The sequence below is a fragment of the Nicotiana tomentosiformis genome, chromosome 12 (genome assembly GCF_000390325.3).
Source record: "Nicotiana tomentosiformis chromosome 12, ASM39032v3, whole genome shotgun sequence".
Classification (NCBI taxonomy): Eukaryota; Viridiplantae; Streptophyta; class Magnoliopsida; order Solanales; family Solanaceae; genus Nicotiana; species Nicotiana tomentosiformis.
The window spans coordinates 107676382-107748470 of record NC_090823.1 but is presented as its reverse complement, the minus strand read 5'-3'; the positions used below and the strand labels follow the sequence as shown (position 1 = coordinate 107748470).

Genomic DNA, 72089 nt, shown 5'->3' with positions numbered 1-72089 from the left:
TTGAACTATGTGCTATATGAATTACATGTAGCGCGGCGTATATGTGAGGTGAGAGTGTATATACGCCGTCAAATTACTTATTTCCATGCTTTCCCGTATTTCATTAATTACTTTATTCCATATCTTAACTGTTACATGCTTTAATTGCTTCCTATGCCTTAACTTGCTACTTGTCACTTATTTCTCTCATATTAAAATGTTCGTTTCTTCCATGCTTCCATGGTTAATTGCTATCTACCTTAATTGTCTACTTGTACTCTTTAATTGTCATATATTGGACTTGTCTTGTTACTTTATGTTAATTGTAGCATTTCTTGATTTGGTATGAGGTTCCTTTATGGCGTTTCTTTCATATTCTTTAATCATAGAGATTCTTATAATTTGAGTTGTTGAGTTGATTATATTTATTGATTTTGTTTATGGATCGGGTTGCACGCTGCAACTGGTGGAATAAGGGAGGATTGATATTGATATGGTGGTATCGGGTTGTACGCCAAAACAGATTTTATATGTGATTTGATATGGTAAAATAAGGGAGGATTATGATATTGATTCTGATTATATGGTGGGATCGGGTTGCACGCCGCAACGGGTTTTACATGTTATTTTTGATTTTGATATGGTGAAATAAGGGAGGAATGTATTTGTACGGTGGGATCGGGTTACGCGCCGTAACGGATTGTGTGTTTTGTATTTATTGTTGTATTGTGTTAGCCTTCGGTGCTTTCATACGAGATTATAAGTAGAGGTGTTTCTGGTTTTACAGATTTCGAGGATTGAATTTATTTCCATAAGTTAACTGCCTTATTTTCCTCTATTCCTTTCCTGTTATTATTATTATACTGCGTACAGGTTATTGTAAGTGGCCTGCCTTAGCCTCGTCACTACTTTGTCTCGGTTATGCTCGGCACTTACAGAGTACATGGAGTCGGTTGTACTCATACTACACTCTGCACTTCTTGTACAGATTTTGGAGTCGGTCCTAGCTGCGGTTAGTAGATTGCTCGGATTGATTGCCTGACGGAGACTTGAGGTACAACTAATCGGCATTCGCAGCCCTGAAGTTCCCTTCTACCTTATTCTAGTTGTTTATTTTATTTCAGACTAAGGATGGCAAGTGGGCCGGCCCGGGCCAAACGGGCCCGGTTTTAGCGGGCATGGGCCGGTCTCGGGGCCGGTCCTATGATTTGGGCCCGTCAGGTCCAGGACCGTTTAGCCCGCCAGGGCCCGGGACCGGGACCGGACCGGCCCGGGCCAAACGACAATTTTTTCTTTTAAAAAAAATCTTTTTTTAAAAAAAATAAAAATATATATATATATATATATATATATATATATATATATATATATATATATATATATAGTCGTTGGGCTGTCAAAAATAGCCGTTGGCTATTTATAAAATAGCCATTTAACCCCCCCAACTTTGTTTTAATCCCAAACTTTTTATAATTACACTTTTTTCCTATTTTCAACTATAAATACCCCATCATTCTTTCATTTTTCCTTACAAAATCATCAATCTATCATAATCTCTATCTAATTTTCTTCTATAATTGCTACTATTGCTTACTTTATTGTTGCAATTTGTGAAATAATTGTGAAGTTGGTGAATTGAAGTCTTCAACGATAATCAATTTCCAACAAGTTGTTCGTCAATTCAGTAAACTCGTTCCAACTCTTAAGTTTTAATATTATAATTTTTTTTGTTTTATTTATTTTCTATTACTTTATTAATTAAGATGGCTTCCTTAAAAAAAATTTTGGTAAAAATAAGAGGAAATCCAAGAGTGACGAATGTAGTGCTCAATCTGTTCCTCCCCCACTGCCCCGGGCTCCCCGAACCAAACTCTATATATGTCCTATACCTGCTATTCTTGATAGCGATAATAGTTTATTACAATTTACTGAAAGTCAATTTTGCCATAATATTAGATCTGGTGAACAATTAGACCATGAATTAATGAATGCTCTTTATTCTAATCCAACTATTGATGAAAATGATGACGAGGAAATAGATTTTGATGAAACTCAACCGGATGATTATACACCAACTAGTCCTGCTCCTTATGTTAACCCAACTAGTGGTAACCCTGCTAATCTAAATGATGCCCCATTTGATACTCCTGTTACTACCCCTACTTTTTCTAGACAACCTAGCAAACGGACGGAAACATCTCCCGTTTGGCCCTTTTTTACTCAACTAATTCCAGAAAATAAGGCTAAGTGTAAAACTTGTGGTACGGAGTTAGTTTTTAAATATTTTTTTGGGGGGGGGAGGGGGGGGACTTTGGCTAGACACATGATGAAACACCCTCAAGATAAAGTGAGATATCTTCGTCTGAAAGCTTTGGCCGAGGGAAAAAGTCTACCTACTCCTAGTCAGGTTGACCCTAGTACCGGTTCAAATCAATTTCAATCGGGGATTAACACTGTTACCGGTGGTATTTTATATTATGATCCAAAAAAAGATCGGGAAGAATTGGCCAAAATGGTAACTATTACATGTTTACCCTATAGTTTTCCTTCTGATCCTAACTTTGTGCATTATATTAGAAAAATTTTTAATCCTACTTATAAAGGTTTTCCTCGCACAACCGTAAAGAGAGATATTTATAAATATAAACATGAATATGAACAATATTTGCGCTATTTATTTACTCATATAAATTATCGTGTTGCTATTACAACTGATATTGGTAGAAGTGGTAACGACTGTGATTACCTTACTGTTACCAGTCATTGGATTGATGAGGATTGGATAATGCAAAAGCGCATTATTTCTTATAGAATAATTAATTCACGTCACACAAGGCAGTTTATTGCTAGCACAGTTACAGATATTTGTAGATATTTTTGCATTAGTGATAAAATAATGTCAATTTCAATGGATAATGCTACTAGTAACACAAATGCTATAGCCTTGCTTACCACTACGCTAAATCCTACATTTAGTGATATTTTTCATGTTAGATGTATTTGTCATATTTACCATTTAATTGTGGGTGATGGTATGAGAATTTTAAATATTGAAATTGAAAAGGTTAAAATGGCTCTTAATTGGCTTTTTTATTCAAACCGTAGAAGTAGACTTAGAGAATATTTTAAAAGATGCGATGAATTTGGCCTAAGAGAAAGAAAGGTTCCTAAACCTTGTCCAACTAGATGGAATTACATGTATGAAAGTTTGGTTGTTGCATATGAATATAGAAACCCCATAAACTCAACATTTAATGCACATGTAAGTGATGATGATGAGCACCTTACAAATGGGGATTGGGCTAATGTTAAAATACTTGTAGATTTTTTAGAAAAATTTCATATTGCTACAAATGAATTTTCTGGGTAATATTATCCTACTATTTCTAACTGTTTAGTTTATATTGCAGAACTTGCAAATTTGTTTGCTCATTTTTCAGAGGGTGGGGAAATTTATAAACTTGCTATTGATTCTATGAGAAAAAAGTTTTAAAAATATTTTTCCCTATTCCCCCTATTTATGGTGTTTCTGCTTTGTTAAATCCTTGTATGAAATTAGGAGGTCCTCATTTTTGGTATGAAACTGTTTATAATGGTTTAGCACTTAAAGATGAGGAATTGTCTCAACTTCCGGAAACAATAGCCTCAATTAGAATAAATGCTCAAACTATTTTTAATACTTATCAAGTTGCATTAAATCATGCTAATCCAAATGTTCCAACTCATTCTTCTTCTGATTCTCAATCATCTAAAAGAACTGCGGGAGTAAGAGCATTTAGTGCTTGGGCAAGGTTTAGGGGTTCTCAAGGTTCTAGTAGTAGTGATTTTTCACAACTAAATGAGCTTGAAGTTTATTTGTCGCAGGGAATTGAGGAAGTGAATCCCGACGGTTCCTTTAATCTTTTGGAATGGTGGAAGGACAAAGAAAAACACTTTCCGGTTCTTTCAAGGATGGCCCAAGATATTTTAACTATTCAAGCTTCAACAGTGACATCGGAGAGCACTTTCAGTCAAGCAAGACTTCAACTCGGTGATTATAGAGTGTCTATGAGGGAGAGTTTGAAAAAATCAGTACTTTTCAGAGATTGGATCCGGTCGGAAAGAAAAAATTTTGGACTTATTGAATCACAACCAGATGAAGACGAAGTTTACGAAGAAATGCTAGCTGAACTTGCGGAGGATGTTGCTTCGCCCGGAAGTGGCGATGACCAAGCAACTTTTCCGCCACCACCAACGAAAATTCCTCCGGACCTTGATAGATTTATGAAGTTTGTAAGAGATACCATATAACTTGTATGAACAAAAATTAGTATGTATTATGTAACTTATATTTTGGCACATCTTGATTAGTTTCTTTTTCTTCTCAATGGTGGTATTAGCATCTTGTTGTGCTCATTCCATAGGGGGATGAAGACTAAGAAAGATATTGCCATATTTTTTAATGCTATAATAAAATTACAAGGCATATCTCTTAACAATATTTTTGTCTTTAGACTTAGATATTATTTTTAACATCCTTTTGTCTTTAGACTAATATATATACTATACTATACTATATATACATCTTATATATAGTATATAAGATGTATATATAGCTTATCGAATATAACTTATATATATACTATACTATACTATATATACATCTTATATCGATATATATATACTTTTTAGTAGTAACATAAAACTATACTATATATACATCTTATATATAGTATATAAGATATATATATATAGCTTATCGAATATAGCTTATATATATATATATACTATATATACATTTAATATATATACTATACTATATATACATCTTATATATAGTATATAAGATGTATATATAGCTTATCGAATATAGCTTTTATATATATACTATATATACATTTAATATATATATATATATATATATATATACTATACTATATATACATTTAATATATATACTATACTATATATACATCTTATATATAGTATATAAGATATATATATAGCTTATCGAATATAGCTTATATATATATACTATATATATATTTAATATATATAATATACTATATATACATTTAATATATATATATATATATATATATATATACTATACTATATATACATTTAATATATATACTATACTATATATACATCTTATATATAGTATATAAGATATATATATAGCTTATCGAATATAGCTTATATATATATACTATATATATATTTAATATATATAATATACTATATATACATTTAATATATATATACTATACTATATATAATATATATACTATACTATATATACATCTTATATATAGTATATAAGATGTATATATATAGCTTATCGAATATAGCTTATATATATATACTATATATACATTTAATATATATACTATACTATATATACATTTAATATATATACTATACTATATATATATCTTATATATAGTATATAAGATGTATATATAGCTTATCGAATATAGCTTATATATATACTATATATACATTTAATATATATATATATATATATATATATATATATATATACATCTTATATCGATATACTATATATACATCTTATATCGATATATTATATATACATCTTATATACTATATATATTCGATATTAAATATTGAATATTAAAATTTAGGATGTTAAATAAAATTTAGGTCACAATTCTATAATAAGATTTACAAAGCATTGCCTTAGATATTTTTTTTAATATCCTTTTTTCTCTAATATCTATTTAATTTTTTTTCTAAATATATATGTTGGGCCCACTTAGCCCGTTTAACCCGCGGGCCGGGACCGTTTAGCCCGGGATCAAACGGTCCCGGTTTCGGTCCCGGTCCCGAGTCGGTCCATACAAAAAGCCCGTTTAGGCCCGGGCCCGTTTAATTTGGGACCGTCCCAGGACCGGGACCGTTTGGACCGGCCCACTTGGCCCGTTTAGGCCCGGGACCGGCCCACTTGCCAGCCCTATTTCAGACAGTTATAATTTTATTCAGACCATTATTTGTATTATTATAGTCGCTCGTGCACTTATGACACCAGTTCTGGGATTGTATTTAGATATTCGCGGTTGTATGATTTTCTCACTTTATTTCAGTTTATTTAGTTCTTGACTATTATTTAATTTGAAATGTTAAAAATGGCTAGAAATTGTTCTAATATTGGCCCTCCTAGCAAGTAAAATATTAGGTGCCATCATGGTCCTGAGGGTGGGAATTTCGGGTCGTGTCAAGTTGGTATCAGAGCACTAGGTTGCCTAGGTCTCACGAGTCACGAGCAATCTTAGTAGAGTCTGGAGGATTGGTATAGAAACGTCTATACTTATCTTCCATAGGCTATGGAGTTTAGGAACAATTTTACTTCTTTCTCTATCATGCGATTTTATTTTATCATTGATGATTGAACCAATCTATTCTTGTTCTCTCGCACATAACGAGAACAAGCACTGCATCTATAGCCAGACAGGAGACAGAGCTCCCTGTGGCAGCTACTACCCGGGGTAGAGGTCGAGGTAGAGGTAGAGCTCAGCCTAGAGCTCGAGCAGCAGCACCCGCGGTGGAGCCTCAGATTGATTTTCGAGGAAGAGGTTCCAGCTCATGCTGCACCCGTCGGACCAGCTTAGGTCCCGAAGGGTTTCATAGCCACTCAAGTGCTTCAGGACGCTCTAGTCCGCTTAGTGGGCCTTATGGAGAGTGTAGCCTAGACCGGTACATTCCCGGTAGCACCAGTCATCTCTCGGGCTGGGGGAGGAGCACAGACTCCCTCTACTCCCCAGTATCAGACTCTAGCAGCCCCGTCAGTTGGGGTGGTTCAGCCGGTTGTTGCGGCACAGGCCGGTGATAGGCCCGCTATGTCTTCTGAGGCTTTGTTGAGGTTGGAAAAGTTTACCAAGCTCTTTCATGTTCATTTCAGTGGTGCACATTCTGAGGACCCACGGGATTATCTAGACCGTTGCCATGAGGTTCTGCGGAACATGGGCATAGTTGAGACCAATGGGGTTGATTTTGCAATGTTTCAGATGACTGGTTCTGCTAAGTGATGGTGGAGAGATTATATGTTGACTAGACCAGCTGGGTCGTCTGCACTTACCTGGGATCAGTTCTCACAACTATTTCTAGATAAGTTCATTCATGTCACTCTAAAAGAAGAGTACCGCAGACAATTTGAGCATCTTCAGTAGGGTAGTATGACTGTTACCCAGTACGAGACTCGATTTGTGGACCTAGCTCGCCATGTCATGATCTTGCTTCCTACTAAGAGGGAGAGAGTGAGGAGATTTATTGATGGACTCACTTTCACTATCAGGCTACAGATGGCCAAGGAGACCGAAAGTGATATTTCTTTCCAGACGATCGTAGATATTTCTAGACGGATCGAGATGGTTCATGCTCAAGAGAGAGGGCCGGTGTCTGGTAAGAGGCCTCGTCATTTCGGTGGTTTCAGTGGTGCCTCATCTTGAGGCAATGGTACTTTTGGTAGAGGTCATCCTCCCAGGCCATTTCAATCAGCGCTTCAGGCATCTCATAGTGCTTCAGGGAGTCGTGGTCCTTATGTGCCTCATTTTGGACAGCCAACCTACAGTGCACTATTAGCTCCTATCAGTGCACTTCCAATTCAGAGCTATCATCGTGGTTATCCGGCCCGTTCGGGTCAGCTTCAGCAGCCACAGTAACAGGATAGGTGTTTTGAGTGTGGAGGTACTGGTCACATCAGGAGGTTCTGTCCGAGATTGTTGGGCGTCATGCCACAGCAGAGTTCTCGTGCCACGATTACGGCACCGGTTACTCCACCTCCCGCTCAGCCATCTAGAGGCAAGGGTCAGGCAGCCAAAGGTAGAGGTTAGGCCGTTAAAGATAGATGTCAAGCCGTTAGAGGTAGAGGCCAGCCAGCTAGAGACCGTCCCAGGGGCATAGTTCAGAGTAGTGGGGCCTAGCCTCGATGTTATGCTTTCCCAGCTAGGCCTGAGGCCGAGTGATCTGACGTCGTTATCACAGGTATTGTTCCAGTTTGCCATAATGATGCTTCAGTTCTATTTGATTCAGGCTCTACTTATTCCTACGTGTCATCCTATTTTGCTTCATATCTAGTTGTGCCTCGTGATTCCTTGAGTGCTCATGTGTATGTGTTCACACCTGTGGGAGATTCTATTATTGTAGATCGCGCCCATCGCTCATGTGTGGTTACTATTGGGAGTCTTGAGACTAGCGTAGATCTTCTACTTCTTGATATGGTAGATTTTGATGTTATCTTGGGTATGGATTGGCTGTCACCTTATCATGCTATATTGGAGTGTCACACCAAGACAGTGACCTTAGCTATGTTGGGGTTGCCTCGATTAGAGTGGAGAGGGACTCCTGGTCACTTTACCAGTAGAGTTATTTCTTATGTAAAGTCTCGACGTATGGTCGAAAAGGGATGTCTAGCATATTTGGCCTATGTCCGTGATTCTAGTATGGAGGTTCCTTCCAAGGATTCAGTACCAATTGTTCGTGAGTTTCCAGAGATGTTTCCTGCAGATCTGTCGGGGATGCCACCCCACAGATATATTGACTTCTGTATTGATTTGGCTCTGAGCACTCAGCCCATTTCTGTTCCACCATACCGTATAGCCCCGCCGGATTTGAAAGAATTGAATGAGCAGTTGCAAGATTTGCTTGATAAGGGTTTAATTAGACCTAGTGTCTCTCCCTGGGGTGCGCCCGTGTTGTTCGTGAAGAAGAAAGATGGATCGATGAGGATGTGTATAGATTATCGACAGTTGAACAAGGTCACTATCAAGAACAAGTATCTGTTGTCAAGGATTGATGACTTATTTGATCAGTTTCGGGGTGCCAAGGTATTTTCGAAGATTGATTTGAGGTTTGGCTATCATCAGTTGAAGATTAGGGCATCCTATGTCCCTAAGATAGTTTTTCGGCGGTACGGGCATTATGAGTTCCTAGTGATGTCATTTGGGTTGACAAATGCCCTAGCAACATTTATGGATTTGATTAACCGAGTGTTCAAGCCCTACTTGGATTCTTTTTTGGTTGTATTCATTAATGATATCTTGATCTACTCCCGCAGTCGAGAGGAGCATGAGCAGCATCTTCGGATTATACTTCAGACCCTGAGAGATAGCTAGTTATATGCCAAGTTTTTAAAGTGTGAGTTTTGGTTAGACTCAGTCGCCTTTTTGGGGCATGGTGTATCGGCAGAGAGAATAAAGGTGGATCCTAAGAAGATTGAGGTAGTTCAGAACTGGCCTAGACCTACTTCAGCTAGAGAGATTCGGAGTTTCCTGGGTTTGGGGGGGTTATCATTGCTGGTTCGTGGAGGGGTTTTCATCTATAGCAGCCCCATTGACTAGATTGACCCAGAAAGGTTCCCCATTCAGATGGTAGGATAAGTGTGAGTTGAGCTTTCATAAGCTCAAGACTGCTTTGACTACGGCACCAGTGTTGGTGTTGCCCACAGGTTCAGGATCTTACACAGTATATTGTGATGCATCTCATATTGGGCTTAGTACAGTATTGATGCAGGATGTCAGGGTGAGTGTATATGCGTCGTGATAGTTGAAGGTTCATGAGAAGAATTACCGTATTCATGACTTAGAGTTGGCAGCCATTATTCATGTGCTGAAGATTTGGAGGCACTATTTTTATGGTGTGTCGTGTAAGGTATTCACGGATCATCAGAGTCTACAGTATTTGTTCAAGCGAAAGGATCTCAACTTAAGACAGAAGAGGTGCTTGAGTTATTGAAAGACTATGATATCACCATTTTGTATCATCCCGGGAAGGCCAATGTGGTGGCCGATTCCTTGAGTAGAAAGGTAGTGAGTATGGGTAGCCATGTGTATATTCCAGTTGGTGAGAGTCTGCTTGCAGCAGATGTTCGAGCTTTGGCCAATCAGTTCGTAAGGTTAGATGTTTCGGAGCCCAGTCGTGTTCTAGCTTGCAGTCTGTCGGTCTTCCTTGTATGAGCACATCAAAGAACGTCAGTATGATGATCCCCATTTGCTTGTCCTTAAGGACACGGTGCCGCATGGTTGTGCCAAGCAGGCTACTATTGGAGATGATAGGGTTTTGCGGATACAAGGTCGTATTTGTGTGCCCAATGTGGATGGGCTTCATGAGTTGATTTTTGAAGAGGCCCATAGTTCCCGGTATTCTATTCATCCGGGTGACGCCAAGATGTATCAGGACTTGCGGCAGCATTATTGGTGGAGGAGGATGAAGAAGGATATAGTTGCATATATAGCTCGGTGTCTAAATTGTCAACAAGTAAAGTACGAGCATTATAGGCCTGGTGGTTTGCTTCAGAGGATAGAGATTCCTAAGTGGAAGTGGGAGCGTATCACTATGGATTTTGTTGTTGAACTCCCACAGACTCAGAAGAAGTTCGACGTGGTATGGGTTATTGTGGACAGGTTGACCAAGTCGACACATTTCATTCCAGTGGCAGTTACCTATTCTTCAGAGCGGTTAGCTGAGATCTACATCCGCGAGAACGTTCGTCTTCATGGTGTACTCGTGTCTATCATTTCTGATCGAGGTACGCAGTTCACCTTGCACTTCTGAAGGGCCGTATCAGCATGAGTTAGGCATGCTGGTGGAGTTGAGTACAACATTTCATCCCAAGACTGACGGGCAGTCTGAGCGCACTTTTCAGATATTGGAGGATATACTTCGCACTTACGTCATAGATTTCGGGGGTTCTTGGGATCAGTTCTTGCTGCTTGTGAAGTTTACCTATAACAACAACTACCAGTCGAACATTCAGATGGCTCCTTATGAGGCATCATACGGGAGGCGTTGTCACTCACTAGTTGGATGGTTCGAGCCGGGAGAGGCTCGGTTGTTGGGTACCGATTTGGTACAGGATGCCTTGGATAAGGTTAAGATTATTCAGGATCGACTTCGCACCGCTCAGTCTAGGCAGAAGAGTTATGTCGACCGTAGAGTTCACGATGTTACATTCATGGTTGGAGAGAGGGTATTGCTCCGGGTTTCACCCATGAAGGGTGTGATGAGGTTCAGGTTGAAGGGCTAGTTGAGCCCTAGGTATATCGGACCGTTTGAGATTCTTGAGAGAGTGGGTGAGGTGGCCTACAGGCTCGCATTTCCACCTAGTTTATCAGCAGTACATCGGGTATTCTATGTGTCCATGCTCCGAAATTATCACAGTGATCCGTCCCATGTGTTAGATTTAAGCTTAGTCCAATTAGACAAGGATTTGACTTATGAGGAGGAGCCGGTGGCTATTTTAGCCCGGTAGGTCCGACAGTTGAGGTCTAAGAATTATCCTTCAGTTCGAGTGCAGTGGAGAAGTCAACCGATCAAGGCATCCACATGGGAGTTCGAGTCGGACATGCGGAGTAGATATCCACACCTTTTCACCAGTTCAGGTACCTTTCTATGACCATTCGAGTACGAACGTTTGTGTCAGAGGTGGAGAATGTGATGACTCGATAGGTCTTCTATAGTTTTACCTTTCATATTTGTGTCCCTATATCTCGAATAGCTCCATTTAGCATTCCTCGATATACGTGCACAGTCCGTGCCCCTTTCTAAAAAAAGTTTACATGAGAAATTGATAAAAATATGAAATCATGCCTTAAAACTCATTTGAGTTGACTACGGTCAACGTTTTGTATAAACTGACCCGAATCAGTATTTTGACCGTTCCGGTGGGTCCGTATTATGATTTGGGATTTGGGCGTATGCCCGGAATCGAATTCAGAAGTTCTTAGTTTGACTTAACGTTATTTGTTGAAAACTAGCAATTTAAAATTTTAAAGAATTTCTAAGTTTGACAGTAGGTTGACTTTATTACTACCGGGTTCGGATATTGGTTTCGAAACTTGATATAGGTTAGTTTCGGTATTTATGACTTGTCTACAAAATCTGTTGCAAAACGGAGTTGATTTGATGTGATTCGGACGTCCTGTTGAAAAATTAAAAGTTCTTTAGTTTCTTTGAAAATTTAAATTTTTTGGGTGTCTGATTCATGGTTCTAGGTGTATGATGTTATTACACTTTTGTGCATGTTTGGTTTGGATCCCGAGGAGCTCGGGTGAGTTTTGGATATGCTACAGATGATTTTTGAACTTAGAAATTTCTGGTTTTTGGAAGTCTGTTGTACCTAGTGCGTTCTTCTTCGCGATCGCGAAGATACTCCCGCGATCGCGAAGAGTAAACTGGTCTGGGGAGGGATTTACTCTACGTGAATGCGGGAACAAGTCGCGAACGCGAAGCTTTGGGGGGCTTAGCCTTCGCGAACACGACCACCCACACATGAACGGGAAGGTTTGTGGGACTCTGGGGGGAGTTGGGTTGGTGTTCTACGCGAACACGATCATTGGGTCGCGAACGCGATGGTCAGGAGGGGGAAAGCCATCGCAAACGCGGAGAACTTCGCGCGAACGTGAAGGCCATTTGGGCTAGTGCTTCGCGATCGCGTCAGGTCCTTCGTGAACGCGAAGAAGACCTGACGCGTGATTTAAAATGTCCCAAAGACGGGATTTCACCCATTTTTCACCATCTTCTCATTAGAGCTCGGCCTAAAGGCGATTTTGAAGAGAAATTTCATCATCTTTCATAGGTTAGTATACTTTAGCTTGTTTTCTTCCATTTCCATCAACACCCATTAATTTCTAACATTAAACTATGTTCTTTCATGGTAGAAAATTAGGGATTTGGAAAGAATTGAGGTTTTTGGTAAAATTGAGATTTATACCTCAAATTGAGGTAGGATTTCGAAACTATCTACATAATCGGGCTCGGGGGTGAATGCGTAGTTGTATTTTGATCCGAATCTCGGATTTTGACCAAGCCGATCCGGGGTTAACTTTTGTTGACTTTTTGGAAAATGTATAAGGATCTTAACTTTATGTATTGTAATCGATTTTTCTAGCATTGTTTGATGTTATTGAGTCGATTTTGGTTAGATTCAATTAGTTTGGAGACGGATTTAGAGGAAAGGCCCCAGTTAAGCTTTGATTTGCTTGCGGATCGAGGTAAGTGTTGGGCCTAACCTTGATTTGATGGAAGTAGGAACCCTTGAACTATGTGCTATATGAATTACATGTATCGCAGCGTATATACGAGGTGACGAGTGTATATACGCCGTCAAATTACTTATTACCATGCTTTCCCGTATTTCATTAATTACTTTATTTCATATCTTAACTGTTACATGCTTTAATTGCTTCCTATGCCTTAACTTGCTACTTGTCACTTATTTCTCTCATATTAAAACATTCGTTTCTTCCATGCTTCCATGGTTAATTGCTACCTGCCTTAATTATCTACTTGTACTCTTTAATTGTCATATATTGGACTTGTCTTGTTACTTTATATTAATTATAGCATTCCTTGATTTGGTACGAGGTTCCTTTATGGCGTTTCTTTCATATTCTTTAATCGTAGAGATTCTTATGATTTGAGTTGTTGAGTTGATTACATTTATTGATTTTGTTTATGGATCGGGTTGCATGCTGCAACGGGTAAAATAAGGGAGGATTGATATTGATATGGTGGTATCGGATTACACGCCAAAATAGATTTTTATATGTGATTTGATATGGTAAAATAAGGGTTGCACGCCAAAATATATTTTTATATGTGATTTGATTTGGTAAAATAAGGGAGGATTATGATATTGATTCTGATTATATGGTAGGATCGGGTTGCGCGCCGCAACGAGTTTTACATGTTATTCTTGATATTGATATGGTGAAATAAGGGAGGATTGTGTTTGTACGGTAGGATCGGGTTGCGCGCCGCAACGGATTGTATGTTTTGTATTCCTTGTTATATTGTGTTGGATTCAGTGTTTTCATAGAAGATTCTAAGGATTGATATTCCTGGTTTACTGATATTTTTGGATTTAGTTTAATTTCATAAAGTAACTGCTTTATTTTCCGTATTCCTTTCCTTATTTTCATGTTTGGCCAAGTTTCTCCAATCCTAAAAGCATTTTTTTTTCAAAAAAATGCTTTTTTCAAAGTTGAAGTGTTTGGCCAAGCTTTTGGAACGAAAAAAAGTTCTTTTGAGGAAATGCAGAAGCAGTTTTGGAGAAGCATAAAAAAATAGATTCTCTCCAAAAGGTACTTTTTGAAAAACACTTTTGAGAAAAATATACATAAAAACAGTTTTTAAAAGTTTGGCCAAATACTAATTGCTGCTCAGAAGTATTTTTTAAATTAATTAGTCAAACACAAACTGCTTCTCACCAAAAGTACTTTTAAGAAAAAACACTTTTCAAAATAAACTAATTTTTGCAGCTTGACCAAATAGGCTATTAGAGTTTTTCATGTGTTTAGGATCCCCTCCCCAAAAAATATTTTTAGGGATTTACTATTGAATGAATGTCGAGTTTGTTTACTTTCATCCCAAGTTAAGATTTTATTTTCATCCCCTAGAAGCTGATGGGTTTTCGAAGAAGAGAAAATGAAATTAAAAGATACTGAAGAAAGTATTCTTAGAGGGTGTTTGACTAAGCTTATAAACTGGTCAAACTACTTTATAAGCACTTTTCGGCTTATCTACGCGTTTGGTAAAGTTAAAAGTGCTTATAAGCTAAAAATAAGTCAAAAGCCATAAGTTGGTCATCCCCATCTTATGAATTTTTAGCTTATAAGCACTTTAAAATTGACTAAGATTTTTACTGTTTTATCCCTAAAATATTCCTTTTCAAAATAAAACTCCTACATCGATACTCACTGTCTCATGTATTTTTTTAAGCTAAACCCCCCACCTCTTCAAATCTGCAATTCTCATTGACTATTTGAGGTAAGTAAATTCTCTATTCCTTTGCATATTTGTATCTATATGATTGTGTATTAATCTTTGAACTGTATGTAATAAACGAGGACATATCAAATTTTTGGTGTATTGGTTTCAAAGTGTTGTGGTGATGAAGACAGTATTTCTCTTCAAATATTTTATCCTATTTAGGTTTATTTTTTTACTGAGAAACTTTTGTCAATTTATTAATTATTATAACTTATGATTATATGCATCATAAAATAAATTATATTTATCATAAAAATTATCTTATCTAATCACAGTTGTATTTAAAATAAAATGACAAATAGAATATTTTGTATTTGAATCGATCTGCAATCTAAAATTTTGAAGGAATTATGTCATTATAAGTGTAAATAGTTCTAGGGTTATTCAAGTCATTTTAACAGAAAAAAAGAGCTTATCGGTACTTTTTTTATCAAATACTGCAGCAATTTATTATCAATTTCAGCACTTGTATCCAAATACGTAACTGCTTATTTGTTAAATCAGTTTCAGCACTTAAAGGTGTTTTTCCGCTCCTAATGCTTATCGGCTACTCCAAATCAGCTAATCCAAACGGGCTCTTACAATAATTAGGAAAAATGAAAGCAGAAATGGATGAAAAAGTTAAGATGATATCTGTAATTTCTAACCATCAAGTTGAGTTTGGGTTAAAAGGGAAGATGAAGTTAAAAGATACTGAAGAAAGTGTTCTTACAATAATTAGGAAAAATGAAAGCAGAAATGGATGAAAAGTTAAGATGATATCTGTAATTTCTAACCATCCCGTTGAGTTTGGATTAAAAGGGAAGATGAAGAAGATAGATGAATTCGTCGAAGAAAAAAGATGAAGAAGAAAGAAATTAGAAGAGAAGAGAAACGAGAATAGAACCAAGGTAATCGTTCATTACCAGAAAAAAAAAAAAAAAATTGGAACCAAGGAATTTATAAAAAAAAAAAGTACAATTAGTAATAAGAAACTAGAAAAAATTATTTTTCTAGACTAATTAGTTATTGGACATTCCATGTGGACAAAACTTTAAGCTCCCACTTAGAGATTAGAACTACTTTTTCCGTCACATAATAAAAACTATTTCATAATTTAAGTATGAAACTTGCAAACCTGTATGGTTTAGGGAAATTTTGAGGTATTAATTTTTTCTTTTTATAGTTTACTCTTTTTTTTTAGGTCATGCAGGGATTTTTATTTTTATTTTTTAAATATGACAATCTATTTTGTGAATATCTTAATGCCTAAAATAATAATTGTTGGAGTTTTAATTTAATAATGCAGCTTTTTATAGCTAATGATGACACTAGTTTGCTGTTGAACACCACAAAAGTGCAAATGCCCCACCCCACAAGATAAATTAAACATGGTCCAAAAAAGAATAGTAGCAGTTTTCACTAGACCCTTCCTTTCTTTTTCCTCCCACCGCTCAGCAAAGGATTAAAAAAGAAAAGATCTCCAGAAAAAAAAAACTTGATACACTATTTAATGTGGTCGCTGATTATAATTCTTAATGTTTCATTAAATTAAAAATAATAGTATATGTTTTCACCTACAAATTGGGCTACCACTTATAACATAGACATGATTGATGATAATTAAATAGGGTAAATGATGTGATTTTGGGTATTTGAGTATTTTAGCACACTAATCTTAAAATAAGTGTGATACGCGTGTACCCTATATTAATATATATATAAATTTAAAAATATACAAATATTATTAAATAAGATATTTAAGTAATAAAATAAAATCTAAAAATTTAAGCTCTTGAAAATAAGAATATTTGGTCCTATTTAGTCAACAAAATAGAGAATGACCTAACAAAGCATGAAAAGGACCAAGATAGTGTTGAAAGCTCAGTGATTTATTATGTATCCGTTTCTTTTGTTTTAATTACCTATCAACATGATCTTCTAGGTCCCATGTATTCTAGAGAAGTTAACTAAAAAAATAAAAAGGAATTAGTGATGGGTAAGTTATGTAACTAAACAATAAAAATTCATCATAAATCCTATAAAGTGACGAATTAGCGAGAGATATTAACGATTGCTATTTTTTTCCAACAATAATTACTATCTCAAAATATAATGGTAGATTTTTTGTGATGACCCGATAGGTCATTTATAGTTGTACCCTTCATTTCTGTGTTCTGAGACCTCGAATAGCTTCGTTTTAGTCTTTTCCGATTTGCATGCGCAGTTCGTGCCTTTTTTTCAGAAGGTTTTTGTCACGACCCAAAATCCACCATAGGCCGTGATGGCACCCAACGTCGCCGTTAGGCAAACCAACGGTGAACTAACAACTTAGTTATTCATTTTATTATTTTTTGAAATCATGAATCTTGATAGATGGAGACATAAATGCGTTAAAATCGTAGATTAATACAATTTAAATATTATACGAGTAAAAGTGAATCGAGGTTAAATAAACCATAAACAAATTCTAGAATCATCCCAAAACCCGGTGTCACAAGTGCATGAGCATTTACTAAGGAGTACAATAATAATACAACATCTGTCCGGAATGTAAATAAGACAGGATACAGTAAATAGTACGATGGAGACTCTATGGGCTGCGATACGTAGCCTGGAATGCAACTCACCATAAAGTCTCATTAGCAGTTGCGCCTACGCGCCAAGATGACCACCAATTGAGCATGTCATATCCTGCATATTTAGTGCAGAAGTGCAGCATGAGTACGTAAATCAACGCGTACCCAGTAAGTATCTAGCCTAACCCCGGAGAATTAGTGACGAGGGGTCGACACTGACACTTACTAGAGGTCCAATAAAGCAATATGATAAATCATAAGCAGATATAAAGCACAACAGCAATAATGGGGTAAAACTGTAAGTTACATAACCTTCCAAAAAAATTTTTAAAGATATAAATTTATCAGTCTCGTATTCTATCTCAATAGCTCAAATGTATCAAGTGCCAGTATCAAACGGATAAGAAATACCATATAAAATGTCAAGCATCAGTGGAAGGATAATCTCATAGATATTCGGACGGCTAGTGATATAACACATGATTATGCCGAGGTCATACGGTCCGATCCAGAATAATGTGAATACTACCGAGGCTCGAGCGGCACGAACCATAGATGCATCTATTATACTATCGAGGCGTTCAGCCTACTCCACAAGAAAGGAAGGAACTTATCGAATTACAAGACACGTACTTACAATACAGTACATAAGCATAAAGTGAATATAACCTTTACCGTTTCTCAAATAATTTGCCAACTATTCAAGGTGATAAGGCTCGGCCTAATATATGTGTATATTTCTAAATCTATTTCAATTATAAATTCAACTAATTAAGCCAGCAGAATGAGTTCAAATAATTCAAATATTACATGATAAAGTCCTAAGTCTACTCGGACATAAATATACTTTAGCTACGTACGGACTTCCGTCACCTCGTACTTACGTAGCACCCACAACTAGTAATACATAACAATTACATCACCTAGGGGTAGTTTTTCCCGCACAAGGTTAGACAGGAGACTTACCTCGCTCCGAAATTCCATAACCGGCTCCCACGCCTCTCTAACACCTCAACCAAAGCCCCTCGATCCGAAACTAGTCAAACAATGTGCAAACCAATAAAAATACACTCTAATACTCATAATTAATCAATTTATAACAATTTTCAACTTCGCTCGAAAAGTCAACAATGTCAACCATCGGGCCCACGTGCCTAGATCTCGAATATTTTTGAAGATAAACTTTACGCATGACGTTACGAACTCAAATATATGATTTATTCCAAATTCCATGTCCAATTTTGTGGTCTAAATTCAAAAATATCAAATTCTAGGTTTTCTACTAAAATCTCAAATTTCTACTAATTTTCATATTTAAATCCATATATAAACCATGTATTTAACTCACAATATGTGGGAATTACTTACCTTGACATAAATGATAAAAATATTCCCTCAAAGAGCTCCAAAAATCGACCAACTAAATAAAAATGTGAGATAAATGGGCTAAGTCTCGAAATAAAAGATCACTGCCCAGCAACTCCCTTCTTCGCGATCGCAGAAAACTCCACGCGATTGCGAAGGCCAGCCAGACTCGCCCATGAATTTACCCTATGCAAACGCGAGGTCCTACTCGCGATCGCAAAGCACAACCTGCCCAGGCCTCTGCGAACGCGAGTCCATTAACGCAAATGCGAAGGCCAAACTTAGCCTCCGCAGATTCCTCTTCCGCTATCGCATGAGTGCTTCCGCGATTGCATAGCTCAACTCTCCCAAACAGGCCTGCCTCCAAACCCATCGCGTTTGTGGCTCTGTCTACGCGAACGCGAAGAACAACCTGATCCATCTCCGCGATCGTGGCTCCCTCTATGCGATCGCGATGAACAAAAATGGCATCAGTCCACTTACCTTTCGCGATCGCGTTCTAACTTCGCGATCGCAATGCATACCAAATGCACCAGAAACCAGTAGCTACACAACATAGAGAAATGGTACGAACTCGTCCCGAAACACACCCGAAGCCCTTGGGACCCCATCCAATCATACCAATCAGTCCCAAAGCATAACATGAACCTGATCGAGGCCTCAAATCACACCAAATAATATCAAAACTATGAATCGACGATTAAAACCTTTCTTTAATCTTTCAAACATTCAAACTTTGACAACGCGTCTGATTCATACTTAAACATTTCGGAATAACGCCAAACTTTACGTACAAGTTAAAAATTATGATACGAACATATTCCAAGATTCAGAACCTTAAATGGACATCGATAACACCATGTCCACTACAAATCAAACTTAAGAAATTCTTAAACTTTCAAAATACCAATTTTTCATAATAAGCAACGTAATGCTCTCGGATCACCCGATACTCAATCCAAACATACGCCCAAGTCCGAAATCATCATACGAACCTATTGGAATCTTTAAATCCCAATTTTGAAGTCATTTACTCAAAATTTATACCTTAGTCAACTCTTCCAACTTAAAGCTTCCGAATTTAGAATTTTCGTTCCGAAATAACTCCGAACTCCCCGAAATTCAATTTCTACTACACGTAGAAGTCATAAAATATGAAGTGAAGTTACTCATGGCCTAAAACCTTTGTACAGCGTACTAGAGTTCAAAATAACTGATTGGGTCGTTAATGGTTTTATGAGAAAATTGATAAAAATGTGAAATCATGCCTTAAAACTCATTGAGTTGACTGTAGTCAATGTTTTATGTAAACAGACGCGGATCAGTATTTTGCTTTTTTGCCAATCACGGTGGGTCTGTATCATGATTTGAGACCCAGGCGTATGCTCGGAATAGAATTCAAAAGTTCCTAACTTGAATTAACGCAATTTGTTGAAAACTAGCAATTTAAAGGTTTAAAGAATTCCTAAAGTTGACTATGAGTTGACTTTATTTCTATCGGGTTTGGATTTCAGTTTCAGAACTTGGTATAACTTTATTACAGTATTATGACTTGTCTACAAAATTTGGTGCAAAATAAAGTTAATTTGACATGATTCGGACGTCCGGTTGAAAAACGCATGTTCTTAAGTTTCATTGAAAGTTTCATTCGTTTTGTTGTCTGATTCATAGTTCTAGGTGTTATTTTGGTGTCTTGATCATGCGAGCGAGTTTGTATGACATTTTTGTACTTGTGTGCATGTTTGGTTTGGAGCTTCGAGGGCTCGGGTGAGTTTCAGATAGGCTTCGAACCATTTTGAACTTAGAATTTCTGGTTTTTGAAGTCTGTTGTCATCCGGTGTATTCTTCTTCACAATCAAGAAGATACTCCCGTGATCGTGAAGAGTAATATGGGCTGGGGAGGCTTTTCTTCATCACGAGCGAGATGGTTGGTACGCGAATGCAAAGCTTTGGGGGGTTTCCCTTCGTGGACGCGGACAGCCTTACGCGAATGAGTAGTGTTGAGGGACCTGGGAAGGGGGATCTGTGGTTTTCTCTACGCGAACGCGAGCCTTGGCTCGTGAACGCGGAAGCCTGGGGGAGAAGCCTTCGCGAACGCATGAGGAAACTCGCGAACGTGTAAGCCAATTGGGCTGATGTGCATCGCGAACGCGGCAGGCCCTTTGCGAACGCGAAGAAGGCCTGACGCTCAGACCATAAAATATTTCAAACACGGGATTTCACCCATTTTTCACCATCTTTGCATTAGAGCTCGGCCTAAAGGCAATTTGGGGGAGAAATTTCATCACCCTTTGGTACGAGATTTCCTTTATGGCTTTGCTTTCATATTCTTTATTCGTAGAGATTCTTGTGAATTGAGTTGCGGAATTTATTACATTTATTAATTTTATTTATGGATCGGATTGTACGCCGCAACAGGTAGAATAAGGGAGGTTTGATATTGATATGGTGGGTCGGGTTGCACGTCGCAACAGGTGAAATAAGGAAGAATTGATATGGTGAAATAAGGGAGGATTATGATATTGATTCTGATTATATGATGGGATCGGGTTACGCGCCGCAATGAATATTACTTGTTATTATTGATATTGATATGGTGAAATAACTAAGGGTCGTGTTTGTATGGTGGGATCGGGTTACGCACCGCAACAGTTTGTGTGTTTTGTATTCCTTGTTGTATTGTGTTGGCTTCGGTATTTTCATACGAGATTCTCAGGATTGGTATTCCCGGTTTACTGATTTTTGAGGATTGAGTTTAATTTCATAAAGTAACTGCCTTATTTTTGGTATTCCTTTCCTGTTATTATTATTATTATTATTATTATTATTATTATTATTATTATTATTATTTTTATTATTATTATTATTATTATTATTATTATTATTCTGCGTACAGGTTATTGTAAGTGACCCGCCTTAGCCTCGTCACTACTTCGTCGAGGTTAGGCTCGACACTTACAGAGTACATGGGGTCGATTGTACTTATACTACACTCTGCACTTCTTGTACAGATTTTGGAGTCAGTCCCAGCGGCGATCGGTAGATTTCTCGGATTGACCATCAGACGGAGACTTGAGGTACAGTTGCTCGGCGTTCACAGCCCTGAAGTCCCCTTGTACCTTATCCTAGTGTTTTATTTCTTTTCAGACAGTTTTACTTTCATTCAGACCATTATCTATATTATTCTAGTCATCCGTGCACTTGTGACACCAGATATGGGGTTGTATCTAGATATTGCGGTTGTTATGACTTTTCACACTTTATTTTATTTCTATTTCAGTTATTTCAATTTAATTGGTATCAGTTAATTTGTTTTGTTAAAAGTGGCTAAAAATTATTCTAACGTTGGCTTGCCTAGAAAGTGAAATATTAGGCGCCATCAAGGTCCTGAGGGTGGGTATTCCGGGTCGTGATAAGTTGGTATTAGAGCTCTAGGTTGCCTAGGTCTCATAAGTTGCGAGCAAGATTAGTAGAGTCTGGAGGATCGGTACGGAGATGTCTGTACTTAGCTTCCAGAGGCTATGGAGTTTAGGAAAAATATCACTTCTTTCTTACTCTGTCATGCAATTTTTATTCTATCATTGATGATTGAACCCGTCCATTCTTGTTCTCTCGCAGATGGTGAGAACACGCACTGCATCTACAGTCGGATAGGAGTTGGAGCCCCCTGTGGCAGCTACGACTAGGGGCAGAGGTTGAGGTCGAGGTTGCGCCAAAGGCAGAGGCAGAGCTCAACCTAGAGCTCGAGCAGCAGCACCCGCAGTGGAGCCTCAGGTGGATTTTGAGGAGAAGATTGCAGCTCAGACTATACCCATCTGACCAGCTCAGGTTCCGGAGGGATTTATAGCCACTCCAATGCTTCATGATGCTCTAGTTCATTTGGTGGGCCTTATGGAGAGTGTGGCCCAAACTGGTACATTCCCGGTGGCACCGGTCGTCTCTCGGGATGGGGGAAGAGCACAGACTCCCGCAACTCACACCCCAGAGCAGGTGGCTCCCCAGTATCAGACTCCAACAGCCCTGCCAGTTGGGGTAGTTCAGCTGGTTGTTGTGGCACATGCCGGTGATAGGCCTGCTTTGTCTTCTGAGGCTATGTTGAGGTTGGATAAGTTCACCAAGCTCTTTCCTGTCCATTTAAGTGGTGCATCTTCTGAGGACCCGTATGATTTTTTGTACCATTGCCACGAGGTGTTGTGCAACATGGGTATAGTTGAGACCAATACGGTCGATTTTGCAGCATTTAAGATGATTGGTTCCGCCCGGAGATGGTGGAGAGATTATATGTTGACTAGACCAGTTGGTTTGTCTTCACTTACCTGGGATCAGTTCTCACAACTATTTCTAGACAAGTTCATTCTTGTCACTATGAGAGAGGAGTACCGCAGGCAGTTTGAACGTCTTCATCAAGGTGGTATGACTGTTACCCAGTATGAGACTCGATTTGTGGACTTATCTTGCCATGCCACTATCTTGCTTCCTACTAAGAGGGAGAGAGTGAGGAGATTTATTGATAGGCTCACTTTTACTCTTAGGCTACACATGGCCAAGGAGAACGAGAGTGATATTTCTTTCCAGATGGCTAGGCAGATCGAGTTGGTTCTTGCTCAAGAGAGGAGGTCGGTGTCAAATAAGAGGCATCATCATTCCAATAGTTTCAGTGGTGCCTCATCTGGAGGCAGGGGTACTTTTGGTAGATGTCATCCTCCCAGGCTATTTCATTCGGGCTTCAGGCATCTCACAGTGCTTTAGGGAGTCGTGTTCTTTATGTGACTTACTCTGAGCAGCCAGCCTACAGTACACCATCAGCTCCTATCAGTGCACCTCTGATTCAAAGCTATCACTATGGTTATTCGGCCTGTTGGTCAGCTTCAACTTCAATAGCCACAGCAGCAGGATGGATGTTTTGAGTGTGATGGTATTAGTCACATCAGGAGGTTCTGCCCGAGATTATTGGGTGGCATGCTACAACAGAGTTCTCGTGTCATGGTTCCAGCACCTGTTGCTCCACCGCCTTCTCAGTCAGCTAGAGGCAGGGGTCAGGTAACTAGAGGTAGAGGTTAGGCCGTTCGAGGTAGAGGCCAGCCAGCTAGAGGTCGTCCTAGAGATGTAGTTCAGAGTGGTGGGGCCCAACCTCGATGTTATGCTTTCCTAGCTAGGCATTAGGCCGAGTCATCTGATGCCATTATCACAGGTATTGTTCCAATTTGCCACAGAGATGCTTCAGTTCTATTTGATCCGGGACCTACTTACGCCTACGTGTCATCCTATTTTACTTCATATCTGGTTGTGCCTCGTGATTCTTTGAGTGCTCCTTTGTGTGTGTCCATGCATGTAAGAGATTCTATTATTGTAGATCACGTCTATCACTCGTGTGTGATTAGTATTGGAAGTCTTGAGACTAGCGTAGATCTTCTACTTCTTGATATGGTAGATTTTGATGTTATCTTGGGTATGGATTGGTTGTCACCTTATCATGCTATATTGGACTATCACGCCAAGATGGTGACCTAAGCCATATCGGGTTGCCTCGATTAGAGTAGAGAGAGACTCCTGGCCACTCTACCAGCAAAGTTATTTCTTATGTGAAGGCTCGACGTATGGTCAAAAATGGATGTCTAGCTTATTTGGCCTATGTCCATGATTCTAGTACGGAGGTTCCTTCCATGGATTCAGTGCCAGTTGTTCGTGAGTTTCCAGAGGTATTTCCTGCAGATCTATCGGGGATGCACCCCGATGGGGATATTGACATCTGTATCGATTTGGCTCCGGGAACTCAGCCCATTTCTGTTCCACCATATCGTATGGCCCCGCCAGAGTTGAAGGAATTGAAGGAGCAGTTTCAAGATTTGCTTGATAAAGGCTTTATTAGACCTAGTGTCTCGGCCTGGGGTGCGCCCGTATTATTCGTGAAGAAGAAAGATGAGTCGATGATGATGTGTATAGACTATCGGCAGTTGAACAAATTCACTATCAAGAACAAGTATATGATGCCGAGGATTGATGACTTATTTGATCAGCTTTAGGGTGCCAAGGTGTTTTCGAAGATTAATTTGAGATCTGGCTACCATCAGTTGAAGATTAGGGCATCCGATGTCCCTAAGACGGCTTTTCGGACTCGGTATGGGCATTATGAGTTCCTAGTGATATCATTTGGATTGACAAATGCCCCGGCAGCATTTATGGATTTGATGAACCGGGTGTTCAAGCCCTACTTGGATTCTTTTGTGATTGTATTCATTGATGATAACTTGATCTACTCCGGCGGTCGAGAGGAGCAGGAGCAGCATCTTTGGATTGTGCTTCAGACTTTGAGAGATAGCTAGTTATATGCCAAGTTTTCAAAGTGTGAGTTTTGGTTAGACTCAGTCACCTTCTGGGGGGATGTTGTATCGGCAGAGGGCATAAAGGTGGATCCTAAAAAGATTGAGGCAGTTCAGAGCTGGACTAGACCTACTTCAACTACAGAGATCTGGAGTTTTGAGGGTTTGGCGGGTTATTATTGCTGGTTCGTGGAGGAGTTTTCATCCATAGCATCCCCATTGACTAGATTGACCCAGAAGGGTACCCCATTCAGATGGTCAGATGAGTGTGAGTTGAGCTTTTAGAAGCTCAAGACTGCTTTGACTACGGCACCAATGTTGGTATTGCCCACAGGTTCAGGATCCTACAAGTGTATTGTGATGCATCTCGTATTGGGCTTGGTGCAGTATTGATGCAGGATAGCAGGGTGATTGCATACGCGTCACGGTAGTTGAAGGTTCATGACAAGAATTACCATGTTCATGACTTAGAGTTGGCAGCCATTGTTCATGCGCTGAAGATTTGGAGGCACTATCTTTACAGCGTGTCGTGTGAGGTATTCACGGATCATCGAAGTCTACAGTATTTGTTCAAGCAAAAGGATCTCAACTTGAGGCATAGGAGGTGGTTGGAGTTGTTGAAAGACTATGATATCACCATTTGTATCATCCTGGGAAAGCCAATATGGTGGTTGATGCCTTGAGTAGAAAGGCAGTGACTATGGTTATCCTTGCATATATCCCAGTTGGTGAGAGACCTCTTACAGCAGATGTTCAGGCTTTGGCCAATCAGTTTGTGAGGTTAGATGTTTCAGAGCCCAGTCATGTGCTAGTTTGCACTGTCTCTCGGTCTTCCTTGTATGAGCACATCAGAGAGCGTCAATATGATGACCCCCATTTGCTTGTCCTTAAGGACACGGTGCCGCACGGTTGTGCCAAGCAGGTTACTATTGGAGATGATGGGGTTTTGCGGATGCAGGGTCGTATTTGTGTGCCCAATATGGATGGGCTTCGTGAGTTGATTTTTGAGGAGGCCCATAGTTCCCGGTATTCTATTCATCCGGGTGCCGCCAAGATGTATCAAAACTTGTGGCAGCATTATTGGTGGAGGAGGATGAAGAATGATATAGTTCCATATGTAGCTCGGTGTCTAAATTGTCAGGAAGTAAAATACGAGCATCAGAGACCTGGTGGTTTGCTTCAGAGTTTAGAGATTCCTGAGTGGAAGTGGGAGCGTATCACTATGGATTTTGTTGTTGGACTCCCACGGACTCAGAAGAAGTTCGACGCAGTATGGGTCATTGTGGACAGGTCGACCAAATCGGCACCTTTCATTCCAGTGGTAGTTACCTATTCTTCAGAGCGGTTAGCTGAGATCTACATCTGCGAGATCGTCCGTCTTCACGATATGTATGTCTATCATTTCTGATTGAGTTACACAGTTCACCTCGCACTTCTGGAGGGTCGTACAATGTGAGTTAGGCATGCAGGTGGAGTTGAGTACAACATTTCATCCCTAGACGGACGGGCAGTCCGAGCGCACTATTCAGATATTGGAGGATATGCTTCGTGCTTGCGTTATGGATTTCGTAGGTTCTTGGGATTAGTTCTTGCCACTTGCGGAGTTTACCTACAATAACAACTACCAGTCGAGCATTCAGATGGCTCCCTATGAGGCATTATACGGGAGAAGCTCAGTTGTTGAGTACAGATTTGGTTCAGGATACCTTGGATAAGGACAAGATTATTCAGGATCGACTTTGCACCGCTCAGTCTAGGCAAAAGAGTTACGCCAATCGTAGAGTTCGTGATGTTGCATTCATGGTTGAAGAGAGGGTATAGCTCCGGGTTTCACCCATGAAGGGTGTGATGAGGTTCGGAAAGAATGGCAAATTGAGCCCTAGGTATATCGGACCCTTTGAGATTCTTGAGAGAGTGGGTGAGGTGGCCTACAAGCTCGCATTACCACCTAGTTTATTGGAAATCCATCTGGTGTTTCATGTGTCCATGCTCCAAAAGTATCACGGTGATTCGTCCCATGTGTTAGATTTCGGCTCAGTCCAATTGGACAAGGATTTGACTTTTGAGGAGGACCCGGTGGCTATTCTAGCCTGGCAGGTCCGGCAATTTAGGTCTAAGAGTTATCCTTCAATTCGAGTGCAGTGTATAGGTCAGTCGATCGAGGCAGACATGTGGGAGTCCTAGTCGGACGTGCGGAGTAGATATCCAGACCTTTTCACCAGTCCAGGTACTTTTCTATGTCCGTTCGAGGACGAATATTTGTTTTAGAGGTAGAGAATGTGATGACCCGATAGGCCATTTATAGTTTTACCCTTCATTCTTTGTTCCAAGACCTTTAATAGCTCCATTTATCTTTTCCCGATTTGCATGCACAGCCCATGTCCTTTTTTCGGAAGGTTTTATGAGAAAATTTGATAAAAATGTGAAATGGTGCCTTAAAACTCATTTGAGTTGACTACAATCAACATTTTGTGTAAAAGGATCCGAATCAGGGTTTTGACGGTCCCGATGGGTCTGTATCATAATTTGGGACTCGGGCGTATGCCCGGAATCGAATTCGAAAGTCCCTAACTTAAATTAACGTAATTTATTGAAACCTAGCAATTTAAAGGTTTAAAAAATTCTTAAATTTAACCGTGAGTTGACTTTGTTGCTTCAGGTTTGGATTTCGATTCCGGAAATTAGTATAAGTTTATTACAGTATTTATGACTTGTCTGCAAAATCTGATGCAAAACGGAGTTTATTTGACGTGATTCGGACGTCCGGTTGAAAAATTGCATGTTTTATTCGTTTTGGTGTCTGATTCATAGTTCTATGTTACGCCCTGAACCTGGGGGGCGAGACCGGCACCCGATGCCTCAGCTAACCTAGCGTACCAACTTGCGACTAAGGAACTCTAAACATATAATGTCATAATGTGGCCGTGGGGCCACATTGCAAGACACTTTGCGAAGCAAAATATAAAACTAAACGGAAACTAGAGCATACCTAACCATCAATATAAAGGTGGCCTGACAAGGCCGTCATAACTACTACAGCTGACAAACCAACAAAATATACATACTAAGCCTACAAGCCCAACATATTGTATTAACTGATATGATATATCTACAAGCTTCTACTGATGGATGTATTATGATCGGAACAGGGCCCCGACCTACCCATAACATATATATACATATATATAGAAGATGTACACGAAACCCTAGACCTGATAACTTCGAAGGACGTGGAGCTTACCGATCAAGCTGAACTCGGGAAGCACCTACTGAGGAGGTCTACCCGTCTGTCTATCTGAACCTGCACACATAAAATGCAGCGTCCCCAGAAAAGGGACGTCAGTACGAAATAATGTACCGAGTATGTAAGGCAATAACATAACTGAAAGTTGAAACTGAACTGATAATATAATAACTGAAAGTAACTGGGAGTCAAAGATGATCTGGAGATATACTTACCTATTGATACTGACTCAACTCCTTCAATATAGTAAGTAAAATAAATGTCCGATCCTATAAGGCTCGGTACGTGTAAATGCTCGGCCGTAGTAGGCACGCTCATAGGCTCTCAGCCATACTAGGCTCTGTATCTCAGCCATCCTGGGCTTGCTCATAGGTGCTCGGCCACAGTAGGCTCGGTATATAACTTACCATCTGATCAGAGGTTTCCCAATAGGGGCTTGCCCATCAATTATAGCTCGATAGTAGTGAAGATACTGTAATACTGTATATATATATATATATATATATATATATATATATATATATATATACACACACACACACACACACACACTCTGCTCTCTTGAATGGAAGAAAACAATACTTAACTGAATATAAAATCCCGATAAAGGAGAATACTGTAACCTCTGAGACTAGGATAATGTGAATAAATTCACGAATACGAACTTCTCTTTATGTCTCGTTATCAAACATATGTAGTTACGGGATCATGCCAAAATGAAGGAAAGGTTTAGCCTTAACATACCTTATCACAATTTTTCCAATCACTAAGCTGAACTCGCCTCTTCGTACCTTAATCTACAACAACGATAATAACACTATCATTAAGTTACGAAAGGTACAACTATCGCACAACGAACGACAAGCTTATTTTGTATTAAAACGAGCAGCATCTCCCCTATAATCCTTACTTCCTCCAAATTCAAGATAACACCAACAACATAAGAATGCAACAATAACAACATATATACATTATTTTCCAACCTTATATACACCACAAAATACTACAAAACAGCCCAACACACCCCAATCTCTTCATACACAAAATGACCATCGTACTAGTGTCAAACAGCCTAAACATATTACAACGAATGACCAAACCACCACCCTTCATTTTATGTGGTTTTCTCCACACCCTTCCTCCTCCAAAACTCCACAAAATAGTAGAAAAACACGCAGCCCAACATCAACACAAAACAATCCAGAGATTATGTGTGGTTATTATGCTTTATTATTAGTCTAATATATGAAGGAGATAGGCATTTAAAAAGGCCTCTTTGGATGACCCGAACTGGCCTATTTTTGGACGACCCGAACTGGCTCATTTTTGGATTCTCGTTTAAGCAAGTAGGTGACAGTCTGCGTAGTCTCGCAAAAATGCCCATATCTCTCTACTCTGATATCGTATTGACAAACGGTTTAATGAATTAGAAAATAGACTCATATATCTTAAATTTGATGGGTGGAACGCCCCATAACTCTAAGTATATTGGGAGAAAATCGCAATTACATTTGACCCAAAGTTTCAGTAAAACTTATGAACGTAACTTGTGATGACTTTCATCGACTTTTGTTCCACCACTCGCTTGACTTCAAAACATAACACACGACTATCATACAACTAACAAAAATCATAATATAACCTCCTTACCATGTTAAACACCCTGGTCTCACCCCAAAAGTATATGTTATAATATTCCCAACTTGTCGACTTTCGACGAAATATTATTTTCTTCAATTCCATTAGCTTCTGAACCTTCCAACCCTCTTTGTACTTGTTGTTCATGATCTTCAATATTTGTAACCTCTGATGTAACATGATTAACTTACTTTATATATTTTAAAAGATGATCTCATTTTTGGTCCTACATTAGTTTGCTCACGACACACTTTTACGTACGAAAATATAAGGTGTAACATCATTTCCCCCTTGGAAATATTTGTCCTCGAATGTTTACTCTTAGAGACTTTGGAAATTTTTTTCCAGAGTCTCCTCCGTACACTAGACTAAAACCAACATGCATGTAGTCAGAATACATACTATGCATGCCACGCACGGCCAATGTCTATAAATAGCAACACTTTGCCTCACACAGCCGTAAATCATAAATACTGAAAGTCAAGAAATAAGAGCTTACGTGATGACCTACTAGCCTGAATAAAGTTGTGTTGTAGCATCCCATATCGAGGCATATATTCAGTTTGAAATAGGTGGGGGTATTTAGACTTCATTTCTTCCTCCGCTTCCCACGACATCTCTTTCACATTCTTGCTTCTCCATAAAACCTTCACTGAGGCTACCTCCTTATTTTGTAGCTTGCGGATTTGTCGGTCTAGGATGGCAACTGGAATTTCCTCGTATGACAAGTCCTCTGTAATTTGTACATCATCCATGGTCACCACTCTAGTAGGATCGCCAATGCACTTCCGTAGCATAGATATGTGAAAAAATGGATGGACCACCTCCAATTCTGAGGGCAATTCTAACTCATAAGCTACTTGGCCCACTCTCCGAATGATCCTATAAGGCCCAATATACCGTGGGCTAAGCTTGGCTTTCTTGCCAAACCTCATCAAGCCTTTCATAGGTGATACCTTTAAGAATACCCAGTCATTAACCCCGAACTCTAAGTCTCATTGCCGCACGTCAGAATATGACTTCTGATGACTCTGAGCTGTCAACAGTCGCTCCCGGATAAGCTTTACTTTCTCTACGGCCTGTTGAACTAGGTCTGGCCTATGTAACCCAGATTCTCCAACATCAAACCACTCTATAGAAGATCTGCACTTACGCCCATACAATGCCTCGTATGGAGCCATCTGGATACTGGAGTGGTAACTGTTATTATATGCAAACTCGACAAGAGGTAGATGTTCATCTCAACTTCATTTAAAATCCAACACACATGCTCGTAACATATCCTCGAGCGTCTGAATTGTGCGCTCGGCTTGTCCATCAGTCTGTGGATGAAAAGTTGTGCTGAGATTTACCTGAATCCCTAGACCTCTCTGAAATTACCTCCAAAAATATGCTGTAAACTGGGCCCCACAGTCAGATATAATAGATACTGGTACTCCGTGTAGCCGCACTATCTCCTTAATATATAACTTTGCATAATCTTCTACTGTATATGTAGATCTGACCGGTAGGAAATGGGCTGATTTTTTGAGCCTATCGACTATAACCCATATAGAATCGAACTTACGATGAGAATGAGGTAAACCCGTGACAAAGTCCATGTTTATCGCCTCCTTTTTCTACGTCAGGATCTCTATAGTCTGCATTAGCCCTCCGGGCTTCTGATGCTCTACCTTCACCTGCTGGAAACTAGGACACTGGGCGACAAATTCAGCAATGTTCTTCTTTATATCGTTCCACCAGTACACATCATTAATGTCATGATACATCTTATTCGACCCAGGATGAATGGAGTACCACGAATAATGTGCCTCTGATATAACCCTGTCTCGTAGCCCTACTACATCTGGAACACACAGACGGCCCCTGTATCTGAGAACCCCATCTCCCTTGAGCTCTAACAATGGCTTCTTCTGCTGCGGAACTCGCTCTCTCAACTCGACCAACTTTAGGTCCTCGTACTGCCTTTCCTTGACTTCATCTATGAGAGATGATTTTGTAATGTTTTGGAGTACAACTCCACCATCGTTGGAATCTACTAATCGAACCCCCAAACAAGCCAATTGATGAATCTCTCTAGTTAATTGTCTTTTCTTGGCCTCTACATGTGCTAAGCTACCCATATATCGATGACTTAAGGCATTTGCTATAACATTAGCTTTCCCTAGATGGTAGAGAATGTTAATATCGTAATCTTTCAATAACTCAAGCCATCGCCTCTGTCACAAATTCAACTCTTTTTGCTTGAAAATATATTGCAGGCTTTTATGATCTGTAAATACATCAACATGAATACCATATAAATAATGCTGCCATATCTTAAGTGCATGGACAACCGCAGCTAACTCGAGGTCGTGGGTTGGATAATTCTTCTTGTGCTTCCTTAACTGCCTTGAAGCATATGCAATCACCTTCCCATGTTGCATCAGCACACATCCTAAGCCGACACCTGAGGCATCACAATACATGGCATAACCCTCTGGACCGTCTGGAAGTGTTAGAATTGGTGCTGAGGTCAACCTGTTCTTAAGATCTTGGAAACTCCGCTTGCAAGCCTCCGTCCATTGAACTTAGTTGCTTTCTGCCTCAACTTCGTCAATGGTGCCGAAAGGGAAGAAAAACCATCTACGAACCTCCGGTAGTATCCTGCTAAGCCTAGAAAGCTACGAACCTCTATCGGACTGGTAGGTCTAGGCCAGGATTTCACGGCCTCAATCTTTTGTGTGTATACCTTTATACCTTCATCGGAAACAATATGCCCCAAGAATGCTACAGACTTCAACCAGAACTCACATTTAAAAAACTTAGCATACTACTTATGATCATTGAGGGTTTGGAGTACCGCTCGCATGTGGTCCACATGCTCATCCTCTGAACTTAAATAAACCAGAATATCATCAATAAACACTATCACGAACAGATCTAAAAATGGCCGGAATAGGCTATTCATCAAGTCCATAAATACGGCGGGTGCATTTGTCAACCAGAAGGACATGACAAGGAACTCGAAGTGGCCATATCGGGTCCTGAAGGCTGTCTTCGGAATATCTTTCTCCCGAACTCTGACCTGGTGGTTCCCGACCTCAAATCTATCTTTGAAAAGAATCTATCCCGTTGCAACTGATCAAACAAGTGATCGATCCTTGGAAGTGGAAACTTATTCTTAATAGTTACCTTGTTAAGCTGCCTATAATGATACACATCCTCAGCGAGCCGTCTTTCTTCCACACAAACAGTACCGGTGCACCCCAAGGTGAGGTATTGGGCCTGATGAAACCTTTCTCCAGCAAATCTTTTAACTGTTCCTTCAACTCTTTCAATTCGGCAGGTGCCATTTTATACGGAGGGGTGGATATTGGTTGAGTTCCTGGAAGCAAATCAATGCTAAAATCAATCTCTCGCTCTGGAGGAATACCTGGAAGCTCATCTAGAAACACATTTGCATACTCTTTGACTACGGGAATAGACTGAAGTGTAGGTATCTCAGCATCTGTATCTCTAACTCGCACAATATGATAAATGCACCCTTTTGCGATTATTTTCCTCGCCTTCAGATATGAAATAAACCTACCTCTGGGTGTCACTGTATTACCTACCCATTCAAGGACTAGCTCACCCGAAAAATGAAATCTAGCTATCTTTGCGCAGCAATCAATTGTGGCATAGCAAGCTTCCAACCAGTCCATGCCTATGATAGCATCAAAATCCATCATCTCAAGCTCAACTAGGTCGGCTGTCGTCTGACGACTACAAACTGTCACTGTACAACCTCGGTAAACCCGTCTAGCAATAATCGGTTCTCCGACTAGTGTAGATACCACAAAAGGATCATTTAGTATTTCAGGCACTATACCAAACTTCCCCACGACAAATGGGGTAATATAAGATAAATTAGATCCTGGGTCTATCAAGGCATAAGCATCGTGAGAGCAAATGGTCAATATACCTATCATAACGTCTGGTGAAGACTCACGGTCCTGTCGACCCGTTAAAGCACAAATACGGTTCTAATTACCACATGAACTGGAACCTTTACCTCTGCCTCAACCTCTACCAGCCGAAGACTGAGACTCGCGCCCTGAAGGATGCACAGACATAGATGATTCTGTTGCTGAACTCACTGGTTGTGCCATACCCCCAGAATATCTATTTGGGCAATCTCGCATCATATGCCCCGGACGCCCACATGTATAACAAGTATCAGAACCTGCTCGACATTGGCCTAAGTGTCCTCTACCACATATGCCACACCGCGGTGGAAATGACCATGTCTACCTTGAACCTCGATGTCACTGCAAACCCGACGGCCGTGAGCTCTCACCTGGTCCTGACTGAGTATAGCGGCCATACCTGTAACCATATAACTGAGGTGGCAGAGGCATAGGTGGCCGTCCGAAGTACTAGGGCTTATAACTACCTTGAGACTACTCCTGAGACCTGGAAAATCTCATCCTCTTACGCTGCCCTTGCTCAGTCCTCTCTGTACCCTGTTGCCGACGCCTACCCATTTCTATATTCTGAGCGAATGTGAATCCAGGAGATATCCATACTATCCTGCAATGCAGCGGTGGCACATGCCTCGGTCACCTCTGGGGTTAACCCTGCTATAAACCTGTGGATCATGTACCGCATAATGGCAACTATGGATTGTGCATATCTAGCCAATGAGTCAAAATGGAGACTATACTCTCGAACACTCATATTGTCCTACTTGAGGGCTAGAAACTGATCGACCAGATCCTGTCGGATCTCCCACGGTAAGTACTGGTCAAGGAAGGCATCTAAAAAATTCTCCCAAATAGCTGGAGGTGCATCACGTGCCCTGGACCTCTTCCATCCCTGGTACCAAAGGATAGCTATATCTCGGAGTCGAAAAACTGCTAGCTCAACTGCCTCTTACTCTATGGCATGCATAATTCGAAAGATCCTGTGAAGATGATCTATGAAATCCTATGGGTCCTCCCTCTGATCTGTCCCCATGAACTCTGGGGGACTCAAAGCAATAAACTCTCGGACCCTTGAACTCCTAGACCCCTCAGAAGATCCTACACTAGCTGATGCCCTAGCTTGTTGCTGGGTAGCTACCAAATGTGTCAACAAATGCACTGCACTCCTCAAGTCCTAATCTAATGAAAGTGGATGGGGAACTGGATGTGCGGTATCCCTAGGAATCTCCTCAGGTGGTGGAGGAGCCGGTAATGGCTGAGTAGGGGTCTTGCCCTAGGCCTCATACTGGGACCCATCTACTGGAGGTACCTTGTTGGTCCCCTCACCTGCTGTTGTATCTCCCCTATGGCTAGTCGTAGTCTTCCTAATCACCGTCATATGTGTATGCAAACACCAACACGTAAGTTTAACTCAAATTTCCTATAACTCAGTTCTACATCACGATTTAGATTTGAAAGAAGGGTAACCAACTCCTAAATGCCCTGTAGTTCCCTGTTTATATAATGTGGTGCACAACACATCTATAAACAAGACCCTACTAGATACGGCTAGTAGACTCCCTAGGACTGAACTGCTCTGATACTAAGTTTGTCATGCCCCGAATCTAGGGGGTGAGACCGGCACCCGGTGCCTCACCTAACCTAGCGTACCAACTTGCGACTAAGGGAACCTGAACATATAATGTCATAATTAGGCCGTGGGGCCACATTGCAAGACACTTTGCGAAGCAAAATATAAAACTAAACGTAAACTAGCGCAGACTAAAGCTGGGCCGACAAGGCCGTCATAACTACTACAACTGACAAACTAACAAAATATACATACCAAGCCTACAAGCCCAACATACTGCATTAACTAACAAAATATGTCTATAAGCCTTTACTGATGGTTGTATTGTGATCGGAACAGGGCCCCGACCTACCCATAACATATATACATACATACAGAAGATGTACACGAAACCCTAGACCCGATAACTACGAAGGACATAGAGCTTACCGATCAGGCTGAACTCAGGAAACACCTACTGAGGAGGTCTACCCGTCTGTCTATCTGAACCTACACGCATGAAATGCACCGTCCCCAGAAAAAGGGATGTCAGTACGAAATAATGTACCGAGTATGTAAGGCAATAACATAACTGAAAGCTGAAACTGAACTGATAATATAATAACTGAAAGTAACTGGGAGTCAAAGATGATCTGGGGATATACTTACATGTTGATACTGATTCAACTCCTTCAATATAGTAAGTAAAATAAATGTCCGGTCCTATAAGGCTCGGTATGTGTAACTGCTCTACCGTAGTAGGCTCGCTCATAGGCGCTCGGCCATACTAGGCTCTGTATCTCGACCATCTTGGGCTCGCTCATTGGCGCTCGGCCACAGTAGGCTAAGTATAAAACTTACCATCTGAACAAAGGTTGCCCAATAGGGGTCTTCCCATCGATTATAGCTCGATGGTGGTGAAAATACTGTAATACTGTATATATATATATATATATATATATATATATATATATATATATATATATATATATATATACACACACACACGCCCCCTCCCCACATGCTCTCTTTACTGGAAGAAAATAATACTTAACTGAATATAAAGTCCCGATAAGGGAGAATACTGTAACTTCTGAGACTAGGATAATGTGAATAAATTCATGAATATGAACTTCTTTTTATGTCTCGTTATCAAACATATATAGTTACGGGATCATGCCAAAATGAAGGAAAGGTTTAGCCTTAACATACCTTATCACAATTTTTCCAATCACCAAATTGAAATCGCCTCTTCGCACCTTAATCTATAACAACGATAATAATACTATCATTAAGTTACAAAAGGTACAACTATTGCACAACGAACGACAAGCTTATTTTATATTAAAACGGGCAACATCTCCCCTATAATCCTTACTTCCTCCAAATTAAATATAACACCAACAACACAAGAATGCAATAATAACAATATATATACATTATTTTCCAACCTTATATACACTACAAAATACTACAAAACAGCCCAACACACCTCAATCTCTTCATACACAAAACGACCATCATAGTATGTCAAACATCTCGAAAATGTTACAACGAATGACCAGCCCACCACCCTGCATTTATGTGGTGTTTCTACACACCTTTCCTCCTCCAAAACTCCACAAAATAGTAGAAAAACACGCAGCCCAATAGCAACACAAAGCAATCCACAAAATAGTCCGCTACAAGTGAATAACTCGAACTCACGGCTTTCGATCACCGTCCCGTGAGAACATAACATATCGTTAGGAAAATAAATTCTTATATCACACGATCTAAGATAAGAAGGGAATGTAACATCCTATATGTCCCGTGGCCTCCTATTTATAAGTGTGGTGCACAACACGCTCATAAACAAGACTCTACTAGACACGGTCTGTAGACAACCCTAGGATGGAAATGCTCTGATATCACTTTTGTCATGAAACAAACTGATGGGTCGTGACGAGTGCCCGAGTTCTACCTTCGAACACCCCTAAGCATTCGTCTAAGATATAAACATGAAATAAGTGTAGGTCATGCATAATGTCTGAAAATAAACTACTGGTTCATATAAACAACATACGTGGGAAAACATACCCAAAAGACATATATATATGTGGTAGGGCGAGCCAATAAGGCCACATACTATATAACTATACATGACTCTCTACAAACCTCTAATATAGTGTACAACTATCTAAAGGATGGGACTGGGACCCGTCATACCCATATATATACAAAAGTATCGTACCAAAACTCAGTAGCAGCTCCGGATCAAATAGAGCACACCAACTCTTGCTGAGCAAGGATCCTAAGATGGGGGACCATCAGCCTGTGTACCTGCACCTGCGGGCATGAAACGCAGCGTCCCCAAGAAAAAGGGACGTCAGTCCGAATAATGTACAAAGTATGTAAGGCATGAAAATCAGTACATAAAAGACATAGATGAAACATGGAATAAAGAATTCCACTTGTGAGTCTAAATAACTTTGTAAATCCTGAAATATTTATAATGCCATGCACGTGCGTGTAAATGTCGTATCATGCATAGGTATAGGTGTACGTAACATCATGAAACCTCTGAGGGTATCCCATTATATCATCTCGGCCACTGTGGGAAAAATCATCAACATATACCAGCTGATCAGGTGGTGATATGTATATAACGCCGTAACCTTTTCCCATATCCCATATCCCATATACATATAATATACGCGTATATAACGCCATCTGGTACATGCATAAATGAATAAAATGCATAAGAAATACGTTAATAAGATTTCTCGAAATGTTATAAGATCAATATGCCCTTCGGATAAACTTTATCAACTACGTATTTTTCTGAGACCCGTGAACAGAAGATATAATAATAATTCACATGGGTAGTCAAGAACAAAAGCATCTCTAGTATTTCTATGAATAGAGTCATTTATGAAAGTTGTGTGTTTACTCGTTTCATTTGTATCGTATGGATCATGCTAAAAGGAAAGAAGGGATAGCCTTAACATACCTCAAGTCGTCAATGCAGCCCAACAACAAGCTTATGACAACTAGCGCGCCAACCCTATAACAAAGAAATACGTGTACAACTTAGATGGCGGTAGTATATTACGTATCTCAAACGATAACTCAATTCTAAAATAAAACGGGCAGCATTTTCCCTGATTTTACTGCTCCCTCAAGCCTACTATAGGCGAGATACAAACATAATATAATCAGCAACTCAAAACCAACCTAATTACAATTCGGGACCTTCAATATAACAAAAACCCCAAATATACCATAATACACCCAATCAACAAGTTATCAATTAGCTTGTAACTACAACGACGACTGACCAACCTACTACCCTACCACATGTGGCATTTCTCCACGCCCTTTTATCCTTCCAAACTTCATAAATCAGCAGCACAATAGATAGCCCAAAAGCAACATGAAACAGCCCACAAAACAGTCCACTACAAGTCAAATAACTCGAACTCACGGCTTCCGATCACCGTCCCGTGAGGTCTAACTATTAGGAAACGAATTTATCAACCTTTCTTGATATTTTAAAGCTTAAATAAAGAAATTAGTAATTTTACTAAATATTAAATACATTCCAAAACTCAAAATACAAAGAAAAATAGAGGCGATATAGAGATACTTACGTCGTAGGGATCATTTTAATGTTATCGCTTCTTGATTTTGTGCCCGGGATGATAATCTTGTTTGAAACTCTTGTAGAGAGCTTAAGGGTAAGGTTAGGGGTGTTATTTTGGCGTGCTCTCTGTAAAAATGTAGAAAGAGACGAGATGGGATGTAAATATCCCATTTTTTAAAAAGTCAAAAACGTGCTACTTGGCAGCGTATGATTGGCCCTTCTTCCAACGCTTATAACTTTTTATCCGGGTGTCTTATGAACGAACGGTTAAGAGCGTTGGAAACTACATTCCAAGACCTTAAATTTTGTATATAATATGTCCCAAAAATACCTCATGTAGCACATTAAATGTATTTCTCAAAAAGCTCTATTACGAGGCAAATCCTTAGTCGGCTTTTCCGCAACTTAAATCCGATTTTTCCCAAACTTCATATTTTCTATGAAAACATCATATATAGCCATATTATGACTTTAAAATCATTTAAATCATGATTAACAAGTCTCATATTCATTATACGTCACCTTGGGACGCCTAGGGTGTAATAATTTTCCCCATTTAGAAACATTCGTCCTCGAATGTTAAACTCCCAGAGATTTATAGAAATTTTGATAGAGTCCCCTCTGTAATGGTACGACTACCAACTTGTTAGACAGAAAACCCAACAATATAAAACCACACAGGGCCACAATCATCAATAACACCAATGGTCTCACACGACCAATGATAATAACTAACATAAGAATCCAGTACCATATACGTACCTAAGGCTGTGATGCCTCAGTACGATCCTCCTCCGGAAGCAGAAACAAGTGAGGATACCTAGACTTCATGTCTTCTTCAGCTTCCCAAGTCATCTCCTCCACATTATTGTTCCTCCAAAGTACTTTAACTGAAGCTACGTCCTTAGTTCTCAATCTCCGAACTTGTCTATCTAGTATAGCAATGGGAGCTTCCTCATATGATAGCTGCTCTGTGGCCTGAACATCATCAAATGGAACGACTCTAGAAGGTTCTCCAATACACTTGCAGAGTATAAACACGTGAAAAACTGGATGTACTGACTTCAAGTTGGAAGGCAAGTCTAACTCATATGCTACCTGGCCTACTCGACGTATGATCTTATAAGGTCCAATGTACCGAGGGCTAAGCTTTTCTTTCTTACCGAATCTCGTAATGCCTTTCATCGGTGATACCTTTAGGAATACCCAGTCATCTACCTGAAACTCCAAGTCTCGTCGTCGATTATCTGCATAGGACTTCTGATGACTCTGAGTTGCTAATAGCCTTTCCCGTATAAGCTTAATCTTCTCAACTACGTGTTGTACCAACTATGGTCCTACTAACTTAGTTTCCCCAACCTCAAACCATCCGATAGGTGACCTACACTTCTGTTCGTAAAGAGCTTCGTATGGAGCCATCTGAATGCTGGAATAATAATTATTATTATATGCAGACTCAATAAGTGGAAGATGACACAAGCCCGTAGCATATCTTCCAATGTCTGAATAGTATGCTCAGCCTGACCGTCTGTCTGGGGAAGAAATATTGTACTAAGAATTACTGAGTCCCCAATCCTTTTTGGAAAGACCTCCAAATATTAGCTGTAAACTGAGCACCTCTATCTGAGATAATAGATATAGGGACACCATGAAGTCGTATTATTTTCTTAATGTAAATCCTTGCATAATCCTCTGCTGAATACGTAGTCCTGACAAGCAGAAAATGGGCTGATTTTGTAAGTCTGTCAATAATAACCCATATAGAATCAAACTTACGCTGGGTACGAGGCAAGCCTATGATGAAATCCATGTTAATCACTTCCCATTTCTAAGTCGGAATCTCTATAGCCTGCAATAATCCACCGAGTTTTTGATGCTCAATCTTAACTTGCTGACAATTAGGGCACTAAACAACAAACTCTGTTATATCCTTCTTCATTCCGTCCCACCAGTATATTCCCTTGATATCATGATACATCTTCGTCGCTCCTGTATGAATAGAATAACGAGAATAATGAGCTTCTCCCATAACCTATTGGTGCAACCCTGCCACATTAGGAACACATAATCGATCTCGATATCTGAGGACTCTATCTATTGTAATCTCCAATGGTGTCTTATCCTTTTGAGGGGTTGTATCTCTATAGTGAGCTAGCACAGGATCTTCATATTGGCATTCCTTCACTCCAGTTACTAGAGAGGATGTTGTCGTGTCCTAAATAGTAACTCGAGTACCACCTGAATCTAGTAATCGAACTCCAAGATTAGCTAGCTGATGAATCTCACGAGCTATCTCACTCTTCTCTGGCTGTAAATGTGATAAGTTACCTATAGATCTATGGCTGAGGGCGTCGGCTACTACATTCACCTTTCCTGGATGGTATAAAATATCAACATCATAGTCTTTTAGTAGCTCCAACCATCGCCTCTGACATAAATTCAATTCCTTTTGCTTGAATATATACTGAAGGCTCTTATGGTCTGTATAGATATCAACATGAATGACATAAAAATAGTGCCTCCACATCTTTAGTGCATGAATCACCGCGGCTAACTCTAAATCGTGGGTCGGGTAATTCTTCTCGTGGTTTCTTAGTTGTCTAGAAGCGTAAGCGATAACCTTACCATGCTGCATCAATACACAACCCAATCCAATGCCCGAAGCATCACAATAGATAGCATAACCATCGGTCCTTTCTGGAAGTGTCAGAACTGGTGCTGAAGTCAATCTGTCCTTCAATGCCTGGAAACTCCGCTCACAAGCATCAGTCCACTAAACCTTGGTTGCCTTCTGAGTCAACTTTGTCAATGGTGCTGAAAGGGAAGAAAACCCCTCTACAAATCTCCTGTAATAACCTGCCAAACCCAGGAAGCTACGAACCTCTGTCGGTGTCGTGGGTCTAGGACAAGTTTTCACTGCCTCAATCTTCTGTGTATCGACCCGGATACCCTCACCCGAAATAATATGACCAAGGAAAGCTACAGAATTCACATTTAGAGAATTTTGCATACAACTTCCTTTCTTGTAGATCTCTAAGCACAGTGCGCAAATGATCTACATGCTCAGCCTCTGAACGAGAATAAACCAAAATATCATCTATAAATACAATCACGAACAGATCTAAGAAGGGCCTGAACACATGGTTCATCAAGTCCATGAATCCCACTGGGGCATTGGTCAAACCGAACGACATAACACGAAACTCAAAGTGCCCGTATCTGGTCCTGAATGTTATCTTCGGAATATCTTTCTCTCTAACCCTTACCTGATGGTACCCCGACCTCAATTCTATCTTTGAGAAACACTTGGCACCCTGCAACTGATCAAATAAATCATCAATCCTCGGGATCGGGTACTTATTCTTGATTGTCGCCTTATTCAACTGTCTGTAATCAATACACATCTGCAAGGAACCATCTTTCTTTATCATAAATAACACAGGTGCTCCCCACGGCGATGTACTGGGTCTGATAAAGCCTTTTTCAAGAAAATCCCTCGGTTGTTCTTTCAACTCTCTCAGCTCTGCAGGTGCCATTCTATAAGGAGGAATAGATATCGGCTGAGTATCTGGTAATGTGTCAATAGCAAACTCAATCTCCCGCTCTGGCGGAAGGCCTGGAAGCTCATCGGGAAAAACATCAGGAAACTCATTAACCACCAGGATAGATTGAAGGGTCGGTGACTCTGCTTTCACATCCTGTACCCAAACTAAGTGATAAATATAGCCCTTTCTGATTATCTTCCTTGCCTTGAGATAGAAAATAAACCTACCTCTCAACGATGCAGTATTACCTTTCCACTCTAGAATTGGCTCCCCTGGAAACTGGAACCGAACCATCTTTGATCTACAATCAACATTAGCATAACAAGAAGCCAACTAATCCATACCCATTATAACATCAAATTCCACCATATCTAACTCAATCAGGTCTACTACTATAGAATGACTATGAACTACTACTATACGGTCTTTATATACCCGTCTAGCTATCACTAGATCCCCAATAGGTGTAGACACCTCAAAAGGTTCAATCAACTCAGGTTCTATCCCAAACTTACTAGCAACCAACGGAGTGACGTACGATAAGATAGAACCTGGATCAATCAATGTATATATATCATATGAGGAGACTGATAATATACCTGTAACAACATCAGGTGATGACTCATGATCCTGTCGACCCGCTAAGGCATAGATACGGTTCTGAGGACTGCTCGAGCTAGATGCTCTAATTCTACCTATACCACGACTAGCTGGTGCCTGTGAACCTTGCTCAGGGGGGCGTACTGATGATGACGAACTGGCTACAGATCTCGCTGGTTAAACTATACCTACACCACCTCTTGTCGGACAATCTCTCATAACGTGGCCTGGATAACCACAAGTATAACAAATACCCAACCCTACAAGGCACTGCCCGACATGCTGCTTACCACATTGAGCACATCGTGGCAAGGATGGCCTCATCTGACTTGACTCACCCCTATACTGAGAGCTAGAGGCCTTGACACTCTGACTGGGCCCTGAATATGTGGAACGATCAAATCTCCTACCGGCAAACTGAGGGGGTGCACTAGCCGATTGCTCCGCTGGATACCTTGGGTACTGCTGTCTCTAACCACCTTCAAACTCACCAGAAAGACCTGAAGATCTCGCTCTCTTACTCTGGCCCCTATCATGCTCACGATCGGCCCTTTGCTTCTGCTTACGCTCCTCTACACCTTGAGCGTAGGCCCAAATATGAGAAATATCAATGTCTGGATAAAGTGAGACCGACATACAATTATTGAGCAGGTGCGACTCCAACCCCATCACGAACCGGTGAAACTGATCCTCTATCTTAGCTACAATAGTGGGAGCATACCTAGCCAAAGAATCAAACTGAAGGTTGTACTCCTGAACACTCATATTACCCTGTCGAAGGGTCAAGAACCTATCAACTCTGGCCCGTCTAAGCTCTGGTGGCAAATAATTACGAAGAAAAGCCTCTGTAAACTCCTGCCATACTGCTGGAAGGGCATCCTCACCTCTGGACAACTCCCAAGACTCGTACCAATTAATTGCAACATCCGAAGTCTATAGGAAGCTAGCTCAACTGACTCAGTCGCAGTGGCCTTCATTACCCTCAAAGTCCTCTGCATCCTATCGATAAATACCTGAGGGTCCCCGTTTGGATCTGATCCGGTGAATACAGGAGGGTCCAAATTAATGAAATCGTGAACCCTCGCACTGATGGCCCTATCTGCATGACTGATACCGACCTCTTGGCGTCGAGCCTATGCGGCCACTAATCGAGTCAATTGCTGAATATGATCTCTCATCTCCTGACCCGGTGCATCTGGCTGAGGAACTGGGGGTACTGGAGCGGGTGCTGGAGTTGGTGCCCCTCGGATCTCCTCTGGAGAGGGCAGGGTATAGGAAGTCTGAGATGGAGTCTCACTTTGCGACTCTCCCCGAGATGTGGTAACTCGTGGCGCTCTATTTCTAGTCTCATCATCCACGGATTTGCCCTTCTGGGCGGTTGTAGCCTTCTTAGGCATCGCTTAAAACATAACATATCGTTAGGAAAATGAATTCTTATATCGCATGATCTAAGATAAGAAGGGAAGGTAACTTCTTATATTTCCTGAAGCCTCCTATTTATAAGTGTGGTGCACAACACACTCATAAACAAGACTCTACTAGACACGGTCTGTAGACAACCCTAGGATGGAACTGCTCTGATACCACTTTTGTCACGACCCAAACCGATGGGCCGTGACGAGTGCCCGAGTTCTACCTATCGAATACCCCTAAGCATTCATCTAAGATATAAACATAAAATAAATGTAGGTCATGCATAACGTCTAGATATAAACTACTGGTTCATATAAACAATATGCGTGGGAAAACATGCCCAAAAGACACACACACACACACACACACACACACACAGACACACACACACACACATATATATATATATATATATATATATATATATATATATATATATATATATATATATATAAACGGAATACGGTAGGGCAAGCCAACAAGGCCACATACTATATAACTATACATGACTGTCTACAGACCTCTAATAGAGTGTACAACTATATAAAGGATGGGACTCGGCCCCGTCATACCCATATGTATACAAAAGTATCGTACCAAAACTCAATAGCAGCTCCGGATCAAATGGAGCACACCAAATCTCGCTGAGCAAGGATCCTAAGATGGGGGGCCGTCAGCCTGTCTACCTGCACATACAGGCATGAAACGCAGCGTCCCAAGGAAAAAGGGACGTCAGTATGAATAATGTACTGAGTATGAAAGGCATGAAAATCAGTACATAAAAGACATAGATAAAACATGGAATAAAGAATTCCACCTGTGAGTCTAAATAACTTTGTAAATCCTGAAACATTTATAATGTCATGAACGTGCATGTAAATGTCGTATCATGCATAGGTATAGGTGTACATAACATCATCAAGCCTCTAAGGGCATCCCATCATATTATCTCGGCCACTGTGGGAAAAATCATCAACATATACCAGCTGATCAGGTGGTGGTGTGTATATAACGCTGTAACCTTTTTCCATATCCCATATACACATAATATACGTGTATATAATACCATCTGGTCATGGGTCAATGTACATGCATAAATGAATGAAATGCATAAGAAATATGTTAATAAGATTTCTCGAAATATTATAAGATCAATATGCCCTTCAGATAAACTTTATCAACTACCTATTTTTCTGAGACCCGTGAACAGAAGATATAATAATAATTCACATGGGGAATCAAGAACATAATCATCTCTAATATTTCTATGAATAGAGTCATTTATGAAAGTTGTGCGTTTACTCGTTTCGTTTGTATCGTGTGGATCATGCTAAAAAGAAAGAAGGGATAGCCTTAACATATCTCAAGTCATCAATGCAACCCAACAACAAGCTTATGACAACTAGCGCGCCAACCCTATAACAAAGAAATACGTGTACAACTTAGATGGTGGCAGTATATTACGTATCTCAAATGATAACTCGATTCTAAAATAAAACGGGCAGCATTTTTCCTGATTTTACTGCTACCTCAAGCCTACTATAGGCGAGATACAAACATAATACAATCATCAACTCAAAACCAACCTAATTACAATTCGGGACCTTCAATATAACAAAAACCCCAAATATACCATAATACACCCAATTAACAAGTTATCAATTAGCTTGTAACTACAACGACGACCGACCAACCTACTACCCTACCACATGTGGCGTTTCTCCACGCATTTTTATCCTTCCAAACTCCATAAATCAGCAGCACAATAGACAGCCCAAAAGCAACATGAAACAGCCCACAAAACAGTCCACTATAAGTCAAATAACTCGAACTCACGGCTTCCGATCACCGTCCCGTGAGGTCTAACTATTAGGAAACGAATTTATCAACCTTTCTTGATATTTTAAAGCTTAAATAAAGAAATTAGTAAATTTATTAAATATTAAATACATTCCAAAACTCAAACTACAAAGAAAAATAGAGGCGATATAGCGATACTTACGTCGTAGGGATCATTTTAATGTTATCGCTTCTTGATTTCGTGCTCGGGATGATAATCTTGTTTGAAACTCTTGTAGAGAGCTTAAGGTTAAGTTTAGGGGTGTTATTTTGGCGTGCTCTCTATAAAAATGTAGAAAGAGACGAGATGGGATGTAAATATCCCATTTTTTAAAAAGTCAAAAACGTGCTACTTGGCAGCGTATGATTGGCCCTTCTTCCAACGCTTATAACTTTTTATCCGGGTGTCTTATGAACGAACGGTTAAGAGCGTTGGAAACTACATTCCAAGACCTTCAATTTGGTATCCGCAACTTTAATCTGATTTTTCTTGAAATTCATATTTTCTATACAAACATCATATATAGCTATATTATGACTTTAAAATTATTTAAATTATGATTAGCAAGTCTCATATTCATTATACGTCACCTTGGGACACACATGGTATAACAAGAGCCCCGAGGGTTCGGGTGAGTTTCGGATAGGTTTCGGACCATTTTGGACTTAGAATTTCTATTTTTTGAAGTCTGCTGTCATCTGGTGTATTTTTCTTCGCGATCACGAAGATACTCCCGCGATCGCGAAGAGTAATCTGGGCTGGGGAGGCTTTTCTTCATCGCGAACGCGATGGCTGGTACACGAACGCAAAGCTTTGGGGGGTTTTCCTTCGCGAACGTGGACAGCCTTACGCCAACGCATAGTGTTGAGGGGCCTTGGAAGGGGGATGTGTGGTTTTCTCCACGCGAACTCGAGCCATGGCTCGCGAATGCGAAGGCCTGGGAGGAGAAGCCTTCGCGAACGTGTGAGGAAACTTGGGAACGCGTAGGCCAATTGCGCCGTTGTGCATCGTGAACATGACAAGATCTTCGCAAGCGCGAAGAAGGCCTGACGCTCAGACCTTAAATATTTCAAACATGGGATTTCACCCATTTTTCACCATCTTTTCATTAGAGCTCGGCCTAGAGGCGATTTGGAGGAGAAACTCATCACCCTTTCATAGGTTAGTATACTTAACTTATTTTCTTCCATTTGTCTAGCCTTAATCTATATTCTTTCATGGTAGAAAATTACGGAATTGGGAAGAATTGGGAGTTTTTATAAATTTGGGATTAAACCTCAAATTGAGGTTGGATTTTGAAACTAATTACATACTCGGGTTTGGGGGTAAATGGATAAATGAATTTTGGTCCGAATCTCGGGTTTTGACCAAGCGAGCACGGTGTTGACTTTTGTTGACTTTTTGGGAAAAGTGTAAAGATCTTAACTTTATGTATTTTAATTGATTTTTCTAGCATTATTTGATGTTGTTGAGTCGATTTTGGTTAGATTCGATTGGTTTGGAGGTGGATTTTAGAGGAAAGGCCCCGGTAGAGCTTTGATTTGCTTGCGGAGCGAGGTAAGTGTTGGGTTTAACCTTGATTTGATAGAATTAGGAACCCTTGAGCTATGTAATATGTGAAATTCATGTGTAGCGGCGTATATGCGAGTTGACGAGTGTATATACGCTGTCAAATACTTGTTTCCATATTTTTTCGTATTTCATTAATTATTTTATTCCATGTATTAATTGTTACATGCTTTAATTGCTTCCTATGCCTTAATTTTTTACTTGTCATTTATTATTCTCGTATTAAAATGTTAGTTTCTCTCATGCTTCCATGATTTAATTGCTACTTGCCTTAATTGCCTTGCTCGTACACTTTAACTGCCATATATTCGATTTGTCTTGTTGCTTAGTGTAAATTGTAGCACTTTTTGATTTGGTACAAGATTTTCTTTATGGCTTTGCTTTCATATTCTTTATTCGTAGAGATTCTTGTGAATTGGGTTGCGGAATTTATTACATTGATTGATTTTGTTTATGGATCGAGTTACACGCTGCAACATGTGGAATAATGGAGGTTTGATATTGATATGGTGGGATTGGGTTGCACATTACAACAAGTAAATTAAGGGAGGATTGATATGGTGAAATTTTGGAGGATTATGATATTAATTCTGATTATATAGTGGGATCGGGTTGCCCCTCCGCAATGGATATTACTTGTTATTATTGATATTGATATGGTGAAATAAGGGAGGATCGTGTTTGTACGGTGGGATCGGGTTGCGTGCCGCAACAGATTGTGTGTTTGGTATTCCTTATTGTATTGTGTTGGCTTCGATGTTTTCATACGAGATTCTGAGGATTGGTATTCCTGGTTTACTAATTTTTGAGGATTTAGTTTAATTTCATAAAGTAACTGCCTTATTTTACGTATATCTTTCCTATTATTATTATTGCAAAATGCGTATAGGTTATTGTAAGTGACCCGCCTTAGGTTCGTCACTGCTTCGTCGAGGTTAGGCTCGACACTTATAGAGTACATAGGGTCGGTTGTACTCATACTACACTTTGCATTTCTTGTGCAGATTTTGGAGTCAGTCCTAGCGGCGGACAGTAGATTGCTCGGATTGACCATCAGATGGAGACTTGAGGTACAACTGCTCGGCGTTCGCAGCCCTGAAGTCCCCTTCTACCTTATTATAGTTGTTTATATCTTTTCAGATAGTTTCACTTTCATTCAGACCATTATCTGTATTATTCTAGTCGCTCGTGCACTTGTGACACCAGATTTGGGGTTGTATCTAGATATTGTGGTTGTTATGACTTTTCGCACTTTATTTCAAGTTAATTGGTATTAGTTAATTTGTTTTGTTAAAAATGGCTAAAAATTATTCTAACGTTGGCTTGCCTAGCAAGTGAAATGTTAGGCGGCATCACGGTTCCGAGGGTAAGGATTCCGAGTCGTGACATTTCTGTAGCAATACTTGCCATAGTAAGTTTTAAAAAATAGATTTAATAACCAAGCTTTTAAAGAAATACGTATGATTTAAATTCTAAGAACACAAATCGTTCATATGAATGAAAAATAAAGAGGCAAATTGGTTTGTAAGAAGAAAATACAAGACAAAGAAAAAGAAATTGATTCATGGTTCATACATATTTTGTGTAACGACTCGCCCAATCATTTTTAGGTCAATCGGACTTGATTTGATAGGTTTCGGCAGCGAATATAGAAGTTGGAAATTCTCAAGTTTCATCAAGTTTGAATTGGGGTATGATTCGTGGTTTTAGCATTATTTGATATGATTTAAGGTTTCGACTAAGTTCGTATGATGTTTTAGGACTTATTGGTATATTCGAACGAGGTCCCAAGTACCCCGAGTATGATTCGAATCGAAATCGGATCAATTTTTGAACTTAGGCAAATTATGAAAATTTGCAACTTCTGGTGTCATCGCATATGCGAAGGGACTGACCTCAGGTGCGGACTCGCACAAGCGGAAAAGGGACTGGTGAGGCAGTGATCGCAGGTGAGAAGAAAATTCCACACCTGCGTGACCGCAGATGTGGACGAGAAGAGCGCAGAAGCGGAGGCAGTGCTGGCTTGGGTAGACCACAAAAGCGATTGTTTCCTCGCGCCTGCGAGACCGCAGAAGCGGCTAAGTTTTCGCATGTGTGAAAGCACTGACCAGATTACAAAACAGAGGGGTTCCAACGTTTTTGTCGTTTTGGACATTTTCAACTAGGTTTTGGACGATTGTTTAGAGAGGACTCGCGGGGAAACTTGAGGTAAGTCACATGTGATCATTGTTAGTCAATAATATTGGATTATCATTGAGTATTTCGACTAGATTACATATTTTGGAGGTGAAATTAGAGGATTTGGGCCTAGGGATTTCAAAATAAGAATTTGAGATTTGCAGGTCGAGCTGATGTCGGAATTTGGTAAATTTGGTATGGTTAGACTCATGGTTGAATGGGCGTCCATATTTTGTAACTTTTGTCAGGTTCCGAGATGTGGGCTCCACAGGCAATTTTTGGGTTAAATTTCGGATTTTGTTAGAAAATTTGTATTTTCATATGGAATTTATTCCTATAATTTGTATTGATTGAATCAAATTAATTGTGACTAGATACGAGGCTTTCGGAGGCTAATTCATGAGGCAAAGGCATACCAGAGTAAAGAATTATACAAGTCGAGGTAAGCGACTTGTCTACCTTGTGTAGAAAAAATTTCCTTTAGGATTTGTATTGATATGGTAATTGTGATGTGTTGAAAGTCGTGTACGTGAGGTGACGAGTGTGTACACCGGCTAAATGTGGAGAAGTCTGGTTTTAAATTGTGTAAATCTCTATTACACATTAATTAAGTTATTTTATCCGGTTATATTCATCATCATTGCTCTATTTTTATATTTTAAATTTGTCTGACATTTTTCCTGCTAATTGCTTTACCTATTTAGTTGAAACTTTGTTTCGTTTATTCTGTGTTCATTATTTGAAAGTTGAACTTCTTAATTAAATTATTATTAATATGAAGTATTTGACATTAACAAAATTTGGTATTGAGGCAGGGTGTTAAATTTGTGAAATATTATTCTTGTTGAGTTATTCACTTCCGAATATTTTGTGAGATTTTTTATTCATTGTGATTGAGTCGTGAGCTCCTTATTGTACAAATAATGCTGTTGATTTATTTTGGCAAGTTGAAATATTTGGGCCCTTGAGGTGAAAATTATGATATATTGTGATATTGATACGAATGCGGTGGTATAAGGTCTGGGTGTTGAAATGCGTGCGGTGAGATAAGGTTGGCTTGATACGCGTGGCTAGTAGGGAAACTACTAGAAGTCATGCGGTGTGATAATGGTGGCTAAAACGAGGGATGCTATTTTGGAAAAAAATATTTTCTTTAAAATTAAATGTGAAGGCTCCCGCGGTGATATAAGGAAATGAGATATTGTGAATTTATTTATGATTTGGGACTACGAGGCGGTACCTCGGGAGTGCCCTTGTTGATATTTCTTTATGGTTGCATTTGCCTTTGGTTGTTTTGGTGATTTCCTTAAAGTTGTAAATTTATGTTTTTCTTCCGCGAGGTATTGTTTGCCCTTATTCTATGTAGTTAAATTGTGACATACTACTTACTTGATTTATTCTCATTGTCATATTTATTATTATATTGTTAAACTTTCCACCCTGTCTTTTATTATTCCAGTAGTGTGTGACCTGACCTCGTCATTACTCTACCGATGTTAGGCTTGGCACTTACTGGGTACCGTTGTGGTGTACTCATATTGCGCTTCTGCACATCTTTTGTGCAGATCCAGGTACTTCCTATCAAACCAGACATTAGTGAATTAGCCGTATGCGGAGACTTCTAGGTATATCTGCCAGCGTCTGCAGACCTCAGAGTCCCCTTCTATCCTTATTATGTTGTTTTCCTTATTCTCTTTAGACCCTAATGTATAGAGACACTAGAATAAATTCTTAGAAGCTTGGGACTTATTCCTACCGGGTTTTGAGAATTGTAATTGTTAAATTTGCAGTTCTTATGTATTCGAATGTTAAGGATTATATTTCTGTTTATATTCAGTTATTCCGCATTTATAGGCTTACCTAGTCTTAGAGACTAGATGCCATCACGATATCCTACGGAAGTAATTTGGGGTCGTGACATTTTGAGAGTAGTTTTCATATATTACACATATAGTTGATTACGAGAAAATACTTTGTTATTTGTTCAGTTAGTTCATTTTTCAAATATTAAGATGACTTAAAATGTCATCTTTAAATTTAATAATTAATTATGTGCTCTAAAACCTCAAAGAGCACTATTTATCATTTCTCGACTTGCGTGCGCAGTCCGTAAAATTTTCCGTAAATCTTTATATGAAAAATGGATTAAAACTCAACTGAGTTGACTTTGGTCAATATTTTGAGCAAACAGACTTAGATCAGTGTTTTGACAGTTTCGGTAGGTCCGTATCGTGATTTGGAACTTGGGCGTATGCCCGGAATCAAATTCTGAGGTCCCTAGCCCGAGATATGGAATTTTGATGAAAAATTAAAAGTTTAAGTTCAAATAGTGACGGGATATCGAATTTTGTGCAAACAACCCCGGAATAGAATTTTAATAATTCCAACAGCTCCGTATGGTGATTTTGAACTTAGGAGAGTGATCAAAATTTTATTTGGAAGTCCGTAGTGAAATTAGGCTTGAAACGGCTAAAATAGGAATTTAAAGTTTGAAAGTTTGACCGGGGAGTTGACTTTTTGATATCGGGATCGGAATCCAATTCTGAAAATTTTCACAGCTCCATTATGTCATTTATGACTTGTGTGCAAAATTTGAGGTCAATCGGACTTGATTTGATAGATTTCGACATAGAAAATTTGAGCATAATTCGTGGTTTTAGCATCGTTTTATGTGATTTGAGATTTCAAATAAGTTCGTATGATGTTTTAGGACTTGTTGGTATATTTGGTTAAGGTCCCGAGGGCCTCAAGTGAATTTCAGATGGTTAACGGATCAAACATGGGACTTAAAAAGCTGCTGCAAATTTTCTTCTGCTGTGCAATCGAGCCCAAAAAAAATCGAAGGCCAGAAATCAAGCCGAGGATCGAAGGTAGGCTCGAGATCCCTGAACGAAGGCAGGCTCGAGAGCCATGATCAAAGGCAAGGGTCGGGGGCCATGATCGAAGGCAAGCTCGAAGGCCAGTGATAGAAGGCCAGTGATCGAAGGGCCAGGATCGAGGGCTATGACCAAGGCCAGTGATCGAAGGCCATAAAGATCGAAGCCATGATCGATATCCAGGATCGATGGCTGTGATCGAGCCCCAGGATCGAGGGCCAAAGCTATGATCGAAGGCCATGACCGAGGTCCATGATCGAGGACCATGATCGAGCTCCCCTTAATCGGACACCCCATGATCGGACTCCTATGATCGAGGTCCAAGATCGGACCCCATGATCGAGGTCACCCTGGACAGATCTGTAATTTATAAAAACAGGGGGCCTTTGTCCCATTTGCCATTTTTAACAACTTGGAGCTTGAGCAGAGGCAAATTTTGATATATTTTCAAGGAAAAAACATTGGGGTAAGTGTTCTTAACTCAATCTTGGTTAGATTACCCGAATCCATCACTGTTTTTAACATTTAATTGGTAATTTAAGTTTGAAAAATTTAAAAACCCTCTTGGATAGATTTGAGGATTTGAGGGTCAAATCATTATTGGAATTTAGTCATTTTGGTATGGTTAGACTCGTGGTTGAATGGGCATTCTATAGTATTTTCTTATAGAATTAATTCTATAATTTTTGTTGATTGTATCGAATTAATTATGACTAGATACGAGTCGACCGGAATCGGAAAATCGAGAAAAAAGCAAACTAGTTGGTTAAATTGGAGCAAGTCGAGGTAAGTAACTTGTCTAACCTTGTGTGGGAGAAATTTCTATTAGGATTGGTATTAATTGTAATATGATGAAAGTCGTGTACACGAGGTGACGAGTGTGTACACGGACTAAATGTGAAGGATTATGTTTTTAAATTATGAAGATCACTGTTGCATATTAATTAAATTATTAAATCTTATTATATTCTCCATCATTGATTTGATTTGTATACTTTAAATTTGCTTGAAATTTTTCTGTTAATTGTTTTACCTGTTTAGTTGAAACTTGGTTTCTTTTATTCTGTGCATTATTTGAAATTAATTTTTTTTAAATTAAATATTATTAATATGAAGTATTGGACATTTTAAATTAGGTATTGAAGCAACGCATTAAAGATTTTGAAATATTATTTTGCTAAATTATTTATTCCTGAATATTTTGGTAAGATTTTTGTACTCATTGTGATGGAACCATGAGCTCTTTATTGTGGAAAGATATTATTGATGATTTATGTTGGCATGAGCCGTGAGCTCTTTATTGTGGAAAAATATCATTGTTGATTTATTTTGGCAAATTGAAATAATTGGGCACTTGAGGTGTAAATTATGATATATTGTGATATTGATACACATGCGGTGGTATAAGGTCTGAGTATTGAAACATATGTGGTGAGATAAGGGTGGCTTGATACGCGTGGCTAGTAGGAGGAACTACTAGAAGTCATGCGGTGTGATAAGAATGGCTAAAACATGGGATGCTATTTCGGGAAAAAAAATATCTTCTTTAAAATAAATTGTGAAGGCTCCCGCGGTGAGATAAGGAAATGAGATATTGTGAATTTATTTATGATTTGGGATTACGAGGCGGTACCTCGGTAGTGCCCTTGTTGATATTGATTTATGGTCATAGTTCCCTTCGATTAATTATTGTGACTTTCAGAAGTTGAAAGGAATTCTGTTTTGATTCCACGAGATATTATTTGTAATTATTTGGTGTCATTAAATGTGACATACTATTTAATTCATTTCCATTGTCATTTTATTTTATTATATTGTTAAACATTTTACTATGGAGTTATTATTTTCCAGTAGGGCCTGACCTGACTTCGTCACTACTCTACCGAGGTTAGGCTCGGCACTTACTGGGTACCGCTGTGGTGTACTCATACTACGCTTCTGCATATTTTTTTGTGCAGATCCAAGTACATCTTACCAGCCTAGACGTCAGTGAGTTATCTGCGCACGGAGACTTCGAGGTATATCTGTCAGCGTCCGCAGACTCCGGAGTCCCCTTCTATCATTATTGTGTTGCCTTCTTATTTTCTTTAGACCTTAATATATATAGAGACATTGAGGATAAATTCTTAGAAGCTTGTGACTTATTTTTACCGAGTTTTGGGAGTTGTAATTATTTGAATTATAATTTATTTATTTCAGATATTTATGATTATTTCGCATTGATAGGCTTACCTAGTCTTAGAGACTAGTTGCCATCACGACCTCCTACGGAGGGAATTTGGGGTCGTGACAAGTTGGTATCAGAGCACTAGGTTCATAGGTGTTATGAGTCACAAGCAGGTTTAGTAGAGTCTTGCGGATCGGTACGGAGACGTCTGTACTTATCTTTGAGAGGCTATGAAACTGTTAGGAAATATTCATTTCTTTGATTCCTTATCGTGCGCATTTGTTGACTTCAAAGTTTTGAACCATTGTCTTTCTATTCTCTCACAGATGGTGAGGACACGCACAACTGGATCTGATGATCAGACACTCGTGCCTCCTGTTGGAGCCGCAAGAGGCCGGGGTCGGGGCAGAGGCCGAGGAAGACCACGTGATGTAGCAAGAGCACCTGCACGAGCTACTGCACCAGAGCCACCAGTAGCTCCCGTTAGAGAGCAGGCACCTGAGATGCCTGTTACTACTCATGCACTTCAGGAGACTCTTGCCCAGCTTTTTAGCATGTTTGGCACTCTAGCTCAGGCAGGGTTAATTCCACTTGCTCATGCCACATCTCAGGCTTGGGAGGAGCACAGACTCCCGCCGCCCGTACTCCAGTGCAGCCAGTTGTCCCAGTTCAACCTGAGATTAGGACAACAGTTTCAGAAGGAGAGCAGCTTAGGCTCGAGAGGTACAAGAAGTACCACCCTCCCACTTTCAGCGGTTTAGCTTCAGAGGATGCTCAGGGATTTCTGGAGGAATATCACTGTATCCTTCGTGCTATGGGTATTGTGGATTCCAGTGGGGTTTTTTTAACGGTATTCTAGTTTAGAGGAGCAACCTACTAATGGTGGCGGGCATATGAGTTGGATAGTCCGTTGTGGCATCTTCACTCACTTGGACTCAATTTTCAGATATGTTCTTAAGGGAGTATGTTCCTCAGAGTCTTAGAGATGCATGGAGCGCAGAGTTTGAGAAGTTGCGCCAGGGTTCTATGACTGTGTCAGAATATGCGGTCCGATTCAGTGATTTGGCTAGGCATGCACCAGCCTTAGTTGCTACTGTTCGAGAGTGAGTTCGTAAATTTATTGAGGATCTTCACCCTAGTATCAGATACAGTATGGCCCTAGAGCTGGAGATGGACATCACATACCAATAGGTGGTGTCAATTGCTAGGATATTGGAAGGTATGCGAACTCGGGAGAGGGAAGCTAAGAGACCCCGGGATTCTAGCACATATAATAATTCTCGTGCCCCAGTTGCAGCCCGTCATGGTAGAGGTTATGTGAGCCGTCATATTCATTCAGCACTTCCAGCTTCTAGTGGTATTCCGGCTACTCCCGGACCTCAGATTCCATATTATGCACCGCCAGTGTCTTCTGTACCTCCTGTACGAGGTTCTTTCAGCGGACAGTCTAGTCGATCAGGCTCGAGCCAGTCCCAACAGCCACATCCTCCGAGGGCTTGTTTTGAGTGTGGTGACACTCGTCATATCATGAGGGATTGCCCCAAACTTAGGAGGGGTGCACCTCCACGGATTTCTCAGGCCCCACCTATTCCGCAGGGCCCTCAGGCTTCTCAGGCCATGATTACTGCACCAGTTGCCACTCCACCTGCACAATCAGCTAGAGGTGGAGGTAGGACAGGTAGAGGTCGTCCTAGAGGGGGAGGCCAGGCCAGATATTATGCCCTTCCTGCTAGGACAGATGTCGTTGCATCTAATTCTGTATCACATGTATTATTCTAGTCTGTCATAGAGATGCATCAGTCTTATTTGATCCAGGCTCCACTTATTCTTATGTGTCATCTTATTTTGCCCCGTATTTGGGCGTATCACGTGATTCCTTGAGTTCTTCTGTTTATGTATCTACACCCGTGGGTGAATTTATTATTATGGATTGTGTGTATCGGTCGTGTTTAATTATTATCGGTGGTTTTGAGACCAGGGCCAATTTATTATTGCTCAGTATGGTGGATTTCGGTATTGTTTTGGGCATGGACTGGTTGTCGCCCTATCATGCTATTCTTGATTGTTACGCCAAGATGGTGACGTTGGCTATGCCAGGTCTACCGCGGCTAGAGTGGAGGGGTACCTCGGATCATGTTCCTAGCAGGGTTGTTTCATTTCTTAAAGCTCAACGAATAGTTGAGAAGGGGTGTGATATGTATCTGGCCTATGTAAGAGGTGTTAGTATTGATACTCCTACCGTGAAGTCAGTTCCTATGGTAAGGGATTTTCCCGATGTATTTCCAGCGGATCTTTCGGGTATGCCACCCGAAAGGGATATTGATTTTGGCATTGATTTGTTACCAGGCACTCAGCCCATTTCAATTCCACCATACTGTATGGCCTCAGCAGAGTTGAATGAATTAAAAGAACAGTTACAGGAATTGTTGGATAAAGGCTTTATTCGGCCTAATGTATCGCCTTGGGGTGCTCATGTCTTATTTGTAAAGAAGAAAGATGGTTCTATGCGGATGTGTATTGATTACCGCCAGCTGAACAAGGTTACAGTGAAGAACAGGTATCCATTGCCACATATTGATGACCTATTTGATCAGCTTCAGCGTGCCAGAGTGTTTTCTAAGATCGACTTCGTTCAGGCTATCATCAGTTGAAGATTCGGGAGCCAGATATCCCGAAGACTGCTTTCAGGACTCGGTACGGTCATTATGAGTTCCTTGTGATGTCTTTTAGGCTGACCAATGCCCCAGCAATATTTATACACTTAATGAATATTGTATTTCAACCCTATCTTGATTCTTTCGTCATTGTGTTTATTGACGACATTCTGGTATATTCCCAGAGTCGGGAAGATCATGATCAGCACCTGAGGACTGTGCTTTAGATTTTGAGTGAAAAGTTATATGCAAAATTTTTAAAGTGTGAATTCTGGCTTGATTCAGTGGGATTTTTGGGTCATATAATTTCGTGCAAGGGAATCAAGGTAGATCCGAAGAAGATTGAAGCAGTGTAGAGTTGGTCCAGACCGTCCTCAGTTATAGAAATCCAAAGTTTCCTTGGTTTGGCAGGGTATTATCGTCGATTTGTAAAGGGTTTCTCTTCTATTGCTGCATCTATGAACAAATTGACCCAGAAGGGTGCTCCATTTAGGTGGACCCAAGAATATGAGGAGAGCTTCCAAAAGCACAAGACGGCTTTGACTACAGCCCCAGTATTGGTATTACCTACAGGTTCAGGGTCTTATACTATGTATTGTGATGCATCGCGTATTAGTCTCGGCGCAGAGTTGATGCAAGACAGTAGGGTGATTGCCTACGGGTCCAGACAGCTAAAGGTACATGAGAAGAATTATCATGTACACGACCTTGAGTTAGCGGCTATTGTTCATGCCTTGAAGATTTGGCGGCATTACTTATACGGTGTCTATAGCGAGGTCTACACCGATTACCAGAGTCTACAGTATCTGTTTAAACAGAAGGATCTTAATTTGCGGCAGCGGAGATGGTTGGAGTTGCTTAAGGATTATGATATCACCATTCTCTATCATCCCGGAAAGGCCAATGTAGTGGTCGATGCCTTGAGTCGTAAGTCGGAGAGTTTGGGTAGCTTAGCATATTTACCGGTAGCAGAGAGGCCTTTAGCCTTGGATGTTTAGGCCTTGGCCAACCAGTTTGTTAGACTGGATATTTCCGAGCCGAGTTTTGGCTTGTGTTTTTTCTCAATCTTCTCTTTATAATCGTATCAGGGAGCGTCAGTATGATGAGCCCCATCTGCTTGTCCTTAAGGATACAGTTCAGCACGGTGATGCCAAGGAAGTCACTATTGGAGATAACGATGTATTACGGATGCAGGATAGGCTATGTGTGCCTAATGTAGATGGTTTGCATGAGTTGATTCTCCAGGAGGCTCATAGTTCACGGTACTCCATTCATCCGGGTGCTGCAAAGATGTATCAGGACTTGAGACAACACTATTGGTGGAGGCGTATGAAGAAAGACATAGTGGAGTATGTAGCTCGGTGTCTAAATTGTCAACAGGTGAAATATGAGCATCAGCGACCAGGTGGATTGCTTCAGAAGCTAGAGATTCCAGAATGGAAATGGGAGAGGATCACTATGGATTTCGTTGTTGGGCTCCCACGGACTCAGAGGAAGTTCGATGCAGCTTGGGTGATCATGGATAGATTGACCAAGTCAGCTCATTTCATTCCTGTGGTTACTACTTACTCTTCGGAGCAGCTGGCTCAGGTCTATATTCGCGAGATTGTCAGACTCCATGGCATACCGGTATCTATCATCTCTGACCGGGGTACGTAGTTTACATTACGGTTCTGGAGGGCAGTAAAGCATGAGTTGGGTACTCGGGTAGAGTTGAGTACAACATTTCACCCTCAGACGGACGAGCAGTCCGAACGCACTATTCAGATACTGGAGGATATGCTTTGTGCGTGTGTGATAGATTTTGGGGGTGCTTGGGATCAGTTCTTACCACTTGCGGAGTTTGCTTACAACAACAGTTATCAGTCAAGCATTCAGATGGCTCTGTATGAGGCCTTGTATGGTAGGCGGTGCCGGTCTCCAGTAGGTTGGTTCGAACTGGGCGAGGCTAGGCTATTGGGTACAGACTTAGTTTAGGACGCCTTGGAAAAAGTTAAGTTGATTCAGGATCGACTTCGTACAGCCCAATCCAGACAGAAGAGTTATGCGGATCGAAAGGTTCGTGATGTTGCATTCATGGTTGGTGAGCGGGTATTGCTCCGGGTTTCGCCTATGAAGGGTGTGATGAGGTTCGGAAAGAAGGGCAAGTTGAGCCCTAGGTATATTGGGCCTTTTGAGATTCTTGAGAGAGTTGGAGAGGTGGCTTACAGACTTGCACTACCACCTAGTCTTCAAAAATATCACGGCGATCCGTCTCATGTGTTAGACTTCAGTTCGGTTCAGTTGGACAAGGATCTATCTTATGTTGAGGAACCAGTGGCTATTTTAGATAGGCAGGTTCGAAAGCTGAGGTCAAAGAACATTGCTTCCGTGAAGGTAGGGGTCATCCGGTCGAGGAGGCGACTTGGGAGATCGAGCATGATATGCGCAGCCGTTATCCACACTTATTCACCAGCTCAGGTACTATTTCTAACTCCGTTCGAGGACAAATGTTTGTTTTAGAGGTGGAGAATGTGATGACCCAAAATGTCATCTTTAAATTTAATAATTAATTCTGTGCTCTAAAACCTCAAAAAGCACTATTTATTATTTCTTGACTTGCGTGCGCAGTCCGTAAAATTTTTCGGAAAGTCTTTATGTGAAAAATGGATTAAAATGTGAATTAGAGCTTTAAAACTCAACTGAGTTGACTTTGGTCAACATTTTAAGCAAACGAACTCGGATCAGTATTTTGACAGTTTCGGTAGGTCTGTATCGTGATTTGGAACTTCGGCGTATGCCCGGAATCAAATTCCGAGGTCCCTAGCCCGAGATATGAAATTTTGATGAAAAATTAAAAGTTTAAGTTCAAATAGTGACCGGATGTCGAATTTTGTGCAAACGACCACTGAATAGAATTTTGATGATTCCAACAGCTCTATATGGTGATTTTGAACTTAGGAGCATGATCAGAGTTTTATTTAGAAGTCCGTAGTGAAATTAGGCTTGAAACAGCTAAAATAGGAATTTAAAGTTTAAAAGTTTGACCGGGGAGTTGACTTTTTGATATCGGGGTCAGAATCCAGTTCTGAAAATTTTCACAGCTCTGTTATGTCATTTATGACTTGTGTGCAAAATTTGAGGTCAATCGGACTTGATTTGATAGGTTTCGACATCGAATGTAGAAGTTGGAAATTTTAAGTTTCATTAAGCTTGAATTGGAGCATAATTCGTGGTTTTAGCGTCATTTTATGTGATTTGAGATTTCAAATAAGTTCGTATGATATTTTAGGACTTGTTGGTATATTTGGTTGAGGTCCCGAGGGCCTCAGGTGAGTTTCGGATGGTTAACGGATCAAACATGGGACTTAAAAAGTTGCTGCAAATTTTCTTCTGTTGTGCAATCGAGCCGAAAAAAAATCGAAAGCCAGAAATCGAGCCGAGGATCGAAGGCAGGCTCGAGATCCATGATCGAAGGCAGGCTCGAGAGCCATGATCGAAGGCAAGGGTCGGGGGCCATGATCGAAGGCAAGCTTGAAGGCCAGTGATCGAAGGGCCAGGATCGAGGGCTATAACCAAGGCCAGTGATCGAAGGCCATAAAGATCAAAGCCATGATCGATAGCCAGGATCGATGGCTGTGATTGAGCCCCAGGGTCGAGGGCCATGATCGAAGCTATGATCGAAGGCCATAATCGATAGCCAGGATCGATGGCTGTGATCGAGTCCCAGGGTCGAGGGCCATGATCGAAGCTATGATCGAAGGGCATGACCGAGGTCCATGATCGAGGTCCAAGATCGGACCCCATGATCGAGGTCACCCTGGACAGATCTGTAATTTATAAAAACAGGGGGGCTTCGTCCCATTTGCCATTTTTAACAACTTGGAGCTTGAGCAGAGGCAAATTTTGATATATTTTCAAGGAAAAATATTGGGGTAAGTGTTCTTAACTCAATCTTGGTTAGATTACCCGAATCCATAACTGTTTTTAACATTTAATTGGTGATTTAAGTTTGAAAAATTTAAAAACCCTCTTGGATAGATTTGAGGATTTGAGGGTCGAATCATTATTGTAATTTAGTCATTTTGGTATGGTTAGACTCGTGGTTGAATGGGCGTTCATATTCGTAACTTTCGCCGGATTCCGAGACGTGCCATTTTTGAGTTAATTTCCGATTTTTATTGAAAAATATAGTATTTTCTTATAGAATTAATTCTATAATTTTTGTTGACTGTATCGAATTAATTATGACTAGATACGAGTCGATCGGAATCGGAAAATCGAGGAAAAAGCATACTAGTTGGTTAAATTGGAGCAAGTCGAGGTAAGTGACTTGTCTAACCTTGTGTGGGAAAAATTTCTCCTAGGATTGGTATTAATTGTAATGTGATGAAAGTCGTGTACACGAAGTGACGAGTGTGTACACGGACTAAATGTGAAGGATTATGTTTTTAAATTATGAAGATCACTATTGCATATTAATTAAATTATTAAATCTTATTATATTCTCCATCATTGATTTGATTTGTATACTTTAAATTTGCTTGAATTTTTCCTGCTAATTGTTTTACCTGTTTAGTTAAAACTTGGTTTCTTTTATTCTGTGTATTATTTGAAATTAATTTTCTTTAAATTAAATATTATTAATATGAAGTATTTGATATTTTAAATTTGGTATTGAAGCAACGTATTAAAGATTTTGAAATATTATTTTGCTAAATTATTTATTCCTGAATATTTTGGTAAGATTTTTGTACTCATTGTGATGGAACCGTGAGCTCTTTATTGTGGAAAGATATTATTGATGATTTATGTTGGCATGAGACGTGAGCTCTTTATTGTGGAAAAATATCGTTGTTGATTTATTTTGGCAAATTGAAATAATTGGGCACTTGAGGTACAAATTGTGATATATTGTGATATTGATACGCATGCGGTGGTATAAGGTCTGAGTATTGAAACACATGCGGTGAGATAAGGGTGGCTTGATATGCGTGGCTAGTAGGAGGAACTACTAGAAGTCATGCGGTGTGATAAGGATGGCTAAAACGCGGGATGCTATTTCGGGAAAAAAAATATCTTCTTTAAAATAAATTGTGAAGGCTCCCGCGGTGAGATAAGGAAATGAGATATTGTGAATTTATTTATGGTTTGGGACTACGAGGCGGTACCTCGGTAGTGCCCTTGTTGATAATGATTTATGGCCATAGTTGCCTTCGATTAATTGTTGTGATTTTCATAAAGTTGAAAGAAATTCTGTTTTGATTCCATGAGATATTATTTGTAATTATTTGGTATCTTTAAATGTGACATACTATTTGATTCATTTCCATTGTCATTTTATTTTATTATATTGTTAAACATTTTATCATGAAATTATTATTTTCCAGTAGGGCCTGACCTGACCTCGTCACTACTCTACCGAGGTTAGGCTCGACACTTACTGGGTACCGCTGTGGTGTACTCATACTACGCTTCTGCACATCTTTTTGTGCAGATCCAGGTACATCTTACCAGCCTAGGCGTCAGTGAGTTACGCGCGCACAGAGATTTCGAGGTATATCTGCTAGCGTCCGCAGACTTCGGAGTCCCCTTCTATCATTATTATATTGCTTTCTTATTTTCTTTAGACCTTAATATATATAGAGACATTGAGGATAAATTCTTGAAACTTGTAACTTATTTCTACCGGATTTTGGGAGTTGTAATTATTTAAATTATAATTTATTTATTTCAGATATTTATGATTATTCCGCATTGATAGGTTTACCTAGTCTTAGAGACTAGGTGCCATCACGACCTCCTACGGATGGAATTTGGGGTCATGACAATATGCAGCTTATCATCATGTATGTACATGTTCAAATATATTTTGTCATTGTCTGGTTAGTATAGAGTTCGATCGTCTAATTTAAGAGTGCACAATGTGTATGCATTTAATTAAAGCAAAGTTGAATTAGACAATGTAAAGTCTCCGAGGAACTTCAACTTCAATCACTAATACTTGCAAAGTCTCCATACATTTGGTGGAACGAATTCATTAAAATTGGGATGTTGTAAATACTTTTTAAATTTAGAAAAGCTATATAATTTATATTTTTCATTTTACTATACTTTGTTTATTCGGTTGTATTATTTAATATTTGTTTCTCTTATTTTTTTTTCTCTAATTCATAAAACAGGTAAATGCCAATTATTTCAAAAATAGTGGACCAAGAAGAACATCAAGTTTTAAATAAAAGAAATTTGGGAGATTTTTGATTACTTAATAGATCAAGGGGTATTTTTAAAAATTTACTGATTGTATGGATAAATTTGGCCCGATAGTATAACGGTAGCGGTAAATTTAACCTGATAGTATAACGGAGGTTTAATATAAACAATATATGAAAATAGAAAGTTATATTTAGCCATTTCCCTTTTTTTTAATCCTAAATAATAGGTCTTCATACATAGGTCAAATATGGAACAATTTAATAAGCAAAGTTTTAATAGATTTTAAAGTCCTAAAATTAGGAAAATAGTTTAAATTATAATTTTGTCTAATATAAAATTCATTTAAAGAATAAACAAGGTGAACGATATGTAGCTAAGGGCATTCGTGCTTTTAATATAGTACCAGTTTTAGGGTACGCGGTTTGCGCGCGTACCATATATCAATAAAAATTTAATTATAAAAAGTTACCTTAATATTATTTAATAATGTATTTTAGTTATTGAACAAAAACTAAAGAAACAAATGTAAGTTCCTAACAGTAATGAATACTGATCCAATTTAGCTTAAGAAATCCTGCTCCCCAAAAGTCCTTATATCCTTCATTGTGATTTTTGAAAGCTTTAGGAATATCTTATAAATATTTGTTTTTACCTAATGTTGAATACAAGTAACAAATTAATACTATGATAACCAAATTAAATTTATTTTCTTTTTTCGATTCTTGTGAAAGCAAAGCAATGTACCATATGAGTTATATCAACTTAAAAAATAGCTACATGATGATTTTGAAAAGAGTTGAATGGAATTGAATTGTTTTTCTAATTAGTTCATTCAAAGAATTAATGATTTATTTTCAACATTAAAAAAAATAATTTATTATTTTCGTGTTGAGGCTTCGTGATAGCACTCCTTTGCTTCAACAATGTTTTTTTATTCATCGACTTTTTGTTTACTATTTGAAAATTACATTTAATAATTAGAATAAATATTTAATTAAGTATAAACCTCTCACCTCTATTAGTAATAATAATACCTAGAAGCATAAGAGCAATTATCACTTATAGCCATCCGAAAAAAACTAATGACAATCGGTAGCCACAAAATAAACCATACAATTAATAGCCCAAAATCAATTACAAGGGTTAGCCCAAAACCACTGCCACTCTTTCCCCTTCAAATTTCAAAATTTTTAACTCCGTAATCACTAGATGCACCCCAGTTAAAAAAAAAATCAACTACATTTCCCTATTTCCACTTCTTTTTAGATAGTTTTTAGATAAAAGATAAATGGATTGATACTGATTTGCCTTAAACAAAAATTGAGAGCAATATGAAGCATTTGAGTGAACAGCCGCAGTAACATCCCGAAAATATTTTTATAGGGTGAAAAATACGGTGATGCCTCAGGCGGATAATCCAGTTTTGTGTGTGAAATCGGTGACGAACCGGATTCATCTATATGCAAGGTTGTTTATAATGTCAAAAGCCCCAAAATCAGTAAATAAAACGAGAATAAAGAGTCGCCGGATTTAATGGAGCGTTGCCGGTGTTTGAGTTTCCGTCCAGATCTAAAGCCAACGAGATCAAGCACAGTAGGTTAGACTGACTGGGTTTTGATTTCGATTTCACGATTTGCGGTGAGGTCGAAGATGGAGCCCGGACACTATTAGTATTAATACTACAACTGCTGAGATTTGACAAATCTTGTATTCAATTCTTGAAACCTTCAACTTAAAGACAAGAAAAAAAATCACTCCAAATCAAGTAGTAGTCCCAAAAGTTTGACCAATGTAGAGGTAGACCCCACGTCTTATATTTTTAGACTATGTATTAGACTGGAGAGCATTTTTTTGAATATTGGTATATTACAAAATATATACAAAATAGACTGTTACTATACAATTTATATGCAATAGACTGTCACTGTATAAAATATATACAAAAATAGACTGTCATTGTATAAAAAATATACTAAATAAACTGTCACTATACAAAATATATATAAAATAGACTGTCACTATGCAAAAAGTATACAAAATAGACTGTCACTATACAAAAAGTATACAAAATAGACTGTCACTATACAAAAAGTATATAAAATAGACTACCACTATATAAAAAAATATAAAATAGATATTTCGAGCTATTAGATGTAATATGTTTGGTTCGAAAGGCCATTTCATGTCAACGGGGAAAAACACGGGCTATTAAAATTTTGAGGGGTTATAGAAGGTCATTTTCTCGAAGCATAACCTTAGAACTATAAGCGCCCTACAAGAAAGAACGAATGTAACATATTTAAATGGAAATTGTTGTGAACAAATATAGGACGAAGTGCAGCAATAGCCACTTTTAAGTCCGCTATTAAAATATATTCACAATTTAACATGTATTTAAAGACTAGCCAATTCATCCAAACTTCAGGACTAAGTATCCTAAATTTGAAAATTCAGAACTTAGTGTCCTAAATTTTTTAGCTGCTACTTTGAAATTCAGGAATAAGTGTCATGAATTTCTGAACTACTAATTTAAAATTTAGGACATAAAATTCGAACTTCTGAACACAATTTTCGAACTTTAGGACACGATGTCCTGAAGTTTGAATTTTGAGGTTTAAACTCTAGGACTTCGTATCCTGAAGTTTGAGCTAAATTGGTTAATCTTTAAATATATTGTAAAATGTGAATATATTTTAAACAACATGCTTAAAAGTGACTACCTCGTATCATTTCTACACAAATATAAGGAAAAGAAAATGTAGTACTCCTATTACCCCCAAACAATATTTATTTTGAAGCCCTAATATTAGATTTTTCTACAAAATTCATATATAGGAAGATTTAATAACTACTATTTTAGTAGATATCAAAGTCCTAAATATTATGATTTTTTACCTAATTCAAATAAGGAACAATTTAATAACCAAAATTTTAGTTGATTTATCCTAAATATTAGAAAAATAACTAAATTACGATTTTGTGTAATGCGAAGTCTATTTTTAAGGGTAAAAAAGACGAACAACAATTTGCTAAGGACATTCGTGCTTTTAATATATTATAGATAGATTGATGCGTTAATTTCTTAAATAACCAAATAAGGAAGGAAAAGAGAGCTTGACATACTAACTTCCATTGCGTTCAATTTTCTTAACTTAACTGAATAGGACACAATACGGAGGGAAGATTAGAGACTTGGTATGGTTCAATTTTATTGTTGTTTGACATTATGTGCTCTCTCCTCCAAATTATAAAGCAAAATCAATATGAACCAATGCCACATCAATATCAGAAACCAAAAACGTAGTTAAGTAACAATCCCAAGTAGATCGACTTCATTTCCTCATAATAGAATCACCATATATACAATATTGCTTTTAATAGACCAGATAAAGCTACAAATTTACCTTGAATACAATTGGCTTCTTCATCGCCAATGAGGAAGCAAACTCTCTCAACCTTTTTTGAGCTGAGGAATTACTGCCTTATGAGATACCAAAATCAGAGATCTCATAATTAGCTGTTCAATAACATTGGCAATGATAAAGAACTTAGCTGCTTAGACATGCATGTTAGGCTTGACAATCCTCAACTTCAGACCTTTTGTTGAAAATTTTCATACTTCATACTAAAACATATGGGTTTGAAGTTGAGGACTATGTCCCTAAATCCTGATTAGTTCTAAGCATTTTGGCCAAAAGGATCTAATGCACCCTTACTATTAATGTACAAAATGACGTGTAAAGAATAATGAGGAAGAAGTAAAAGTCATTAGTTTGTAAAGCTGGGGATATCTAGCTTTACTGGTTTTTTGATTTGTCTCGTACATTTTTTTTTTTTTTTTCTGGCAATGAGAAGAAATTATTTACCCAAAAAATTGTGATCGTACTTTATTGTAGATTCCAGTTCAATAAGTTCGTTGTTTACATTCACTTTGCAATAAAAAAAACAAATGAAGGCATATAGTGTTGCATTTCTGGAAAAATCATCTTATATTACACAAACAAGATTACACAAAATAATGTTCCGAATAAAAAATCAATTGGCCAGTAAGCATATTCTCTAATTTCAGATTATACAGACAAGATTTAAGATATTCAACTTTATCCTTTACATGTGTTGGGTTTAATAAGAAGATTTAATTTTAAATGAGTGTTCTTTCAAAATATGGGTAAGAAATGAAAGATGACTAAAATAAGAAAGAGAATAAATCACTTTAGGGGAAACAAGAAAGCGAAAAACTTTCGGAAGGAACCATATGGAGAACTGAAAAAGAAATTAAAAGTGAAAAAAAGAAGATTAAAGGTGAAAAAAATGAAAATAAAACCTAAAATATAAAGGAAATTAAGGAAAAATAATAATTTTTAAAGGGTAAGTGTTTAGCCATTACACACGGTCAAGTGGAGCCATTTTAATGGCTATTTTTACCCTTCAGGCGGCTTTATATGAGTTACTTTACATATTTTGCCAAATAAGCAACGAGGGAGTTAATAATAACTAGGAAAATATAATTTAAGCAGATTTTGGGGACACCAGATAATTTAAGTAGGAAATTGACAAAAGTTGAATAGCTTAAGGAGATTTTAAGTTATTAGGATACCCGGATATAAATGAAAAATCTTAAATCCATAGATTAATCCACAAAAGGATCCAAGAAGAGAAAAGATATTGAGTATTAGGCCTCTCTTTGAAACAACATACATAGCGGGATGACCTGTATTGGCCATAAAAAAAGATTTCTTTTTTCATTTTTTTTCGAAATTAGTGTTTGGTCATGAAATTTCGATTTTCACTTGAAGATGAATTTCGGAATTTTTCAAAAATTTGAAAAACTCTAAAAACTATTTTTCAAAATTTTCACTTCAGATCACTTTATCACTCACAAAAATTCAAAAACAACCCAAAATTGTATTCATGTTCAAATACAACTCTAATTTTCAAATAATATTTTCAATTTAAAAAAATTTCCCACTTTTTTTCGAAAATTTACCATTCTTATGTCCAAACGCCCACTTAATATTTGCGCATCGAGCTAGTGACATTGAAGGAGAGAAATTTGCGTCTAAATATTACTCCAATTTACTACTTATAATCTATATCTATACTATATTAAAAGCAAGAAGGCCCTTAGCGAAATGTCGTTCGCCTTTTTTACCCTTTAAAAATAGAGTTCACATTGGATAAAATAGTAATTTAAATATTTTCCTAATATGTAAGAATGATCATTTAATTATTTTTCTAATATCTGGGACATTGAAATCAACTATAATTCTAATTATTTAAATTTTTCATAGTTGAATTATGTAGAGAATCTTTATATTTAGGATTCTAAAAGCAATTAAATTTTATTTTATATAGGTTTCCTTATTTCAAGCACATTAATATTAAAGTTGTAGTAAACTATAATTTTTTTTATCATTCAAAACTTAGAAATTAAGTACTCATATTTGTACTATATTTTTTTCGTAGATTAGCACTACTTTAAAGCTACTAAAAATAGGTAAACATAAGTTATATATGACACAAAAGTAGAATACTCATTGTATTAGGCAAAATTAAAAGTAGCATCGAATTATTGGGTTCGAAAGGAAAAAAATTAAAAGAATAAGCAGGAATATCCCTATTAAAGGGCATTATAAACATTACCAGTTTTCAATGACACCAGGGGTTAGTCTCTCTCGATTAAAGATTTCATTATTGTTTTAAGAGTGATTTTTTTTTGTCTTTTACCTTGTTTGTCTTTCATCGTTGATTGCTGCTTTAATTTGAAAAGAGTCTTGCTTTGAATTCTCTTTTATGTTCTTTTTAGTTTGCCATATGACAAGTTTGATATTTTTATTAAGTCTTAATCGTTGATTGTGATTCAAACTCTTTTATTGCTTATTAGTGCTTTTGCTTTTATTTACCATCTTCTTTTATGTTCTTAACTTGGTATTGTTGTTTACCCGAAAAATGGATTGAGTTAAATTTGTACGTAGTTCTAAGGGTATGTGGTATAACTTAACACGAATCGTAAGAATGAATAGAAATATCAAGTGTTGACTATATAGAATGAAAAATAAGCAAAATTGGGAAGAAGGTGATTTATAGATTAAGCAAGATAAATCTATTGATGAAGCTAAAAAGGGATAACTCTTCAATGACGGAGTGTATGATATCTCAGTTACAATGTGTGCAACAATTTGGTCCTTACAGAAATAATACCATCCCATTTATAGTATAGGGATCTTACTTTAGATATAATTAAAAATACATAGTGGGAGACCCATGATAAATCAGCTTTTCCATAATTCCTGCCAGGATTCTCTCCTCTAGTAGGATTGCAACGGCTCTTGTCTATCAGCTCGATATTGACTCGAGCTCTCGGTCTTGACTCGAGCTCTCGATCTTGACTCGAGCTCGATTCTGACTCGGATCCTTGTATTGATTTGGGGTCAGTGTTGGTCGGTCTCTGTCTCATAAGCTCGATAACTTCATTTTGCGTCATAGTTCGACTTGGATTCGAGCTCGATAATGACATCGAGCTCGACATTAATCGGTTCCTCGGGCTTGATAAGTAGAGATTTTAACCTGTTATTTGCTCTCTTTTACTTGTGTTTAGGGCCAAAAATGAGTGAAGGTATTTTCGGAAACTAATGTACTATGCTTGCTTGTAGGGATTGTTCAAAATGAGCCAAAGGAGTCATAATCAACTCATAAATGAGTTAAAACTTAAACAAAAATCAAGACTGGGCCAAAAGATGTAAAACGCGGACCACACAAATATTGTGCGGCCGCGAAAGCTACAACACGGTCGCGAGCACTATTTCGAGGTCCGCGAAAGGAAGATTCAGAGAGATAGATTTTTGGGCTAAAACATGAACGCGGACTGCGTCAGAAAAGTACGGCCGCGAAAGTACCTACGCGTCTGCAATTGGAATTACGCGGACCGCGGTCGCTGAAGTTCAGAGAGATTACATTTTAAGCAAAAACAAGAAGTGCGGTCCGCGTCAAGATTATGCGGCCGCGGAAGTCTCCTAAGTGACTGCGATGGAAATTACGCGGTCCGCAAAACCTATATCCAAAAGTGAAGAACACGGACCGCGATCAGAATTACGCGGCCGCTAAAGCAGGAGTGCGGCCGCAGTCAGAATTACGCGGCCGCGTAACCTCCGCAGGGGTATTTTGTCCGGAAATTTCAGCTTAGTATAAATAGAACTTTTTGTCATTTTTAGGTTATGTTGTATTTTTGCTGAGCATGTGAGACGGCTGGAACTTCTCTTTTGGATAATTGTGTATTAGATTCACCTTATAACATTAGATTTTCATCTTTTAATCTATTATTATGAATTTTATCTTCTTTTCATCTTTGATTTCTGCTATTTCTATGAGTAGCTAGACCCATAGCTAGGGTTGTGACCTAACCCTAGGGTGGGTATTTAATGAGTACTGAATTTTAGGGCTTGAATGTTTATGAGTTAGTGATATTTTGCCTAGTTCTTGCTAGAATTGTAGAATTAATAGTTGCAAACACTGATTCATGCCTTTATGACTTGGTCTCTTCTTGAGAAAGAGGGATTAAGCCTAGAAAAACTAGGCTAACAAGGAATTGGGGTGAACTCAAGAAATTGATAGACCCAATTAAAGAGTTAAACCTAGAGATAATAGTACCCGACTTGAGCTAATATCACATGACTTGCATGAATACCTATTTGGACTTGAGAAAGCCAAATTGGGCAAAATCACTCAAACTATCGAGAGATATAGAGTGAGTATTTGGGTGCGATAGCTATATTACGACCCCAAATTAATCAAGCTTTCCCTAGATTCTTGCTACCCGTTAGATGTCCACCTAGGCGGAAGTCACTACCCTAGTTCTTTTAAACATTTGAAAACAAACATAAAAAATATTGTACTTAGCTTTAATCATTGCATACAATAGAATAGAATTAGAAGTAGAATCAAAACCAAAATGTGTAGAAGCGTAATTAGGAACAAAACACGCATCTAGACTTAGATATAAATCTAATTTCAAATCAATTAACTCCTTGTGGATTCGATCCCGACCTTGTTGGGTAA

At 38.9% G+C, this 72089-nt stretch overlaps 1 protein-coding gene across 1 annotated transcript; it reads right to left on the bottom strand.

The window, feature by feature from the left end:
- Positions 1-33046: 33046 nt before the first annotated feature.
- On the bottom strand, positions 33047-33829 carry LOC138903192 (uncharacterized). Its single transcript, XM_070191122.1, has 2 exons — positions 33448-33829; positions 33047-33366 (listed from the first exon to the last, which is right to left on the bottom strand). Exons 1-2 carry the CDS (start codon positions 33827-33829, stop codon positions 33047-33049), a joined length of 702 nt encoding a protein of 233 aa, XP_070047223.1.
- Between the last annotated feature and the right edge of the window lie 38260 nt (positions 33830-72089).

Coding starts and splice junctions, on each gene's coding strand:
- LOC138903192 (XM_070191122.1), bottom strand. CDS start 33,829: ATGATAGGTATATTGACCATTTGCTCTCACGATGCTTATGCCTTGATA. Junction 33,367..33,447: donor TAATACAGTGACACCCAGAG/GTAGGTTTATTT, acceptor TTAGAGATACAG/ATGCTGAGATACCTACACTT.